The sequence below is a fragment of the Chiloscyllium punctatum genome, chromosome 8 (genome assembly GCF_047496795.1).
Source record: "Chiloscyllium punctatum isolate Juve2018m chromosome 8, sChiPun1.3, whole genome shotgun sequence".
Classification (NCBI taxonomy): domain Eukaryota; kingdom Metazoa; phylum Chordata; class Chondrichthyes; order Orectolobiformes; family Hemiscylliidae; genus Chiloscyllium; species Chiloscyllium punctatum.
The window spans coordinates 19,470,045-19,542,133 of NC_092746.1; positions in this window are offsets into that span (position 1 = coordinate 19,470,045).

The window sequence follows — 72,089 nt, forward strand, 5'->3', positions numbered from 1 at the left end:
ATGCATGCAGTTTGTTTAATTGAACGAAAGCGTTAAGATTGTCCCACTGAATGAATGAGAGTAGCTCTACTCATTGAATTGACAAGTTCAGCCTATTTCATGATTGAACCTATTAAGTTTTGTTCACGAGAAAATTATGTTTGGTTTGTTGCATGAAACCAAGTAATTTAGTTTGATTCAATGAATCAATGGTTGTAGTTTGATTGAATGATTCAATGCATGCAGTTTGTTTATTTGGAGGAAATCGTTGAGCTTGTCCCATTGAAAGAATGAGAATAACTCTCCTGACTGAATTGACAAGTGCAGCCTCTTTCATTAAATGAAAGTATGCAGTTTGTTTCACTGTGCAAGGGAGTTAGGTTTGTTGCATTGAAACAATGAATACAGTTTGATTCAATGAATCATTGGTTGTAGTTTGATTGAATGCATGCAGTTTGTTTAATTGAACGAAAGCGTTAAGCTTGTCCCATTGAAAGAATGAGAATAACTCTACTCAATGAATTGACAAGTGCAGCCTCTTTCATTGAATGAAAGTATGCAGTTTCGTTCACTTTGTAAGGGAGATAGGTTTGTTCCATTGAAAATATAAATACGGTTTGATTAATTGAATCAATGATTGTAGATTTATTCAATGATTCAATGAATGCAGTTTGTTTCATTGAATGAAAGCCTTAGGCTGGTCCCATTGAATGAAAGAGAATAGCTCTACTCATTGAATTGACAAGTGCAGCATTTTTCATTGAATGAACATATGCAGTTTGTTTCACTGTACAAGGGAGGTAGGTTTGTTGCATTGATTCAATGAATAAGGTTTGATTCATTGAAGCAATGATTTCACTTTGATTAAATGATTCAATGAATGCAATTTGTTTCATTGAATGAAAGCGTTAAGCTTGTCCCATTGAATGAAAGAGAGTAGCTCTACCCATTGAATTGACTAGTGCAGCCTTTTTAATGAATGAACCTATAAAGTTTTGTTCAGGAGAAATGTACGTTTGGTTTGTTGCATTGAAACAAGGAATACAGTTTGATTCAATGAATCAATGGTTATAGTTTGATTGAATGATTAAATGCATGCAGTTTGTTTATTTGAAAGAAAGCGTTAAGCTGGTCCCATTGAAAGAATGAGAATAACTCTATTCACTGAATGGACAAGTGCAGCCTCTTTGATTGAATGAAAGTATGCAGTTTGTTTCACTGTACAAGGGAGTTAGGTTTGTTGCATTGAAACAATGAATACAGGTTGATTCAATGAATCAATGGTTATAGTTTGATTGAATCATTAAATGCATGCAGTTTGTTTATTTGAAAGAAAGCGTTAAGCTTGTCCCATTGAAAGAATGAGAATAACTCTATTCACTGAATGGACAAGTGCAGCCTCTTTGATTGAATGAAAGTATGCAGTTTGTTTCACTGTACAAGGGAGTTAGGTTTGTTGCATTGAAACAATGAATACAGGTTGATTCAATGAATCAATGGTTATAGTTTGATTGAATCATTAAATGCATGCAGTTTGTTTATTTGAAAGAAAGCGTTAAGCTTGTCCCATTGAAAGAATGAGAATAACTCTATTCACTGAATGGACAAGTGCAGCCTCTTTGATTGAATGAAAGTATGCAGTTTGTTTCACTGTACAAGGGAGTTAGGTTTGTTGCATTGAAACAATGAATACAGTTTGATTCAAAGAATCAATGGTTGTAGTTTGATTGAATGCATGCAGTTTGTTTAATTGAACGAAAGCGTTAAGATTGTCCCACTGAATGAATGAGAGTAGCTCTACTCATTGAATTGACAAGTGCAGCCTTTTTCATGAATGAACCGAAAAAGTTTTGTTCACGAGAAAATTATGTTTGGTTTGTTGCATTGAACCAAGTAATATAGTTTGATTCAATGAATCAATGGTTGTAGTTTGATTGAATGATTCAATGCATGCAGTTTGAGTATTTGGAGGAAATCGTTAAGCTTGTCCCATTGAAAGAATGAGAATAACTCTACTCACTGAATTGACAAGTGCAGCCCCTTTCATTGAATGAAAGTATGCAGTTTGTTTCACTGTGCAAGGGAGTTAGGTTTGTTGCATTGAAACAATGAATACAGTTTGATTCAATGAATCAATGGTTGTAGTTTGATTGAATGCATGCAGTTTGTTTAATTGAACGAAAGCGTTAAGCTTGTCCCATTGAAAGATTGAGAATAACTCTACTCACTGAATTGGCAAGTACAGCCTCTTTCATTGAATGAAAGTATGCAGTTTGGTTCAGGAGAAAATTATGTTTGGTTTGTTGCTTTGATCCAAGTAATATAGATTGATTCAATGAATCAATGGTTGTAGTTTGATTGAATGATTCAATGCATGCAGTTTGTTTATTTGGAGGAAATCGTTAATCTTGTCCCATTGAAAGAATGAGAATAACTCTACTCAATGAATTAACAAGTGCAGCCTCTTTCATTGAATGAAAGTATGCAGTTTGGTTCACTATGTAACGGAGATAGGTTTGTTCCATTGAAACAAGGAATACGGTTTGATTAATTGAAGCAATGATTTCACTTTGATTCAATGATTCAATGAATGCAGTTTCTTTCATTGAATGAAAGCCTTAGGCTGGTCCCATTGAATGAAAGAGAATAGCTCTACTCATTGAATTGACAAGTGCAGCATTTTTCATTGAATGAACAGATGCAGTTTGTTTCACTATAAAAGGGAGGTAGGTTTGTTGCATTGATTCAATGAATAAGGTTTGATTCATTGAAGCAATGATTTCACTTTGATTCAATGATTCAATGAATGCAGTGTGTTTCCTTGAACGCAAGCGTGAAGCTTGTCCCACTGAATGAATGAGAGTAGCTCTACTCATTGATTTGACAAGTACAGACTCTTTCATTGAATGAAAGTATGCAGTTTGGTTCACTATGTAAGGGAGATAGGTTTGTTCCATTGAAAGAAGGAATACGGTTTGATTAATTGAAGCAATGATTTCACTTTGATTCAATGATTCAATGAATGCAGTTTGTTTCATTGAATAAAAGCGTGAAGCTTGTCCCACTGAATTAATGAAAGGAGCTCTACTCATTGAATTGACAAATGCAGCCTCTTTCATAGAATGAACCTATAAAGTTTTGTTGACGACATTAGTGAGTTTTGTTTTTTGCATTGAAACAAGGAATACAGTTTGATTCAATAAATCAATTGTTGTAGTTTGATTGAATGATTCAATGCATGCAGTTTGTATAATTCAATGAGAGCATAAATCTTGTCCCATTGAAAGAATGAGAATAACTCTACTCACTGAATTGACAAGTGTAGCCTCTTTCATTGAATGAACGTTTGCAGTTTGTTTCACTATGTAAGGGAGTTAGTTCCGTTGCATTGAAACAAGGAATACAGTTTGATTCAATGAATCAATGGTTATAGTTTAATTGAATCATTAAATGCATGCAGTTTGTTTATTTGAAAGAAAGCGTTGAGCTTGTCCCATTGAAAGAATGAGAATACTCTATTCACTGAATTGACAAGTGCAGCCTCTTTCATTAAATGAAAGTATGCAGTTTGTTTCACTGTACAAGGGAGTTAGGTTTGTTGCATTGAAACAATGAATAGAGTTTGATTCAATGAATCAATGGTTGCAGTTTGATTGAATGGTTCAGTGCATGCAGTTTGTTTAATTGAACGAAAGCCTTAAGCTTGTCCCATTGAAAGAATGAGAATAACTCTACTCATTGAATTGACAAGTGCAGCATTTTTCATTGAATGAACATATGCAGTTTGTTTCACTGTACAAGGGAGGTTGGTTTGTTGCATTGATTCAATGAATAAGGTTTGATTCGTTGAAGCAATGATTTCACTTTGATTCAATGATTCAATGAATGCAGTTTGTTTCGTTGAATGAAAGCGTTAAGCTTGTCACACTGAATGAATGAGAGTAGCTCTACTCATTGAATTGACAAGTGCAACCTTTTTAATGAATGAACCTACAAAGTTTTGTTCAGGAGAAAAGTACGTTTGGTTTGTTGCATTGAAACAAGGAATACAGTATGATTCAATGAATCAATGTTTATAGTTTGATTGAATGATTAAATGCATGCAGTTTGTTTATTTGAAAGAAAGCGTTAAGCTTGTTCCATTGAAAGAATGACAACACCTCTATTCACTGAATGGACAAGTTCAGCCTCTTTCGTTGAATGAACCTACAAAGTTTTGTGCACGAGGAAAGTATGTTTGGTTTGTTGCATTGAAACAAGGAATACAGTTTGATTCAATGAATCAATGGTTATAGTTTGATTGAATGATTCAATGCATGCAATTTGTTTATTTGAAAGAAACCGTTAAGCTTCTCCCATTGAAGAATGAGAATAACTCTACTCACTGAATTGACAAGTGCAGCCTCATTGATTGAATGAAAGTATGCAGTTTGGTTCACGATGTAAGGGTAATAGGTTTGTTCCATTGAAAGAAGGAATACGGTTTGATTAATTGAAGCAATGATTTCACTTTGATCAAATGATTCAATGAATGCAGTTTGTTTCATTGAATGAAAGCGTTAAGCTTGTCCCACTGAATGAATGAGAGTAGCTCTACTCATTGAATTGACAAGTGCAGACTTTGTAATGAAGGAACATACAAAGTTTTGTTCAGGAGAAAAGTACGTTTGGTTTGTTGCATTGAAACAAGGAACACAGTTTGATTCAATGAATCAATGGTTATAGTTTGATTGAATGATTAAATGCATGCAGTTTGTTTATTTGAAAGAAAGCGTTAAGCTTGTCCCATTGAAAGAATGAGAATAACTCTATTCACTGAATGGACAAGTGCAGCCTCTTTCATTGAATGAACCTACAAAGTTTTGTGCACGAGGAAAGTATGTTTGGTTTGTTGCATTGAAACAAGGAATACAGTTTGATTCAATGAATCAATGTTTATAGTTTGTTTGAATGATTAAATGCATGCAGTTTGTTTATTTGAAAGAAAGTGTTAAGCTTGTCCCATTGAAAGAATGAGAATAACTCTATTCACTGAATGGACAAGTGCAGCCTCTTTGATTGAATGAAAGGATGCAGTTTGTTTCACTGTACAAGGGAGTTAGGTTTGTTGCATTGAAACAATGAATACAGTTTGATTCAATGAATCAATGGTTGTAGTTTGAATGAATGCATGCAGTTTGTTTAATTGAACGAAAGCGTTAAGATTGTCCCACTGAATGAATGAGAGTAGCTCTACTCATTGAATTGACAAGTTCAGCCTATTTCATGATTGAACCTATTAAGTTTTGTTCACGAGAAAATTATGTTTGGTTTGTTGCATGAAACCAATAATTTAGTTTGATTCAATGAATCAATGGTTGTAGTTTGATTGAATGATTCAATGCATGCAGTTTGTTTATTTGGAGGAAATCGTTGAGCTTGTCCCATTGAAAGAATTAGAATAACTCTCCTGACTGAATTGACAAGTGCAGCCTCTTTCATTAAATGAAAGTATGCAGTTTGTTTCACTGTGCAAGGGAGTTAGGTTTGTTGCATTGAAACAATGAATACAGTTTGATTCAATGAATCATTGGTTGTAGTTTGATTGAATGCATGCAGTTTGTTTAATTGAACGAAAGCGTTAAGCTTGTCCCATTGAAAGAATGAGAATAACTCTACTCAATGAATTGACAAGTGCAGCCTCTTTCATTGAATGAAAGTATGCAGTTTGGTTCACTTTGTAAGGGAGATAGGTTTGTTCCATTGAAAATATAAATACGGTTTGATTAATTGAATCAATGATTGTAGATTTATTCAATGATTCAATGAATGCAGTTTGTTTCATTGAATGAAAGCCTTAGGCTGGTCCCATTGTATGAAAGAGAATTGCTCTACTCATTGAATTGACAAGTGCAGCATTTTTCATTGAATGAACATATGCAGTTTGTTTCACTGTACAAGGGAGGTAGGTTTGTTGCATTGATTCAATGAATAAGGTTTGATTCATTGAAGCAATGATTTCACTTTGATTAAATGATTCAATGAATGCAATTTGTTTCATTGAATGAAAGCGTTAAGCTGGTCCCATTGAATGAATGAGAGTAGCTCTACCCATTGAATTGACTAGTGCAGCCTTTTTAATGAATGAACCTATAAAGTTTTGTTCAGGAGAAATGTACGTTTGGTTTGTTGCATTGAAACAAGGAATACAGTTTGATTCAATGAATCAATGGTTATAGTTTGATTGAATGATTAAATGCATGCAGTTTGTTTATTTGAAAGAAAGCGTTAAGCTGGTCCCATTGAAAGAATGAGAATAACTCTATTCACTGAATGGACAAGTGCAGCCTCTTTGATTGAATGAAAGTATGCAGTTTGTTTCACTGTACAAGGTAGTTAGGTTTGTTGCATTGAAACAATGAATACAGTTTGATTCAATGAATCAATGGTTGTAGTTTGATTGAATGCATGCAGTTTGTTTAATTGAACGAAAGTGTTAAGCTTGTCCCATTGAAAGAATGAGAATAACTCTATTCACTGAATGGACAAGTGCAGCCTCTTTGATTGAATGAAAGTATGCAGTTTGTTTCACTGTACAAGGGAGTTAGGTTTGTTGCATTGAAACAATGAATACAGGTTGATTCAATGAATCAATGGTTATAGTTTGATTGAATCATTAAATGCATGCAGTTTGTTTATTTGAAAGAAAGCGTTAAGCTTGTCCCATTGAAAGAATGAGAATAACTCTATTCACTGAATGGACAAGTGCAGCCTCTTTGATTGAATGAAAGTATGCAGTTTGTTTCACTGTACAAGGGAGTTAGGTTTGTTGCATTGAAACAATGAATACAGTTTGATTCAAAGAATCAATGGTTGTAGTTTGATTGAATGCATGCAGTTTGTTTAATTGAACGAAAGCGTTAAGATTGTCCCACTGAATGAATGAGAGTAGCTCTACTCATTGAATTGACAAGTGCAGCCTTTTTCATGAATGAACCGAAAAAGTTTTGTTCACGAGAAAATTATGTTTGGTTTGTTGCATTGAACCAAGTAATATAGTTTGATTCAATGAATCAATGGTTGTAGTTTGATTGAATGATTCAATGCATGCAGTTTGAGTATTTGGAGGAAATCGTTAAGCTTGTCCCATTGAAAGAATGAGAATAACTCTACTCACTGAATTGACAAGTGCAGCCCCTTTCATTGAATGAAAGTATGCAGTTTGTTTCACTGTGCAAGGGAGTTAGGTTTGTTGCATTGAAACAATGAATACAGTTTGATTCAATGAATCAATGGTTGTAGTTTGATTGAATGCATGCAGTTTGTTTAATTGAACGAAAGCGTTAAACTTGTCCCATTGAAAGATTGAGAATAACTCTACTCACTGAATTGGCAAGTACAGCCTCTTTCATTGAATGAAAGTATGCAGTTTGGTTCAGGAGAAAATTATGTTTGGTTTGTTGCTTTGATCCAAGTAATATAGTTTGATTCAATGAATCAATGGTTGTAGTTTGATTGAATGATTCAATGCATGCAGTTTGTTTATTTGGAGGAAATCGTTAATCTTGTCCCATTGAAAGAATGAGAATAACTCTACTCAATGAATTAACAAGTGCAGCCTCTTTCATTGAATGAAAGTATGCAGTTTGGTTCACTATGTAACGGAGATAGGTTTGTTCCATTGAAACAAGGAATACGGTTTGATTAATTGAAGCAATGATTTCACTTTGATTCAATGATTCAATGAATGCAGTTTCTTTCATTGAATGAAAGCCTTAGGCTGGTCCCATTGAATGAAAGAGAATAGCTCTACTCATTGAATTGACAAATGCAGCCTCTTTCATAGAATGAACCTATAAAGTTTTGTTGACGACATTAGTGAGTTTTGTTTTTTGCATTGAAACAAGGAATACAGTTTGATTCAATAAATCAATTGTTGTAGTTTGATTGAATGATTCAATGCATGCAGTTTGTATAATTCAATGAGAGCATAAATCTTGTCCCATTGAAAGAATGAGAATAACTCTACTCACTGAATTGACAAGTGTAGCCTCTTTCATTGAATGAACGTTTGCAGTTTGTTTCACTATGTAAGGGAGTTAGTTCCGTTGCATTGAAACAAGGAATACAGTTTGATTCAATGAATCAATGGTTATAGTTTAATTGAATCATTAAATGCATGCAGTTTGTTTATTTGAATGAAAGCGTTAAGCTTGTCCCATTGAAAGAATGAGAATAACTCTACTCACTGAATGGACAAGTGTAGCCTCTTTCATTGAATGAAAGTATGCAGTTTGTTTCACTGTACAAGGCAGTTAGGTTTGTTGCATTGAAACAATGAATAAGGTTTGATTCATTGAAGCAATGATTTCACTTGGATTAAATGATTCAATGAATGCAGTTTGTTTCATTGAATGAAAGCATTAAGCTTGTCCCACTGAATGAATGAGAGTAGCTCTACTCATTGTTTTGACAAGTGCAGCCTTTTTAATGAATGAACCTACAAAGTTTTGTTCAGGAGAAAAGTACGTTTGGTTTGTTGCATTGAAACAAGGAATACAGTTTGATTCAATGAATCAATGTTTATAGTTTGATTGAATGATTAAATGCATGCAGTTTGTTTATTTGAAAGAAAGCGTTGAGCTTGTCCCATTGAAAGAATGAGAATACTCTATTCACTGAATTGACAAGTGCAGCCTCTTTCATTAAATGAAAGTATGCAGTTTGTTTCACAGTACAAGGGAGTTAGGTTTGTTGCATTGAAACAATGAATACAGTTTGATTCAATGAATCAATGGTTGCAGTTTGATTGAATGATTCAGTGCATGCAGTTTGTTTAATTGAACGAAAGCGTTAAGCTTGTCCCATTGAAAGAATGAGAATAACTCTACTCATTGAATTGACAAGTGCAGCATTTTTCATTGAATGAACATATGCAGTTTGTTTCACTGTACAAGGGAGGTTGGTTTGTTGCATTGATTCAATGAATAAGGTTAGATTCGTTGAAGCAATGATTTCACTTTGATTCAATGATTCAATGAATGCAGTTTGTTTCGTTGAATGAAAGCGTTAAGCTTGTCACACTGAATGAATGAGAGTAGCTCTACTCATTGAATTGACAAGTGCAACCTTTTTAATGAATGAACCTACAAAGTTTTGTTCAGGTGAAAAGTACGTTTGGTTTGTTGCATTGAAACAAGGAATACAGTATGATTCAATGAATCAATGTTTATAGTTTGATTGAATGATTAAATGCATGCAGTTTGTTTATTTGAAAGAAAGCGTTATGCTTGTCCCATTGAAAGAATGACAACACCTCTATTCACTGAATGGACAAGTTCAGCCTCTTTCGTTGAATGAACCTACAAAGTTTTGTGCACGAGGAAAGTATGTTTGGTTTGTTGCATTGAAACAAGGAATACAGTTTGATTCAATGAATCAATGGTTATAGTTTGATTGAATGATTCAATGCATGCAATTTGTTTATTTGAAAGAAACCGTTAAGCTTCTCCCATTGAAGAATGAGAATAACTCTACTCACTGAATTGACAAGTGCAGCCTCATTGATTGAATGAAAGTATGCAGTTTGGTTCACTATGTAAGGGAGATAGGTTTGTTCCATTGAAAGAAGGAATACGGTTTGATTAATTGAAGCAATGATTTCACTTTGATTCAATGATTCAATGAATGCAGTTTGTTTCATTGAATGAAAGCATTAAGCTTGTCTCACTGAATGAATGAGAGTAGCTCTACTCATTGAATTGACAAGTGCAGCCTCTTTCATTGAATGAAATTATCAGTTTGTTTCACTCTGTAAGGGAGATAGGTTTGTTCCATTGAAAGAAGGAATACGGTTTGATTCATTGAAGCAATGATTTCACTTTGATTCAATGATTCAATGAATGCAGTGTGTTTCCTTGAACGCAAGCGTTAAGCTTGTCCCACTGAATGAATGAGAGTAGCTCTACTCATTGATTTGACAAGTACAGACTCTTTCATTGAATGAAATTATCAGTTTGGTTCACTATGTAAGGGAGATAGGTTTGTTCCATTGAAAGAAGGAATACGGTTTGATTAATTGAAGCAATGATTTCACTTTGATTCAATGATTCAATGAATGCAGTTTGTTTCATTGAATAAAAGCGTGAAGCTTGTCCCACTGAATTAATGAAAGGAGCTCTACTCATTGAATTGACAAATGCAGCCTCTTTCATAGAATGAACCTATAAAGTTTTGTTGAAGACATTAGTGAGTTTTGTTTTTTGCATTGAAACAAGGAATACAGTTTGATTCAATAAATCAATTGTTGTAGTTTGATTGAATGATTAAATGCATGCAGTTTGTTTATTTGAAAGAAAGCGTTAAGCTTGTCCCATTGAAAGAATGAGAATAACTCTATTCACTGAATGGACAAGTGCAGCCTCTTTGATTGAATGAAAGTATGCAGTTTGTTTCACTGTACAAGGGAGTTAGGTTTGTTGCATTGAAACAATGAATACAGTTTGATTCAATGAATCAATGGTTGTAGTTTGATTGAATGCATGCAGTTTGTTTAATTGAACGGAAGCGTTAAGATTGTCCCACTGAATGAATGAGAGTAGCTCTACTCATTGAATTGACAAGTGCAGCCTATTTCATGAATGAACCTATTAAGTTTTGTTCACGAGAAAATTATGTTTGGTTTGTTGCATTGATCCAAGTAATATAGTTTGATTCAATGAATCAATGGTTGTAGTTTGATTGAATGATTCAATGCATGCAGTTTGTTTATTTGGAGGAAATCGTTAATCTTGTCCCATTGAAAGAATGAGAATAACTCTACTCACTGAATTGAGAAGTGCAGCCTCTTTCATTGAATGAAAGTATGCAGTTTGGTTCACTTTGTAAGGGAGATAGGTTTGTTCCATTGAAACAAGGAATACGGTTTGATTAATTGAAGCAATGATTTCACTTTGATTAAATGATTCAATGAATGCAGTTTGTTTCATTGAATGAAAGCGTTAAGCTTGTCCCACTGAATGAATGAGAGTAGCTCTACTCATTGAATTGACAAGTGCAGCCTTTGTAATGAAGGAACATTCAAAGTTTTGTTCAGGAGAAAAGTACGTTTGGTTTGTTGCATTGAAACAAGGAATACAGTTTGATTCAATGAATCAATGGTTATAGTTTGATTGAATGATTAAATGCATGCAGTTTGTTTATTTGAAAGAAAGCGTTAAGCTTGTCCCATTGAAAGAATGAGAATAACTCTATTCACTGAGTGGACAAGTGCAGCCTCTTTCATTGAATGAACCTACAAAGTTTTGTGCACGAGGAAAGTATGTTTGGTTTGTTGCATTGAAACAAGGAATACAGTTTGATTCAATGAATCAATGGTTATAGTTTGATTGAATGATTAAATGCATGCAGTTTGTTTATTTGAAAGAAATCGTTAATCTTGTCCCATTGAAAGAATGAGAATAACTCTACTCACTGAATTGACAAGTGCAGCCTCTTTCATTAAATGAAAGTATGCAGTTTGTTTCACTGTGCAAGGGAGTTAGGTTTGTTGCATTGAAACAATGAATACAGTTTGATTCAATGAATCAATGGTTGTAGTTTGATTGAATGCATGCAGTTTGTTTAATTGAACGAAAGCGTTAAGCTTGTCCCATTGAAAGAATGAGAATAACTCTACTCAATGAATTGACAAGTGCAGCCTCTTTCATTGAATGAAAGTATGCAGTTTGGTTCACTATGTAAGGGAGTTAGGTTTGTTCCATTGAAAGAAGGAATACGGTCTGATTAATTGAAGCAATGATTTCACTTTGATTCAATGATTCAATGAATGCAGTTTCTTTCATTGAATGAAAGCCTTAGGCTAGTCCCGTTGAATGAAAGAGAATAGCTCTACTCATTGAATTGACAAGTGCAGCATTTTTCATTGAATGAACATATGCAGTTTGTTTCACTGTACAAGGGAGGTAGGTTTGTTGCATTGATTCAATGAATAAGGTTTGATTCATTGAAGAAATAATTTCACTTTGATTAAATGATTCAATGAATGCAGTTTTTTTCATTGAATGAAAGCGTTAAGCTTGTCCCACTGAATGAATGAGAGTAGCTCTACTCATTGAATTGACAAGTGCAGACTTTGTAATGAAGGAACATACAAAGTTTTGTTCAGGAGAAAAGTACGTTTGGTTTGTTGCATTGAAACAAGGAACACAGTTTGATTCAATGAATCAATGGTTATAGTTTGATTGAATGATTAAATGCATGCAGTTTGTTTATTTGAAAGAAAGCGTTAAGCTTGTCCCATTGAAAGAATGAGAATAACTCTATTCACTGAATGGACAACTGCAGCCTCTTTCATTGAATGAACCTACAAAGTTTTGTGCACAAGGAAAGTATGTTTGGTTTGTTGCATTGAAACAAGGAATACAGTTTGATTCAATGAATCAATGGTTATAGTTTGATTGAATGATTCAATGCATGCAGTTTGTTTATTTGGAGGAAATCGTTAAGCTTGTCCCATTGAAAGTGAGAATAACTCTACTCATTGAATTGACAAGTGCAGCCCCTTCCATTGAATGAAAGTATGCAGTTTGTTTCACTGTGCAAGGGAGTTAGGTTTCTGGCATTGAAACAATGAATACAGTTTGATTCAATGAATCAATGGTTGTAGTTTGCATTGAAACAATGAATACAGTTTGTTGAATTGAACGAAAGCGTTAAGCTTGTCCATTGAAAGAATGAGAATAACTCTACTCAATGAATTGACAAGTGCAGCCTCTTTCATTGAATGAAAGTATGCAGTTTGGTTCACTATGTAAGGGAGATAGGTTTGTTACATTGAAAGAAGGAATACGGTTTGATTAATTGAATCTATGATTGTAGATTTATTCAATGATTCAATGAATGCAGTTTCTTTCATTGAATGAAAGCCTTAGGCTGGTCCCGTTGAATGAAAGAAAATAGCTCTACTCATTGAATTGACAAGTGCAGCATTTTTCATTGAATGAACATATGCAGTTTGTTTCACTGTACAAGGGAGGTAGGTTTGTTGCATTGATTCAATGAATAAGGTTTGATTCATTAAAGCAATAATTTCACTTTGATTAAATGATTCAATGAATGCAGTTTGTTTCATTGAATGAAAGCATTAAGCTTGTCCCACTGAATGAATGAGAGTAGCTCTCCTCATTGAATTGACAAGTGCAGCCTTTTAAATGAATGAACATACAAAGTTTTGTTCAGGTGAAAAGTATGTTTGGTTTGTTGCATTGAAACAAGGAATACAGTTTGATTCAATGAATCACTGGTTATAGTTTGATTGAATGATTAAATGCATGCAGTTTGTTTATTTGAAAGAAATCGTTAAGCTTGTCCCATTGAAAGAATGAGAATAACTCTATTCACTCAATGGACAAGTGCAGCCTCTTTGATTGAATGAACCTACAAAGTTTTGTGCACGAGGAAAATATGCTTGGTTCGTTGCATTGAAACAAGAAATACAGTTTGATTCAATGAATCACTGGTTATAGTTTGATTGAATGATTCAATGCATGCAATTTGTTTATTTGAAAGTAATCGTTAAGCTTGTCCCTTGGAAAGAATGAGAATAACTCTACTCACTGAATTGACAAGTGCAGCCTCTTTCATTAAATGAAAGTATGCAGTTTGTTTCACTGTGCAAGGGAGTTAGGTTTGTTGCATTGAAACAATGAATACAGTTCGATTCAATGAATCAATGGTTATAGTTTGATTGAATGATTAAACGCATGCAGTTTGTTTATTTGAAAGAAAGTGTTAAGCTTGTCCCATTGAAAGAATGAGAATAACTCTACTCACTGAATTGACAGGTGCAGCCTCTTTCATTAAATGAAAGTATGCAGTTTGTTTCACTGTGCAAGGGAGTTAGTTTTGTTGCATTGAAACAATGAATACAGTTTGATTCAATGAATCAATGGTTGTAGTTTGATTGAATGCATGCAGTTTGTTTAATTGAACGAAAGCGTTAAGATTGTCCCACTAAATGAATGAGAGTAGCTCTACTCATTGAATTGACAAGTGCAGCCTTTTTCATGAATGAACCTACAAACTTTTGTTCATGAGAAAATTATGTTTGGTTTGTTGCATTGAACCAAGGAATATAGTTTGATTCAATGAATCAATGGTTGCAGTTTGATTGAATGATTCAATGCATGCAATTTGTTTATTTGAAAGAAATCGTTAATCTTGACCCTTTGAAAGAATGAGAATAACTCTACTTACTGAATTGACAAGTGCAGCCTCTTTCATTAAATGAAAGTGTGCAGTTTGTTTCACTCTGCAAGGGAGTTAGGTTTGTTGCATTGAAACAATGAATACAGTTTGATTCAATGAATCAATGGTTGTAGTTTGATTGAATGCATGCAGTTTGTTTAATTGAACGAAAGCGTTAAGATTGTCCCACTGAATGAATGAGAGTAGCTCTACTCATTGAATTGACAAGTGCAGCCTTTTTCATGAATGAACCTACAAAGTTTAGTTCAGGAGAAAATTATGTTTGGTTTGTTGCATTGAACCAAGTAATATAGTTTGATTAAATGAATCAATGGTTGTAGTTTGATTGAATGACTCAATGCATGTAGTTTGTTTATTTGGAGGAAATCGTTAAGCTTGTCCCATTGAAAGAATGAGAATAACTCTACTCACTGAATTGACAAGTGCAGCCCCTTCCATTGAATGAAAGTATGTAGTTTGTTTCACTGTGCAAGGGAGTTAGGTTTGTTGCATTGAAACAATGAATACAGTTTGATTCAATGTATCAATGGTTGTAGTTTGATTGAATGCATGCAGTTTGTTGAATTGAACGAAAGCGTTAAGCATGTCCATTGAAAGAATGAGAATAACTCTACTCAATGAATTGACAAGTGCAGCCTATTTCATTGAATGAAAGTATGCAGTTTGGTTCACTATGCAAGGGAGTTAGGTTTGTTCCATTGAAAGAAGGAATACGGTCTGATTAATCGAAGCAATGTTTTCACTTGGATTAAATGATTCAATGAATGCAGTTTGTTTCATTGAATGAAAGCATTAAGCTTGTCCCATTGAATGAAAGAGAATAGCTCTACTCATTGAATTGACAAGTGCAGCATTTTTCATTGAATGAACATATGCAGTTTGTTTCACTGTACAAGGGAGGTAGGTTTGTTGCATTGATTCAATGAATAAGGTTTGATTCATTGATGCAATAATTTCACTTGGATTAAATGATTCAATGAATGCAGTTTGTTTCATTGAATGAAAGCATTAAGCTTGTCCCACTGAATGAATGAGAGTAGCTCTACTCATTGAATTGACAAGTGCAGCCTTTTAAATGAATGAACCTACAAAGTTTTGTTCAGGTGAAAAGTACGTTTGGTTTGTTGCATTGAAACAAGGATTACAGTTTAATTCAATGAATCAATGGTTGTAGTTTGATTGAATGCATGCAGTTTGTTGAATTGAACGAATGCGTGAAGCTTGTCCCATTAAAGAATGAGAATAACTCTACTCACTGAATTGACAAGTGCAGCCTCTTTCATTGAATGAAAGTATGCAGTTTGGTTCACTATGTAAGGGAGTTAGGTTTGTTCCATTGAAAGAAGGAATACGGTCTGATTAATTGAAGCAATGTTTTCACTTTGATTCAATGATTCAATGAATGTAGTTTCTTTCATTGAATGAAAGCCTTAGGCTGGTCCCATTGAATGAAAGAGAATAGTTCTACTCATTGAATTGACAAGTGCAGCATTTTTCATTGAATGGACATATGCAGTTTGTTTCACTGTACAAGGGAGGCAGGTTTGTTGCATTGATTCAATGAATAAGGTTTGATTCATTGAAGCAATGATTTCACTTGGATTAAATGATTCAATGAATGCAGTTTGTTTCATTGAATGAAAGCATTAAGCTTGTCCCACTGAATGAATGAGAGTAGCTCTACTCATTGAATTGACAAGTGCAGCCTTTTTATTGAATGATCCTGCAAAGTTTTGTTCAGGAGAAAAGTACGTTTGGTTTGTTACATTGAACCAAGTAATATAGTTTGATTCAATGAATCAATGGTTGTAGTTTGATTGAATGACTCAATGCATGTAGTTTGTTTATTTGGAGGAAATCGTTAAGTTTGTCCCATTGAAAGAATGAGAATAACTCTACTCACTGAATTGACAATGCAGCCTCTTTCATTAAATGAAAGTATGCAGTTTGTTTCACTGTGCAAGGGAGTTAGGTTTGTTACATTGAAACAATGAATACAGTTTGATTCAATGAATCAATGGTTGTACTTTGGTGAGTGCATGCAGTTTGTTGAATTAAACGAAAGCGTTAAGCTTGTCCATTGAAAGAATGAGAATAACTCTACTCAATGAATTGACACGTGCAGCCCCTTTCATTGAATGAAAGTATGCAGTTTGTTTCACTGTGCAAGGGAGTTCGGTTTGTTGCATTGAAACAATGAATACAGTTTGATTCAATGAATCAATCGTTGTTTTTTGATTGAAGGCATGCAGTTTGTTGAATTGAACGAAAGCGTTAAGTTTGTCCATTGAAAGAATGAGAATAACTCTACTCAATGAATTGACAAGTGCAGCCTCTTTCATTGAATGAAAGTATGCAGTTTGGTTCACTATGTAAGGGAGATAGGTTTGTTCCATTGAAAGAAGGAATACGGTTTGATTAATTGAATCAATGATTGTAGATTTATTCAATGATTCAATGAATGCAGTTTCTTTCATTGAATGAAAGCCTTAGGCTGGTCCCATTGAATGAAAGAGAATAGCTCTACTCATTGAATTGACAAGTGCAGCATTTTTCATTGAATGAACATATGCAGTTTGTTTCACTGTCCAAGGGAGGTAGGTTTGTTGCATTGATTCAATGAATAAGGTTTGATTCTTTGAAGCAATGATTTCACTTGGATTAAATGATTCAATGAATGCAGTTTGTTTCATTGAATGAAAGCGTTAAGCTTGTCCCACTGAATGAATGAGAGTAGCTCTACTCATTGAATTGACAAGTGCAGCCTTTGTAATGAAGGAACATACAAAGTTTTGTTCAGGAGAAAAGTACGTTTGGTTTGTTGCATTGAAACAAGGAATACAGTTTGATTCAATGAATCAATGGTTATAGTTTGATTGAATGATTAAATGCATGCAGTTTGTTTATTTGAAATAAAGTGTTAAGCTTGTCCCATTGAAAGAATGAGAATAACTCTATTCACTGAGAGGACAAGTGCAGCCTCTTTCATTGAATGAACCTACAAAGTTTTGTGCACGAGGAAAGTATGTTTGGTTTGTTGCATTGAAACAAGGAATACAGTTTGATTCAATTAATCAATGGTTATAGGTTGATTGAATGATTAAATGCATGCAGTTTGTTTATTTGAAAGAAATCGTTAATCTTGTCCCATTGAAAGAATGAGAATAACTCTACTCACTGAATTGACAAGTGCAGCCTCTTTCATGAAATGAAAGTATGCAGTTTGTTTCACTGTGCAAGGGAGTTAGGTTTGTTGCATTGAAACAATGAATACAGTTTGATTCAATGAATCAATGGTTGTAGTTTGATTGAATGCATGCAGTTTGTTTAATTGAACGAAAGCGTTAAGCTTGTCCCATTGAAAGAATGAGAATAACTCTACTCAATGAATTGACAAGTGCAGCCTCTTTCATTGAATGAAAGTATGCAGTTTGGTTCACTATGTAAGGGAGTTAGGTTTGTCCCATTGAAAGAAGGAATACGGTCTGATTAATTGAAGCAATGATTTCACTTTGATTCAATGATTCAATGAATGCAGTTTCTTTCATTGAATGAAAGCCTTAGGCTAGTCCCGTTGAATGAAAGAGAATAGCTCTACTCATTGAATTGACAAGTGCAGCATTTTTCATTGAATGAACATATGCAGTTTGTTTCACTGTACAAGGGAGGTAGGTTTGTTGCATTGATTCAATGAATAAGGTTTGATTCATTGAAGCAATAATTTCACTTTTATTAAATGATTCAATGAATGCAGTTTGTTTCATTGAATGAAAGCGTTAAACTTGTCCCACTGAATGAATGAGAGTAGCTCTACTCATTGAATTGACAAGTGCAGCCTTTGTAATGAAGGAACATACAAAGTTTTGTTCAGGAGAAAAGTACGTTTGGTTTGTTGCATTGAAACAAGGAATACAGTTTGATTCAATGAATCAATGGTTATAGTTTGATTGAATGATTAAATGCATGCAGTTTGTTTATTTGAAAGAAAGCGTTAAGCTTGTCCCATAAAAAGAATGAGAATAACTCTATTCACTGAATGGACAACTGCAGCCTCTTTCATTGAATGAACCTACAAAGTTTTGTGCACAAGGAAAGTATGTTTGGTTTGTTGCATTGAAACAAGGAATACAGTTTGATTCAATGAATCAATGGTTATAGTTTGATTGAATGATTCAATGCATGTAGTTTGTTTATTTGGAGGAAATCGTTAAGCTTGTCCCATTGAAAGTGAGAATAACTCTACTCACTGAATTGACAAGTGCAGCCCCTTCCATTGAATGAAAGTATGCAGTTTGTTTCACTGTGCAAGGGAGTTAGGTTTCTGGCATTGAAACAATGAATACAGTTTGATTCAATGAATCAACGGTTGTAGTTTGCATTGAAACAATGAATACAGTTTGTTGAATTGAACGAAAGCGTTAAGCTTGTCCATTGAAAGAATGAGAATAACTCTACTCAATGAATTGACAAGTGCAGCCTCTTTCATTGAATGAAAGTATGCAGTTTGGTTCACTATGTAAGGGAGATAGGTTTGTTCCATTGAAAGAAGGAATACGGTTTGATTAATTGAATCAATGATTGTAGATTTATTCAATGATTCAATGAATGCAGTTTCTTTCATTGAATGAAAGCCTTAGGCTAGTCCCGTTGAATGAAAGAGAATAGCTCTACTCATTGAATTGACAAGTGCAGCATTTTTCATTGAATGAACATATGCAGTTTGTTTCACTGTACAAGGGAGGTAGGTTTGTTGCATTGATTCAATGAATAAGGTTTGATTCATTGAAGAAATAATTTCACTTGGATTAAATGATTCAATGAATGCAGTTTGTTTCATTGAATGAAAGCGTTAAGCTTGTCCCACTGAATGAATGAGAGTAGCTCTACTCATTGAATTGACAAGTGCAGCCTTTGTAATGAAGGAACATACAAAGTTTTGTTCAGGAGAAAAGTACGTTTGGTTTGTTGCATTGAAACAAGGAATACAGTTTGATTCAATGAATCAATGGTTATAGTTTGATTGAATGATTAAATGCATGCAGTTTGTTTATTTGAAAGAAAGCGTTAAGCTTGTCCCATTGAAAGAATGAGAATAACTCTATTCACTGAGTGGACAAGTGCAGCCTCTTTCATTGAATGAACCTACAAAGTTTTGTGCACGAGGAAAGTATGTTTGGTTTGTTGCATTGAAACAAGGAATACAGTTTGATTCAATGAATCAATGGTTATAGTTTGATTGAATGATTAAATGCATGCAGTTTGTGTATTTGAAAGAAATCGTTAATCTTGTCCCATTGAAAGAATGAGAATAACTCTACTCACTGAATTGACAAGTGCAGCCTCTTTCATTAAATGAAAGTATGCAGTTTGTTTCACTGTGCAAGGGAGGTAGGTTTGTTGCATTGAAACAATGAATACAGTTTGATTCAATGAATCAATGGTTGTAGTTTGATTGAATGCATGCAGTTTGTTTAATTGAACGAAAGCGTTAAGCTTGTCCCATTGAAAGAATGAGAATAACTCTACTCATTGAATTGACAAGTGCAGCATTTTTCATTGAATGAACATATGCAGTTTGTTTCACTGTACAAGGGAGGTAGGTTTGTTGCATTGATTCAATGAATAAGGTTTGATTCATTGAAGCAATGATTTCACTTTGATTCAATGATTCAATGAATGCAGTTTGTTTCATTGAATGAAAGCGTTAAGCTTGTCACACTGAATGAATGAGAGTAGCTCTACTCATTGAATTGACAAGTGCAGTCTTTTTAATGAATGAACCTACTTAGTTTTGTTCAGGAGAAAAGTACGTTTGGTTTGTTGCATTGAAACAAGGAACACAGTTTGATTCAATGAATCAATGGTTATAGTTTGATTGAATGATTAAATGCATGCAGTTTGTTTATTTGAAAGAAATCGTTAATCTTGTCCCATTGAAAGAATGAGAATAACTCTACTCACTGAATTGACAAGTGCAGCCTCTTTCATTAAATGAAAGTATGCAGTTTGTTTCACTGTGCAAGGGAGTTAGGTTTGTTGCATTGAAACAAGAATAAAGTTTGATTCAATGAATCAATGGTTGTAGTTTGATTGAATGCATGCAGTTTGTTTAATTGAACGAAAGCGTTACGCTTGTCCCATTGAAAGAATGAGAATAACTCTACTCACTGAATTGACAAGTGCAGCCTCTTTCATTAAATGAAAGTATGCAGTTTGTTTCACTGTGCAAGGGAGTTAGGTTTGTTGCATTGAAACAAGAATACAGTTTGATTCAATGAATCAATGGTTGTAGTTTGATTGAATGCATGCAGTTTGTTTAATTGAACGAAAGCGTTAAGCTTGTCCCATTGAAAGAATGAGAATAACTCTACTCAATGAATTGACAAGAGCAGCCTCTTTCATTGAATGAAAGTATGCAGTTTGGTTCACTATGTAAGGGAGTTAGGTTGGTCCCATTGAAAGAAGGAAAACGGTCTGATTAATTGAAGCAATGATTTCACTTTGATTCAATGATTCAATGAATGCAGTTTCTTTCATTGAATGAAAGCCTTAGGCTAGTCCCGTTGAATGAAAGAGAATAGCTCTACTCATTGAATTGACAAGTGCAGCATTTTTCATTGAATGAACATATGCAGTTTGTTTCACTGTACAAGGGAGGTAGGTTTGTTGCATTGATTCAATGAATAAGGTTTGATTCATTGAAGCAATAATTTCAATTGGATTAAATGATTCAATGAATGCAGTTTGTTTCATTGAATGAAAGCATTAAGCTTGTCCCACTGAATGAATGAGAGTAGCTCTATTGAATGAATTGACAAGTGCAGCCTTTTTAATGAATGAACCTACAAAGTTTTGTTCAGGAGAAAAGTACGTTTGGTTTGTTGCATTGAAACAAGGAATACAGTTTGATTCAATGAATCAATGGTTATAGTTTGATTGAATGATTAAATGCATGCAGTTTGTTTATTTGAAAGAAAGCGTTAAGCTTGTCCCATTGAAAGAATGAGAATAACTCTATTCACTGAATGGACAACTGCAGCCTCTTTCATTGAATGAACCTACAAAGTTTTGTCCACAAGGAAAGTATGTTTGGTTTGTTGCATTGAAACAAGGAATACAGTTTGATTCAATGAATCAATGGTTATAGTTTGATTGAATGATTCAATGCATGCAGTTTCTGTATTTGAAAGAAACCGTTAAGCTTCGCCCATTGACAGAATGAGAATAACTCTACTCACTGAATTGACAAGTGCAGCCCCTTTCATTGAATGAAAGTATGCAGTTTGTTTCACTTTACAAGGGAGTTAGGTTTCTGCATTGAAACAATGAATACAGTTTGATTCAATGAATCAATGGTTGTAGTTTGATTGAATGCATGCAGTTTGTTTAATTGAACGAATGCGTTAAGATTGTCCCACTGAATGAATGAGAGTAGCTCTACTCATTGAATTGACAAGTGCAGCCTTTTTCATGAATGAACCTATAAAGTTTTGTTCACGAGAAAATAATGTTTGGTTTGTTGCATTGAACCAAGTAATATAGTTTTAATCAATGAATCAATGGTTGTAGTTTGATTGAATGATTCAATGCATGTAGTTTGTTTATTTGGAGGAAATCGTTAAGCTTGTCCCATTGAATGTGAGAATAACTCTACTCACTGAATTGACAAGTGCAGCCCCTTTCATTGAATGAAAGTATGCAGTTTGTTTCACTGTGCAAGGGAGTTAGGTTTGTTGCATTGAAACAATGAATACAGTTTGATTCAATGAATCAATGGTTGTAGATTGATTGAATGCATGCAGTTTGTTTAATTGAACGAAAGCGTTAAGCTTGTCCATTGAAAGAATGAGAATAACTCTACTCAATGAATTGACAAGTGCAGCCTCTTTCATTGAATGAAAGTATGCAGTTTGGTTCACTATGTAAGGGAGATAGGTTTGTTACATTGAAAGAAGGAATACGGTTTGATTAATTGAATCAATGATTGTAGATTTATTCAATGATTCAATGAATGCAGTTTCTTTCATTGAATGAAAGCCTGAGGCTGGGGCCATTGAATGAAAGAGAATAGCTCTACTCATTGAATTGACAAGTGCAGCATTTTTCATTGAATGAACATATGCAGTTTGTTTCACTGTCCAAGGGAGGTAGGTTTGTTGCATTGATTCAATGAATAAGGTTTGATTCTTTGAAGCAATGATTTCACTTTGATTCAATGATTCAATGAATGCAGTTTGTTTCATTGAATGAAAGCGTTAAGCTTGTCCCACTGAATGAATGAGAGTAGCTCTACTCATTGAATTGACAAGTGCAGCCTTTGTAATGAAGGAACATACAAAGTTTTGTTCAGGAGAAAAGTACGTTTGGTTTGTTGCATTGAAACAAGGAATACAGTTTGATTCAATGAATCAATGGTTATAGTTTGATTGAATGATTAAATGCATGCAGTTTGTTTATTTGAAAGAAAGCGTTAAGCTTGTCCCATTGAAAGAATGAGAATAACTCTATTCACTGAGTGGACAAGTGCAGCCTCTTTCATTGAATGAACCTACAAAGTTTTGTGCACGAGGAAAGTATGTTTGGTTTGTTGCATTGAAACAAGGAATACAGTTTGATTCAATGAATCAATGGTTATAGTTTGATTGAATGATTAAATGCATGCAGTTTGTGTATTTGAAAGAAATCGTTAATCTTGTCCCATTGAAAGAATGAGAATAACTCTACTCACTGAATTGACAAGTGCAGCCTCTTTCATTAAATGAAAGTATGCAGTTTGTTTCACTGTGCAAGGGAGGTAGGTTTGTTGCATTGAAACAATGAATACAGTTTGATTCAATGAATCAATGGTTGTAGTTTGATTGAATGCATGCAGTTTGTTTAATTGAACGAAAGCGTTAAGCTTGTCCCATTGAAAGAATGAGAATAACTCTACTCAATGAATTGACAAGTGCAGCCTCTTTCATTGAATGAAAGTATGCAGTTTGGTTCACTATGTAAGGGAGTTAGGTTTGTTCCATTGAAAGAAGGAATACGGTCTGATTAATTGAAGCAATGATTTCACTTTGATTCAATGATTCAATGAATGCAGTTTCTTTCATTGAATGAAAGCCTTAGGCTAGTCCCGTTGAATGAAAGAGAATAGCTCTACTCATTGAATTGACAAGTGCAGCATTTTTCATTGAATGAACATATGCAGTTTGTTTCACTGTACAAGGGAGGTAGGGTTGTTGCATTGATTCAATGAATAAGGTTTGATTCATTGAAGAAATAATTTCACTTGGATTAAATGATTCAATGAATGCAGTTTGTTTCATTGAATGAAAGCGTTAAGCTTGTCCCACTGAATGAATGAGAGTAGCTCTACTCATTGAATTGACAAGTGCAGCCTTTGCAATGAAGGAACATACAAAGTTTTGTTCAGGAGAAAAGTACGTTTGGTTTGTTGCATTGAAACAAGGAACACAGTTTGATTCAATGAATCAATGGTTATAGTTTCATTGAATGTTTAAATGCATGCAGTTTGTTTATTTGAAAGAAAGCGTTAAGCTTGTCCCATAAAAAGAATGAGAATAACTCTATTCACTGAATGGACAAGTGCAGCCTCTTTCATTGAATGAACCTACAAAGTTTTGTGCACGAGGAAAGTATGTTTGGTTTGTTGCATTGAAACAAGGAATACAGTTTGATTCAATGAATCAATGGTTATAGTTTGATTGAATGATTAAATGCATGCAGTTTGTTTATTTGAAAGAAATCGTTTATCTTGTCCCATTGAAAGAATGAGAATAACTCTACTCACTGAATTGACAAGTGCAGCCTCTTTCATTAAATGAAAGTATGCAGTTTGTTTCACTGTGCAAGGGAGTTAGGTTTGTTGCATTGAAACAAGAATAAAGTTTGATTCAATGAATCAATGGTTGTAGTTTGATTGAATGCATGCAGTTTGTTTATTTGAAAGAAATCGTTAATCTTGTCCCATTGAAAGAATGAGAATAACTCTACTCACTGAATTGACAAGTGCAGCCTCTTTCATTAAATGAAAGTATGCAGTTTGTTTCACTGTGCAAGGGCGTTAGGTTTGATGCATTGAAACAAAAATACAGTTTGATTCAATGAATCAATGGTTGTAGTTTGATTGAATGCATGCAGTTTGTTTAATTGAACGAAAGCGTTACGCTTATCCCATTGAAAGAATGAGAATAACTCTACTCACTGAATTGACAAGTGCAGCCTCTTTGATTGAATGAAAGTATGCAGTTTGGTTCACTATGTAAGGGAGTAAGGTTTGTTCCATTGAAAGAAGGAATACGGTCTGATTAATTGAAGCAATGATTTCACTTTGATTCAATGATTCAATGAATGCAGTTTCTTTCATTGAATGAAAGCCTTAGGCTGGTCCCATTGAATGAAAGAGAATAGCTCTTCTCATTGAATTGACAAGTGCAGCATTTTTCTTTGAATGAACATATGCAGTTTGTTTCACTGTACAAGGGAGGTAGGTTTGTTGCATTGATTCAATGAATAAGGTTTGATTCATTGAAGCAATGATTTCACTTGGATTAAATGATTCAATGAATGCAGTTTGTTTCATTGAATGAAAGCATGAAGCTTGTCCCACTGAATGAATGAGAGTCGCTCTATTGAATGAATTGACAAGTGCAGACTTTTTAATGAATGAACCTACAAAGTTTTGTTCAGGAGAAAAGTACGTTTGGTTTGTTGCATTGAAACAAGGAATACAGTTTGATTCAATGAATCAATGGTTATAGTTTGATTGAATGATTAATGCATTTGATTGAATGCAGTTTGTTTATTTGAAAGAAAGCGTTAAGCTTGTCCCATTGAAAGAATGAGAATAACTCTATTCACTGAATGGACAACTGCAGCCTCTTTCATTGAATGAACCTACAAAGTTTTGTGCACAAGGAAAGTATGTTTGGTTTGTTGCATTGAAACAAGGAATACAGTTTGATTCAATGAATCAATGGTTATAGTTTGATTGAATGATTCAATGCATGCAGTTTCTGTATTTGAAAGAAACCGTTAAGCTTCTCCCATTGACAGAATGAGAATAACTCTACTCACTGAATTGACAAGTGCAGCCCCTTTCATTGAATGAAAGTATGCAGTTTGTTTCACTTTACATGGGAGTTAGGTTTCTGCATTGAAACAATGAATACAGTTTGATTCAATGAATCAATGGTTGTAGTTTGATTGAATGCATGCAGTTTGTTTAATTGAACGAATGCGTTAACATTGTCCCACTGAATGAATGAGAGTAGCTCTACTCATTGAATTGACAAGTGCAGCCTTTTTCATGAATGAACCTATAAAGTTTTGTTCACGAGAAAATAATGTTTGGTTTGCTGCATTGAACCAAGTAATATAGTTTGAATCAATGAATCAATGGTTGTAGTTTGATTGAATGATTCAATGCATGTAGTTTGTTTATTTGGAGGAAATCGTTAAGCTTGTCCCATTGAATGTGAGAATAACTCTACTCACTGAATTGACAAGTGCAGCCCCTTTCATTGAATGAAAGTATGCAGTTTGTTTCACTGTGCAAGGGAGTTAGGTTTGTTGCATTGAAACAATGAATACAGTTTGATTCAATGAATCAATGGTTGTAGATTGATTGAATGCATGCAGTTTGTTTAATTGAACGAAAGCGTTAAGCTTGTCCATTGAAAGAATGAGAATAACTCTACTCAATGAATTGACAAGTGCAGCCTCTTTCATTGAATGAAAGTATGCAGTTTGGTTCACTATGTAAGGGAGATAGGTTTGTTACATTGAAAGAAGGAATACGGTTTGATTAATTGAATCAATGATTGTAGATTTATTCAATGATTCAGTGAATGCAGTTTCTTTCATTGAATGAAAGCCTTAGGCTGGGGCCATTGAATGAAAGAGAATAGCTCTACTCATTGAATTGACAAGTGCAGCATTTTTCATTGAATGAACATATGCAGTTTGTTTCACTGTACAAGGGAGGTAGGTTTGTTACATTGATTCAATGAATAAGGTTTGATTCATTGAAGCAATAATTTCACTTGGATTAAATGATTCAATGAATGCAGTTTGTTTCATTGAATGAAAGCATTAGGCTTGTCCCACTGAATGAATGAGAGTAGCTCTACTCATTGAATTGACAAGTGCAGCCTTTGTAATGAAGGAACATACAAAGTTTTGTTCAGGAGAAAAGTACGTTTGGTTTGTTGCATTGAAACAAGGAATACAGTTTGATTCAATGAATCAATGGTTATAGTTTGATTGAATGATTCAATGCATGCAATTTGTTTATTTGAAAGAAATCGTTAAGCTTGTCCCTTTGAAAGAATGAGAATAACTCTACTCACTGAATTGACAAGTGCAGCCTCTTTCATTAAATGAAAGTATGCAGTTTGTTTCACTGTGCAAGGGAGTTAGGTTTATTGCATTGAAACAATGAATACAGTTTAATTCAATGAATCAATGGTTGTAGTTTGATTGAATGCATGCAGTTTGTTGAATTGAACGAAAGCGTTAAGCTTGACCCATTGAAAGAATGAGAATAACTCTACTCACTGAATTGACAAGTGCAGCCTCTTTCATTGAATGAAAGTATGCAGTTTGGTTCACTATGTAAGGGAGTTAGGTTTGTTCCATTGAAAGAAGGAATACGGTCTGATTAATTGAAGCAATGTTTTCACTTTGATTCAATGATTCAATGAATGCAGTTTCTTTCATTGAATGAAAGCCTTAGGCTGGTCCCATTGAATGAAAGAGAATAGCTCTACTCATTGAATTGACAAGTGCAGCATTTTTCATTGAATGAACATATGCAGTTTGTTTCACTGTACAAGGGAGGTAGGTTTGTTGCATTGATTCAATGAATAAGGTTTGATTCATTGAAGCAATGATTTCACTTGGATGAAATGATTCAATGAATGCAGTTTGTTTCATTGAATGAAAGCATTAAGCTTGTCCCACTGAATGAATGAGAGTAGCTCTACTCATTGAATTGACAAGTGCAGCCTTTTTAATGAATGAACCTGCAAAGTTTTGTTCAGGAGAAAAGTACGTTTGGTTTGTTGCATTGAAACAAGGAATACAGTTTGATTCAATGAATCAATGGTTATAGTTTGATTGAATGATTAAATGCATGCAGTTTGTTTATTTGAAAGAAAACGTTAAGCTTGTCCCATTGAAAGAATGAGAATAACTCTATTCACTGAATGGACAACTGCAGCCTCTTTCATTGAATGAACCTACAAAGTTTTGTGCACGAGGAAAATATGTTTGGTTCCTTGCATTGAAACAAGTAATACAGTTTGATTCAATGAATCAATGGTTATAGTTTGATTGAATGATTAAATGCATGCAGTTTGTTTATTTGAAAGAAAGCGTTAAGCTTGTCCCATTGAAAGAATGAGAATAACTCTATTCACTGAATGGACAAGTGCAGACTCTTTCATTGAATGAACCTACAAAGTTTTGTGCACAAGGAAAGTATGTTTGGTTTGTTGCATTGAAACAAGGAATACAGTTTGATTCAATGAATCAATGGTTGTAGTTTGATTGAACGCATGCAGTTTGTTTATTTGAAAGAAACCGTTAAGCTTCTCCCATTGACAGAATGAGAATAACTCTACTCACTGAATTGACAAGTGCAGCCCCTTTCATTGAATGAAAGTATGCAGTTTGTTTCACTGTACAAGGGAGTTAGGTTTCTGGCATTGAAACAATGAATACAGTTTGATTCAATGAATCAATGGTTGTAGTTTGATTGAATGCATGTAGTTTGTTTAATTGAACGAATGCGTTAAGATTGTCCCACTGAATGAATGAGAGTAGCTCTACTCATTGTTTTGACAAGTGCAGCCTTTTTCATGAATGAACCTATAAAGTTTTGTTCACGAGAAAATTATGTTTGGTTTGTTGCATTGAACCAAGTAATATAGTTTGAATGAATGAATCAATGGTTGTAGTTTGATTGAATGATTCAATGCATGTAGTTTGTTTATTTGGAGGAAATCGTTAAGCTTGTCCCATTGAATGTGAGAATAACTCTACTCACTGAATTGACAAGTGCAGCCCCTTTCATTGAATGAAAGTATGCGGTTTGGTTCACTATGTAAGGGAGATAGGTTTGTTCCATTGAAAGAAGGAATACGGTCTGATTAATTGAAGCAATGATTTCACTTTGATTCAATGATTCAATGAATGCAGTTTCTTTCATTGAATGAAAGCCTTAGGCTAGTCCCGTTGAATGAAAGAGAATAGCTCTACTCATTGAATTGACAAGTGCAGCATTTTTCATTGAATGAACATATGCAGTTTGTTTCACTGTACAAGGGAGGTAGGTTTGTTGCATTGATACAATGAATAACGTTTGATTCACTTTGATTAAATGATTCAATGAATGCAGTTTGTTTCATTGAATGAAAGCGTTAAGCTTGTCCCACTGAATGAATGAGAGTAGCTCTACTGATTGAATTAACATGTGCACCCTTTGTAATGAAGGAACATACAAAGCTTTGTTCAGGAGAAAAGTACATTTGGTTTGTTGCATTGAAACAAGGAATACAGTTTGATTCAATGAATCAATGGTTATAGTTTGATTGAATGATTAAATGCATGCAGTTTGTTTATTTGAAAGAAATCGTTAATCTTGTCCCATTGAAAGAATGAGAATAACTCTATTCACTGAATTGAAAAGTGCAGCCTCTTTCATTAAATGAAAGTATGCAGTTTGTTTCACTGTGCAAGGATTGTTAGGTTTGTTGCATTGAAACAAGAACACAGTTTGATTCAATGGTTGTAATTTGATTGAATGCATGCAGTTTGTTTAATTGAACGAAAGCGTTAAGCTTGTCCCATTGAAAGAATGAGAATAACTCTACTCACTGAATTGACAAGTGCAGCCTCTTTCATTGAATGAAAGTATGCAGTTTGGTTCACTATGTAAGGGAGTAAGGTTTGTTCCATTGAAAGAAGGAATACGGTCTGATTAATTGAAGCAATGATTTCACTTTGATTCAATGATTCAATGAATGCAGTTTCTTTCATTGAATGGAAGCCTTAGGCTGGTCCCATTGAATGAAAGAGAATAGCTCTACTCATTGAATTGACAAGTGCAGCATTTTTCATTGAATGAACATATGCAGTTTGTTTCACTGTACAAGGGAGGTAGGTTTGTTGCATTGATTCAATGAATAAGGTTTGATTCATTGAAGCAATAATTTCACTTGGATTAAATGATTCAATGAATGCAGTTTGTTTCATTGAATGAAAGCATTAAGCTTGTCCCACTGAATGAATGAGAGTAGCTCTATTGAATGAATTGACAAGTGCAGCCTTTTTAATAAGTGAACCGGCAAAGTTTTGTTCAGGAGAAAAGTACGTTTGGTTTGTTGCATTGAAACAAGGAATACAGTTTGATTCAATGAATCAATGGTTGTCGTTTGATTGAATGATTAAATGCATGCAGTTTGTTTATTTGAAAGAAAGCGTTAAGCTTGTCCCATTGAAAGAATGAGAATAACTCTATTCACTGAATGGACAACTGCAGCCTCTTTCATTGAATGAACCTACAAAGTTTTGTGCACAAGGAAAGTATGTTTGGTTTGTTGCATTGAAACAAGGAATACAGTTTGATTCAATGAATCAATGGTTATAGTTTGATTGAATGATTCAATGCATGCAGTTTCTGTATTTGAAAGAAACAGTTAAGCTTCTCCCATTGACAGAATGAGAATAACTCTATTCACTGAATTGACAAGTGCAGCCCCTTTCATTGAATGAAAGTATGCAGTTTGTTTCACTGTACAAGGGAGTTAGGTTTCTGGCATTGAAACAATGAATACAGTTTGATTCAATGAATCAATGGTTGTAGTTTGATTGAATGCATGTAGTTTGTTTAATTGAACGAATGCGTTAAGATTGTCCCACTGAATGAATGAGAGTAGCTCTCCTCATTGTTTTGACAAGTGCAGCCTTTTTCATGAATGAACCTATAAAGTTTTGTTCACGAGAAAATTATGTTTGGTTTGTTGCATTGAACCAGTAATATAGTTTGAATGAATGAATCAATGGTTGTAGTTTGATTGAATGATTCAATGCATGTAGTTTGTTTATTTGGAGGAAATCGTTAAGCTTGTCCCATTGAATGTGAGAATAACTCTACTCATTGAATTGACAAGTGCAGCCCCTTTCATTGAATGAAAGTATGCAGTTTGTTTCACTGTGCAAGGGAGTTAGGTTTGTTGCATTGAAACAATGAATACAGTTTGAATCAATGAATAAATGGTTGTAGTTTGATTGAATGCATGCAGTTTGTTGAATTGAACGAAAGCGTTAAGCTTGTCCATTGAAAGAATGAGAATAACTCTACTCAATGAATTGACAAGTGCAGCCTCTTTCATTGAATGAAAGTATGCAGTTTGGTTCACTATGTAAGGGAGTTAGTTTTGTTCCATTGAAAGAAGGAATACGGTCTGATTAATTGAAGCAATGTTTTCACTTTGATTCAATGATTCAATGAATGCAGTTTCTTTCATTGAATGAAACCCTTAGGCTTTCCCATTGAATGAAAGAGAATAGCTCTACTCATTGAATTGACAAGTGCAGCATTTTTCATTGAATGAACATATGCAGTTTGTTTCACTGTACAAGGGAGGCAGGTTTGTTGCATTGATTCAATGAATAAGGTTTGATTCATTGAAGCAATGATTTCACTTTGATTAAATAATTCAATGAATGCAGTTTGTTTCATTGAATGAAAGCATTAAGCTTGTCCCACTGAATGAATGAGAGTAGCGCTACTCATTGATTTGACAAGTGCAGCCTTTTAAATGAATGAACCTACAAAGTTTTGTTCCGGCTGAAAAGTACGTTTGGATTGTTGCATTGAAAGAAGGAATACAGTTTGATTCAATGAATCAATGGTTATAGTTTGATTGAATGATTAAATGCATGCAGTTTGTTTATTTGAAAGAAAGCGTTTAGCTTGTCCCATTGAAAGAATGAGAATAACTCTATTCACTGAATGGACAAGTGCAGCCTCTTTCATTGAATGAAAGTATGCAGTTTGGTTCACTATGTAAGGGAGTTAGTTTCGTTGCATTGAAACAAGGAATACTGTTTGATTCAATGAATCAATGGTTGTAGTTTGATTGAATGCATGCAGTTTGTTTAATTGAACGAAAGCGTTAAGACTGTCCCACTGAATGAATGAGAGTAGCTGCACTCACTGAATTGACAAGTGCAGCCTCTTTCATTGAATGAAAGTATGCAGTTTGGTTCACTTTGTAAGGGAGATAGGTTTGTTCCATTGAAACAAGGAATACGGTTTGATGAATTGAAGCAATGATTTCACTTTGATTCAATGATTCAATGAATGCAGTTTCTTTCATTGAATGAAAGCCTTAGGCTGGTCCCATTGAATGAAAGAGAATAGCTCTACTCATTGAATTGGCAAGTGCAGCCTTTTTAATGAATGAACCTACAAAGTTTTGATCAAGAGAAAAGTACGTTTGGTTTGTTGCATTGGAACAAGGAATACAGTTTGATTCAATGAATCAATGGTTATAGTTTGATTGAATGATTAAATGCATGCAGTTTGTTTATTTGAAAGAAAGCGTTAAGCTTGTCCCATTGAAAGAATGAGAATAACTCTACTCACTAAATTCGCAAGTGTATCCTCTTTCATTGAATGAAAGTATGCAGTTTGTTTCACTGTACAAGGGAGTTAGGTTTGTTGCATTGAAACAAGGAATACAGTTTGATTCAATGAATCAATGGTTGTAGTTTGATTCAATGATTCAATGAATGCAGTTTGTTTCATTGAATGAAAGCATGTTGCTTGCCCCACTTGAATGAATGAGAGTAGCTCTACTCATTGAATTGACAAGTGCAGCCTTTTTAATGAATGAACCTACAAAGTTTTGTTCAGGAGAAAAGTACGTTTGGTTTGTTGCATTGAAACAAGGAATACAGTTTGATTCAATGAATCAATGGTTATAGTTTGATTGAATGATTAAATGCATGCAGTTTGTTTATTTGAAAGAAAGCGTTAAGCTTGTCCCATTAAAAGAATGAGAATAACTCTATTCACTGAATGGACAACTGCAGCCTCTTTCATTGAGTGAACCTACAAAGTTTTGTGCACGAGGAAAGTATGTTTGGTTTGTTGCATTGAAACAAGGAATACAGTTTGATTCAATGAATCAATGGTTATAGGTTGATTGAATGATTCAATGCATGCAGTTTGTTTATTTGAAAGAAAGCGTTAAGCTTGTCCCATTGAAAGAATGAGAATAACTCTATTCACTGAATTGACAAGTGCAGCCTCTTTCATTAAAAGAAAGTATGCAGTTTGTTTCACTGTACAAGGGAGTTAGGTGTGTTGCATTGAAACAATGAATACAGTTTGATTCAATGAATCAATGGTTGCAGTTTGATTGAATGGTTCAGTGCATGCAGTTTGTTTAATTGAACGAAAGCGTTAAGCTTGTCCCATTGAAAGAATGAGAATAACTCTACTCATTGAATTGACAAGTGCAGCATTTTTCATTGAATGAACATATGCAGTTTGTTTCACTGTACAAGGGAGGTAGGTTTGTTGCATTGATTCAATGAATAAGGTTTGATTCATTGAAGCAATGATTTCACTTTGATTCAATGATTCAATGAATGCAGTTTGTTTCGTTGAATGAAAGCGTTAAGCTTGTCACACTGAATGAATGAGAGTAGCTCTACTCATTGAATTGACAAGTGCAGCCTTTTTAATGAATGAACCTACTTAGTTTTGTTCAGGAGAAAAGTACGTTTGGTTTGTTGCATTGAAACAAGGAATACAGTTTGATTCAATGAATCAATGGTTATAGTTTGATTGAATGATTAAATGCATGCAGTTTGTTTATTTGAAAGAAAGCGTTTAGCTTGTCCCATTGAAAGAATGAGAATAACTCTATTCACTGAATGGACAAGTGCAGCCTCTTTGATAGAATGAAAGTATGCAGTTTGGTTCACTATGTAAGGGAGTTAGTTTCGTTGCATTGAAACAAGGAATACTGTTTGATTCAATGAATCAATGGTTGTAGTTTGATTGAATGCATGCAGTTTGTTTAATTGAACGAAAGCGTTAAGACTGTCCCACTGAATGAATGAGAGTAGCTGCACTCACTGAATTGACAAGTGCAGCCTCTTTCATTGAATGAAAGTATGCAGTTTGGTTCACTTTGTAAGGGAGATAGGTTTGTTCCATTGAAACAAGGAATACGGTTTGATGAATTGAAGCAATGATTTCACTTTGATTCAATGATTCAATGAATGCAGTTTCTTTCATTGAATGAAAGCCTTAGGCTGGTCCCATTGAATGAAAGAGAATAGCTCTACTCATTGAATTGGCAAGTGCAGCCTTTTTAATGAATGAACCTACAAAGTTTTGATCAAGAGAAAAGTACGTTTGGTTTGTTGCATTGGAACAAGGAATACAGTTTGATTCAATGAATCAATGGTTATAGTTTGATTGAATGATTAAATGCATGCAGTTTGTTTATTTGAAAGAAAGCGTTAAGCTTGTCCCATTGAAAGAATGAGAATAACTCTACTCACTAAATTCGCAAGTGTATCCTCTTTCATTGAATGAAAGTATGCAGTTTGTTTCACTGTACAAGGGAGTTAGGTTTGTTGCATTGAAACAAGGAATACAGTTTGATTCAATGAATCAATGGTTGTAGTTTGATTCAATGATTCAATGAATGCAGTTTGTTTCATTGAATGAAAGCATGTTGCTTGCCCCACTTGAATGAATGAGAGTAGCTCTACTCATTGAATTGACAAGTGCAGCCTTTTTAATGAATGAACCTACAAAGTTTTGTTCAGGAGAAAAGTACGTTTGGTTTGTTGCATTGAAACAAGGAATACAGTTTGATTCAATGAATCAATGGTTATAGTTTGATTGAATGATTAAATGCATGCAGTTTGTTTATTTGAAAGAAAGCGTTAAGCTTGTCCCATTAAAAGAATGAGAATAACTCTATTCACTGAATGGACAACTGCAGCCTCTTTCATTGAGTGAACCTACAAAGTTTTGTGCACGAGGAAAGTATGTTTGGTTTGTTGCATTGAAACAAGGAATACAGTTTGATTCAATGAATCAATGGTTATAGGTTGATTGAATGATTCAATGCATGCAGTTTGTTTATTTGAAAGAAAGCGTTAAGCTTGTCCCATTGAAAGAATGAGAATAACTCTATTCACTGAATTGACAAGTGCAGCCTCTTTCATTAAAAGAAAGTATGCAGTTTGTTTCACTGTACAAGGGAGTTAGGTGTGTTGCATTGAAACAATGAATACAGTTTGATTCAATGAATCAATGGTTGCAGTTTGATTGAATGGTTCAGTGCATGCAGTTTGTTTAATTGAACGAAAGCGTTAAGCTTGTCCCATTGAAAGAATGAGAATAACTCTACTCATTGAATTGACAAGTGCAGCATTTTTCATTGAATGAACATATGCAGTTTGTTTCACTGTACAAGGGAGGTAGGTTTGTTGCATTGATTCAATGAATAAGGTTTGATTCATTGAAGCAATGATTTCACTTTGATTCAATGATTCAATGAATGCAGTTTGTTTCGTTGAATGAAAGCGTTAAGCTTGTCACACTGAATGAATGAGAGTAGCTCTACTCATTGAATTGACAAGTGCAGCCTTTTTAATGAATGAACCTACTTAGTTTTGTTCAGGAGAAAAGTACGTTTGGTTTGTTGCATTGAAACAAGGAATACAGTTTGATTCAATGAATCAATGTTTATAGTTTGATTGAATGATTAAATGCATGCAGTTTGTTTATTTGAAAGAAAGCGTTTAGCTTGTCCCATTGAAAGAATGAGAATAACTCTATTCACTGAATGGACAAGTGCAGCCTCTTTCATTGAATGAAAGTATGCAGTTTGGTTCACTATGTAAGGGAGTTAGTTTCGTTGCATTGAAACAAGGAATACTGTTTGATTCAATGAATCAATGGTTGTAGTTTGATTGAATGCATGCAGTTTGTTTAATTGAACGAAAGCGTTAAGACTGTCCCACTGAATGAATGAGAGTAGCTGCACTCACTGAATTGACAAGTGCAGCCTCTTTCATTGAATGAAAGTATGCAGTTTGGTTCACTTTGTAAGGGAGATAGGTTTGTTCCATTGAAACAAGGAATACGGTTTGATGAATTGAAGCAATGATTTCACTTTGATTCAATGATTCAATGAATGCAGTTTCTTTCATTGAATGAAACCCTTAGGCTTTCCCATTGAATGAAAGAGAATAGCTCTACTCATTGAATTGACAAGTGCAGCATTTTTCATTGAATGAACATATGCAGTTTGTTTCACTGTACAAGGGAGGCAGGTTTGTTGCATTGATTCAATGAATAAGGTTTGATTCATTGAAGCAATGATTTCACTTTGATTAAATAATTCAATGAATGCAGTTTGTTTCATTGAATGAAAGCATTAAGCTTGTCCCACTGAATGAATGAGAGTAGCGCTACTCATTGATTTGACAAGTGCAGCCTTTTAAATGAATGAACCTACAAAGTTTTGTTCCGGCTGAAAAGTACGTTTGGATTGTTGCATTGAAAGAAGGAATACAGTTTGATTCAATGAATCAATGGTTATAGTTTGATTGAATGATTAAATGCATGCAGTTTGTTTATTTGAAAGAAAGCGTTTAGCTTGTCCCATTGAAAGAATGAGAATAACTCTATTCACTGAATGGACAAGTGCAGCCTCTTTCATTGAATGAAAGTATGCAGTTTGGTTCACTATGTAAGGGAGTTAGTTTCGTTGCATTGAAACAAGGAATACTGTTTGATTCAATGAATCAATGGTTGTAGTTTGATTGAATGCATGCAGTTTGTTTAATTGAACGAAAGCGTTAAGACTGTCCCACTGAATGAATGAGAGTAGCTGCACTCACTGAATTGACAAGTGCAGCCTCTTTCATTGAATGAAAGTATGCAGTTTGGTTCACTTTGTAAGGGAGATAGGTTTGTTCCATTGAAACAAGGAATACGGTTTGATGAATTGAAGCAATGATTTCACTTTGATTCAATGATTCAATGAATGCAGTTTCTTTCATTGAATGAAAGCCTTAGGCTGGTCCCATTGAATGAAAGAGAATAGCTCTACTCATTGAATTGGCAAGTGCAGCCTTTTTAATGAATGAACCTACAAAGTTTTGATCAAGAGAAAAGTACGTTTGGTTTGTTGCATTGGAACAAGGAATACAGTTTGATTCAATGAATCAATGGTTATAGTTTGATTGAATGATTAAATGCATGCAGTTTGTTTATTTGAAAGAAAGCGTTAAGCTTGTCCCATTGAAAGAATGAGAATAACTCTACTCACTAAATTCGCAAGTGTATCCTCTTTCATTGAATGAAAGTATGCAGTTTGTTTCACTGTACAAGGGAGTTAGGTTTGTTGCATTGAAACAAGGAATACAGTTTGATTCAATGAATCAATGGTTGTAGTTTGATTCAATGATTCAATGAATGCAGTTTGTTTCATTGAATGAAAGCATGTTGCTTGCCCCACTTGAATGAATGAGAGTAGCTCTACTCATTGAATTGACAAGTGCAGCCTTTTTAATGAATGAACCTACAAAGTTTTGTTCAGGAGAAAAGTACGTTTGGTTTGTTGCATTGAAACAAGGAATACAGTTTGATTCAATGAATCAATGGTTATAGTTTGATTGAATGATTAAATGCATGCAGTTTGTTTATTTGAAAGAAAGCGTTAAGCTTGTCCCATTAAAAGAATGAGAATAACTCTATTCACTGAATGGACAACTGCAGCCTCTTTCATTGAGTGAACCTACAAAGTTTTGTGCACGAGGAAAGTATGTTTGGTTTGTTGCATTGAAACAAGGAATACAGTTTGATTCAATGAATCAATGGTTATAGGTTGATTGAATGATTCAATGCATGCAGTTTGTTTATTTGAAAGAAAGCGTTAAGCTTGTCCCATTGAAAGAATGAGAATAACTCTATTCACTGAATTGACAAGTGCAGCCTCTTTCATTAAAAGAAAGTATGCAGTTTGTTTCACTGTACAAGGGAGTTAGGTGTGTTGCATTGAAACAATGAATACAGTTTGATTCAATGAATCAATGGTTGCAGTTTGATTGAATGGTTCAGTGCATGCAGTTTGTTTAATTGAACGAAAGCGTTAAGCTTGTCCCATTGAAAGAATGAGAATAACTCTACTCATTGAATTGACAAGTGCAGCATTTTTCATTGAATGAACATATGCAGTTTGTTTCACTGTACAAGGGAGGTAGGTTTGTTGCATTGATTCAATGAATAAGGTTTGATTCATTGAAGCAATGATTTCACTTTGATTCAATGATTCAATGAATGCAGTTTGTTTCGTTGAATGAAAGCGTTAAGCTTGTCACACTGAATGAATGAGAGTAGCTCTACTCATTGAATTGACAAGTGCAGCCTTTTTAATGAATGAACCTACTTAGTTTTGTTCAGGAGAAAAGTACGTTTGGTTTGTTGCATTGAAACAAGGAATACAGTTTGATTCAATGAATCAATGGTTATAGTTTGATTGAATGATTAAATGCATGCAGTTTGTTTATTTGAAAGAAAGCGTTTAGCTTGTCCCATTGAAAGAATGAGAATAACTCTATTCACTGAATGGACAAGTGCAGCCTCTTTCATTGAATGAAAGTATGCAGTTTGGTTCACTATGTAAGGGAGTTAGTTTCGTTGCATTGAAACAAGGAATACTGTTTGATTCAATGAATCAATGGTTGTAGTTTGATTGAATGCATGCAGTTTGTTTAATTGAACGAAAGCGTTAAGACTGTCCCACTGAATGAATGAGAGTAGCTGCACTCACTGAATTGACAAGTGCAGCCTCTTTCATTGAATGAAAGTATGCAGTTTGGTTCACTTTGTAAGGGAGATAGGTTTGTTCCATTGAAACAAGGAATACGGTTTGATGAATTGAAGCAATGATTTCACTTTGATTCAATGATTCAATGAATGCAGTTTCTTTCATTGAATGAAAGCCTTAGGCTGGTCCCATTGAATGAAAGAGAATAGCTCTACTCATTGAATTGGCAAGTGCAGCCTTTTTAATGAATGAACCTACAAAGTTTTGATCAAGAGAAAAGTACGTTTGGTTTGTTGCATTGGAACAAGGAATACAGTTTGATTCAATGAATCAATGGTTATAGTTTGATTGAATGATTAAATGCATGCAGTTTGTTTATTTGAAAGAAAGCGTTAAGCTTGTCCCATTGAAAGAATGAGAATAACTCTACTCACTAAATTCGCAAGTGTATCCTCTTTCATTGAATGAAAGTATGCAGTTTGTTTCACTGTACAAGGGAGTTAGGTTTGTTGCATTGAAACAAGGAATACAGTTTGATTCAATGAATCAATGGTTGTAGTTTGATTCAATGATTCAATGAATGCAGTTTGTTTCATTGAATGAAAGCATGTTGCTTGCCCCACTTGAATGAATGAGAGTAGCTCTACTCATTGAATTGACAAGTGCAGCCTTTTTAATGAATGAACCTACAAAGTTTTGTTCAGGAGAAAAGTACGTTTGGTTTGTTGCATTGAAACAAGGAATACAGTTTGATTCAATGAATCAATGGTTATAGTTTGATTGAATGATTAAATGCATGCAGTTTGTTTATTTGAAAGAAAGCGTTAAGCTTGTCCCATTAAAAGAATGAGAATAACTCTATTCACTGAATGGACAACTGCAGCCTCTTTCATTGAGTGAACCTACAAAGTTTTGTGCACGAGGAAAGTATGTTTGGTTTGTTGCATTGAAACAAGGAATACAGTTTGATTCAATGAATCAATGGTTATAGGTTGATTGAATGATTCAATGCATGCAGTTTGTTTATTTGAAAGAAAGCGTTAAGCTTGTCCCATTGAAAGAATGAGAATAACTCTATTCACTGAATTGACAAGTGCAGCCTCTTTCATTAAAAGAAAGTATGCAGTTTGTTTCACTGTACAAGGGAGTTAGGTGTGTTGCATTGAAACAATGAATACAGTTTGATTCAATGAATCAATGGTTGCAGTTTGATTGAATGGTTCAGTGCATGCAGTTTGTTTAATTGAACGAAAGCGTTAAGCTTGTCCCATTGAAAGAATGAGAATAACTCTACTCATTGAATTGACAAGTGCAGCATTTTTCATTGAATGAACATATGCAGTTTGTTTCACTGTACAAGGGAGGTAGGTTTGTTGCATTGATTCAATGAATAAGGTTTGATTCATTGAAGCAATGATTTCACTTTGATTCAATGATTCAATGAATGCAGTTTGTTTCGTTGAATGAAAGCGTTAAGCTTGTCACACTGAATGAATGAGAGTAGCTCTACTCATTGAATTGACAAGTGCAGCCTTTTTAATGAATGAACCTACTTAGTTTTGTTCAGGAGAAAAGTACGTTTGGTTTGTTGCATTGAAACAAGGAATACAGTTTGATTCAATGAATCAATGTTTATAGTTTGATTGAATGATTAAATGCATGCAGTTTGTTTATTTGAAAGAAAGCGTTTAGCTTGTCCCATTGAAAGAATGAGAATAACTCTATTCACTGAATGGACAAGTGCAGCCTCTTTCATTGAATGAAAGTATGCAGTTTGGTTCACTATGTAAGGGAGTTAGTTTCGTTGCATTGAAACAAGGAATACTGTTTGATTCAATGAATCAATGGTTGTAGTTTGATTGAATGCATGCAGTTTGTTTAATTGAACGAAAGCGTTAAGACTGTCCCACTGAATGAATGAGAGTAGCTGCACTCACTGAATTGACAAGTGCAGCCTCTTTCATTGAATGAAAGTATGCAGTTTGGTTCACTTTGTAAGGGAGATAGGTTTGTTCCATTGAAACAAGGAATACGGTTTGATGAATTGAAGCAATGATTTCACTTTGATTCAATGATTCAATGAATGCAGTTTCTTTCATTGAATGAAACCCTTAGGCTTTCCCATTGAATGAAAGAGAATAGCTCTACTCATTGAATTGACAAGTGCAGCATTTTTCATTGAATGAACATATGCAGTTTGTTTCACTGTACAAGGGAGGCAGGTTTGTTGCATTGATTCAATGAATAAGGTTTGATTCATTGAAGCAATGATTTCACTTTGATTAAATAATTCAATGAATGCAGTTTGTTTCATTGAATGAAAGCATTAAGCTTGTCCCACTGAATGAATGAGAGTAGCGCTACTCATTGATTTGACAAGTGCAGCCTTTTAAATGAATGAACCTACAAAGTTTTGTTCCGGCTGAAAAGTACGTTTGGATTGTTGCATTGAAAGAAGGAATACAGTTTGATTCAATGAATCAATGGTTATAGTTTGATTGAATGATTAAATGCATGCAGTTTGTTTATTTGAAAGAAAGCGTTTAGCTTGTCCCATTGAAAGAATGAGAATAACTCTATTCACTGAATGGACAAGTGCAGCCTCTTTCATTGAATGAAAGTATGCAGTTTGGTTCACTATGTAAGGGAGTTAGTTTCGTTGCATTGAAACAAGGAATACTGTTTGATTCAATGAATCAATGGTTGTAGTTTGATTGAATGCATGCAGTTTGTTTAATTGAACGAAAGCGTTAAGACTGTCCCACTGAATGAATGAGAGTAGCTGCACTCACTGAATTGACAAGTGCAGCCTCTTTCATTGAATGAAAGTATGCAGTTTGGTTCACTTTGTAAGGGAGATAGGTTTGTTCCATTGAAACAAGGAATACGGTTTGATGAATTGAAGCAATGATTTCACTTTGATTCAATGATTCAATGAATGCAGTTTCTTTCATTGAATGAAAGCCTTAGGCTGGTCCCATTGAATGAAAGAGAATAGCTCTACTCATTGAATTGGCAAGTGCAGCCTTTTTAATGAATGAACCTACAAAGTTTTGATCAAGAGAAAAGTACGTTTGGTTTGTTGCATTGGAACAAGGAATACAGTTTGATTCAATGAATCAATGGTTATAGTTTGATTGAATGATTAAATGCATGCAGTTTGTTTATTTGAAAGAAAGCGTTAAGCTTGTCCCATTGAAAGAATGAGAATAACTCTACTCACTAAATTCGCAAGTGTATCCTCTTTCATTGAATGAAAGTATGCAGTTTGTTTCACTGTACAAGGGAGTTAGGTTTGTTGCATTGAAACAAGGAATACAGTTTGATTCAATGAATCAATGGTTGTAGTTTGATTCAATGATTCAATGAATGCAGTTTGTTTCATTGAATGAAAGCATGTTGCTTGCCCCACTTGAATGAATGAGAGTAGCTCTACTCATTGAATTGACAAGTGCAGCCTTTTTAATGAATGAACCTACAAAGTTTTGTTCAGGAGAAAAGTACGTTTGGTTTGTTGCATTGAAACAAGGAATACAGTTTGATTCAATGAATCAATGGTTATAGTTTGATTGAATGATTAAATGCATGCAGTTTGTTTATTTGAAAGAAAGCGTTAAGCTTGTCCCATTAAAAGAATGAGAATAACTCTATTCACTGAATGGACAACTGCAGCCTCTTTCATTGAGTGAACCTACAAAGTTTTGTGCACGAGGAAAGTATGTTTGGTTTGTTGCATTGAAACAAGGAATACAGTTTGATTCAATGAATCAATGGTTATAGGTTGATTGAATGATTCAATGCATGCAGTTTGTTTATTTGAAAGAAAGCGTTAAGCTTGTCCCATTGAAAGAATGAGAATAACTCTATTCACTGAATTGACAAGTGCAGCCTCTTTCATTAAAAGAAAGTATGCAGTTTGTTTCACTGTACAAGGGAGTTAGGTGTGTTGCATTGAAACAATGAATACAGTTTGATTCAATGAATCAATGGTTGCAGTTTGATTGAATGGTTCAGTGCATGCAGTTTGTTTAATTGAACGAAAGCGTTAAGCTTGTCCCATTGAAAGAATGAGAATAACTCTACTCATTGAATTGACAAGTGCAGCATTTTTCATTGAATGAACATATGCAGTTTGTTTCACTGTACAAGGGAGGTAGGTTTGTTGCATTGATTCAATGAATAAGGTTTGATTCATTGAAGCAATGATTTCACTTTGATTCAATGATTCAATGAATGCAGTTTGTTTCGTTGAATGAAAGCGTTAAGCTTGTCACACTGAATGAATGAGAGTAGCTCTACTCATTGAATTGACAAGTGCAGCCTTTTTAATGAATGAACCTACTTAGTTTTGTTCAGGAGAAAAGTACGTTTGGTTTGTTGCATTGAAACAAGGAATACAGTTTGATTCAATGAATCAATGTTTATAGTTTGATTGAATGATTAAATGCATGCAGTTTGTTTATTTGAAAGAAAGCGTTTAGCTTGTCCCATTGAAAGAATGAGAATAACTCTATTCACTGAATGGACAAGTGCAGCCTCTTTCATTGAATGAAAGTATGCAGTTTGGTTCACTATGTAAGGGAGTTAGTTTCGTTGCATTGAAACAAGGAATACTGTTTGATTCAATGAATCAATGGTTGTAGTTTGATTGAATGCATGCAGTTTGTTTAATTGAACGAAAGCGTTAAGACTGTCCCACTGAATGAATGAGAGTAGCTGCACTCACTGAATTGACAAGTGCAGCCTCTTTCATTGAATGAAAGTATGCAGTTTGGTTCACTTTGTAAGGGAGATAGGTTTGTTCCATTGAAACAAGGAATACGGTTTGATGAATTGAAGCAATGATTTCACTTTGATTCAATGATTCAATGAATGCAGTTTCTTTCATTGAATGAAACCCTTAGGCTTTCCCATTGAATGAAAGAGAATAGCTCTACTCATTGAATTGACAAGTGCAGCATTTTTCATTGAATGAACATATGCAGTTTGTTTCACTGTACAAGGGAGGCAGGTTTGTTGCATTGATTCAATGAATAAGGTTTGATTCATTGAAGCAATGATTTCACTTTGATTAAATAATTCAATGAATGCAGTTTGTTTCATTGAATGAAAGCATTAAGCTTGTCCCACTGAATGAATGAGAGTAGCGCTACTCATTGATTTGACAAGTGCAGCCTTTTAAATGAATGAACCTACAAAGTTTTGTTCCGGCTGAAAAGTACGTTTGGATTGTTGCATTGAAAGAAGGAATACAGTTTGATTCAATGAATCAATGGTTATAGTTTGATTGAATGATTAAATGCATGCAGTTTGTTTATTTGAAAGAAAGCGTTTAGCTTGTCCCATTGAAAGAATGAGAATAACTCTATTCACTGAATGGACAAGTGCAGCCTCTTTCATTGAATGAAAGTATGCAGTTTGGTTCACTATGTAAGGGAGTTAGTTTCGTTGCATTGAAACAAGGAATACTGTTTGATTCAATGAATCAATGGTTGTAGTTTGATTGAATGCATGCAGTTTGTTTAATTGAACGAAAGCGTTAAGACTGTCCCACTGAATGAATGAGAGTAGCTGCACTCACTGAATTGACAAGTGCAGCCTCTTTCATTGAATGAAAGTATGCAGTTTGGTTCACTTTGTAAGGGAGATAGGTTTGTTCCATTGAAACAAGGAATACGGTTTGATGAATTGAAGCAATGATTTCACTTTGATTCAATGATTCAATGAATGCAGTTTCTTTCATTGAATGAAAGCCTTAGGCTGGTCCCATTGAATGAAAGAGAATAGCTCTACTCATTGAATTGGCAAGTGCAGCCTTTTTAATGAATGAACCTACAAAGTTTTGATCAAGAGAAAAGTACGTTTGGTTTGTTGCATTGGAACAAGGAATACAGTTTGATTCAATGAATCAATGGTTATAGTTTGATTGAATGATTAAATGCATGCAGTTTGTTTATTTGAAAGAAAGCGTTAAGCTTGTCCCATTGAAAGAATGAGAATAACTCTACTCACTAAATTCGCAAGTGTATCCTCTTTCATTGAATGAAAGTATGCAGTTTGTTTCACTGTACAAGGGAGTTAGGTTTGTTGCATTGAAACAAGGAATACAGTTTGATTCAATGAATCAATGGTTGTAGTTTGATTCAATGATTCAATGAATGCAGTTTGTTTCATTGAATGAAAGCATGTTGCTTGCCCCACTTGAATGAATGAGAGTAGCTCTACTCATTGAATTGACAAGTGCAGCCTTTTTAATGAATGAACCTACAAAGTTTTGTTCAGGAGAAAAGTACGTTTGGTTTGTTGCATTGAAACAAGGAATACAGTTTGATTCAATGAATCAATGGTTATAGTTTGATTGAATGATTAAATGCATGCAGTTTGTTTATTTGAAAGAAAGCGTTAAGCTTGTCCCATTAAAAGAATGAGAATAACTCTATTCACTGAATGGACAACTGCAGCCTCTTTCATTGAGTGAACCTACAAAGTTTTGTGCACGAGGAAAGTATGTTTGGTTTGTTGCATTGAAACAAGGAATACAGTTTGATTCAATGAATCAATGGTTATAGGTTGATTGAATGATTCAATGCATGCAGTTTGTTTATTTGAAAGAAAGCGTTAAGCTTGTCCCATTGAAAGAATGAGAATAACTCTATTCACTGAATTGACAAGTGCAGCCTCTTTCATTAAAAGAAAGTATGCAGTTTGTTTCACTGTACAAGGGAGTTAGGTGTGTTGCATTGAAACAATGAATACAGTTTGATTCAATGAATCAATGGTTGCAGTTTGATTGAATGGTTCAGTGCATGCAGTTTGTTTAATTGAACGAAAGCGTTAAGCTTGTCCCATTGAAAGAATGAGAATAACTCTACTCATTGAATTGACAAGTGCAGCATTTTTCATTGAATGAACATATGCAGTTTGTTTCACTGTACAAGGGAGGTAGGTTTGTTGCATTGATTCAATGAATAAGGTTTGATTCATTGAAGCAATGATTTCACTTTGATTCAATGATTCAATGAATGCAGTTTGTTTCGTTGAATGAAAGCGTTAAGCTTGTCACACTGAATGAATGAGAGTAGCTCTACTCATTGAATTGACAAGTGCAGCCTTTTTAATGAATGAACCTACTTAGTTTTGTTCAGGAGAAAAGTACGTTTGGTTTGTTGCATTGAAACAAGGAATACAGTTTGATTCAATGAATCAATGGTTATAGTTTGATTGAATGATTAAATGCATGCAGTTTGTTTATTTGAAAGAAAGCGTTTAGCTTGTCCCATTGAAAGAATGAGAATAACTCTATTCACTGAATGGACAAGTGCAGCCTCTTTCATTGAATGAAAGTATGCAGTTTGGTTCACTATGTAAGGGAGTTAGTTTCGTTGCATTGAAACAAGGAATACTGTTTGATTCAATGAATCAATGGTTGTAGTTTGATTGAATGCATGCAGTTTGTTTAATTGAACGAAAGCGTTAAGACTGTCCCACTGAATGAATGAGAGTAGCTGCACTCACTGAATTGACAAGTGCAGCCTCTTTCATTGAATGAAAGTATGCAGTTTGGTTCACTTTGTAAGGGAGATAGGTTTGTTCCATTGAAACAAGGAATACGGTTTGATGAATTGAAGCAATGATTTCACTTTGATTCAATGATTCAATGAATGCAGTTTCTTTCATTGAATGAAAGCCTTAGGCTGGTCCCATTGAATGAAAGAGAATAGCTCTACTCATTGAATTGGCAAGTGCAGCCTTTTTAATGAATGAACCTACAAAGTTTTGATCAAGAGAAAAGTACGTTTGGTTTGTTGCATTGGAACAAGGAATACAGTTTGATTCAATGAATCAATGGTTATAGTTTGATTGAATGATTAAATGCATGCAGTTTGTTTATTTGAAAGAAAGCGTTAAGCTTGTCCCATTGAAAGAATGAGAATAACTCTACTCACTAAATTCGCAAGTGTATCCTCTTTCATTGAATGAAAGTATGCAGTTTGTTTCACTGTACAAGGGAGTTAGGTTTGTTGCATTGAAACAAGGAATACAGTTTGATTCAATGAATCAATGGTTGTAGTTTGATTCAATGATTCAATGAATGCAGTTTGTTTCATTGAATGAAAGCATGTTGCTTGCCCCACTTGAATGAATGAGAGTAGCTCTACTCATTGAATTGACAAGTGCAGCCTTTTTAATGAATGAACCTACAAAGTTTTGTTCAGGAGAAAAGTACGTTTGGTTTGTTGCATTGAAACAAGGAATACAGTTTGATTCAATGAATCAATGGTTATAGTTTGATTGAATGATTAAATGCATGCAGTTTGTTTATTTGAAAGAAAGCGTTAAGCTTGTCCCATTAAAAGAATGAGAATAACTCTATTCACTGAATGGACAACTGCAGCCTCTTTCATTGAGTGAACCTACAAAGTTTTGTGCACGAGGAAAGTATGTTTGGTTTGTTGCATTGAAACAAGGAATACAGTTTGATTCAATGAATCAATGGTTATAGGTTGATTGAATGATTCAATGCATGCAGTTTGTTTATTTGAAAGAAAGCGTTAAGCTTGTCCCATTGAAAGAATGAGAATAACTCTATTCACTGAATTGACAAGTGCAGCCTCTTTCATTAAAAGAAAGTATGCAGTTTGTTTCACTGTACAAGGGAGTTAGGTGTGTTGCATTGAAACAATGAATACAGTTTGATTCAATGAATCAATGGTTGCAGTTTGATTGAATGGTTCAGTGCATGCAGTTTGTTTAATTGAACGAAAGCGTTAAGCTTGTCCCATTGAAAGAATGAGAATAACTCTACTCATTGAATTGACAAGTGCAGCATTTTTCATTGAATGAACATATGCAGTTTGTTTCACTGTACAAGGGAGGTAGGTTTGTTGCATTGATTCAATGAATAAGGTTTGATTCATTGAAGCAATGATTTCACTTTGATTCAATGATTCAATGAATGCAGTTTGTTTCGTTGAATGAAAGCGTTAAGCTTGTCACACTGAATGAATGAGAGTAGCTCTACTCATTGAATTGACAAGTGCAGCCTTTTTAATGAATGAACCTACTTAGTTTTGTTCAGGAGAAAAGTACGTTTGGTTTGTTGCATTGAAACAAGGAATACAGTTTGATTCAATGAATCAATGTTTATAGTTTGATTGAATGATTAAATGCATGCAGTTTGTTTATTTGAAAGAAAGCGTTTAGCTTGTCCCATTGAAAGAATGAGAATAACTCTATTCACTGAATGGACAAGTGCAGCCTCTTTCATTGAATGAAAGTATGCAGTTTGGTTCACTATGTAAGGGAGTTAGTTTCGTTGCATTGAAACAAGGAATACTGTTTGATTCAATGAATCAATGGTTGTAGTTTGATTGAATGCATGCAGTTTGTTTAATTGAACGAAAGCGTTAAGACTGTCCCACTGAATGAATGAGAGTAGCTGCACTCACTGAATTGACAAGTGCAGCCTCTTTCATTGAATGAAAGTATGCAGTTTGGTTCACTTTGTAAGGGAGATAGGTTTGTTCCATTGAAACAAGGAATACGGTTTGATGAATTGAAGCAATGATTTCACTTTGATTCAATGATTCAATGAATGCAGTTTCTTTCATTGAATGAAACCCTTAGGCTTTCCCATTGAATGAAAGAGAATAGCTCTACTCATTGAATTGACAAGTGCAGCATTTTTCATTGAATGAACATATGCAGTTTGTTTCACTGTACAAGGGAGGCAGGTTTGTTGCATTGATTCAATGAATAAGGTTTGATTCATTGAAGCAATGATTTCACTTTGATTAAATAATTCAATGAATGCAGTTTGTTTCATTGAATGAAAGCATTAAGCTTGTCCCACTGAATGAATGAGAGTAGCGCTACTCATTGATTTGACAAGTGCAGCCTTTTAAATGAATGAACCTACAAAGTTTTGTTCCGGCTGAAAAGTACGTTTGGATTGTTGCATTGAAAGAAGGAATACAGTTTGATTCAATGAATCAATGGTTATAGTTTGATTGAATGATTAAATGCATGCAGTTTGTTTATTTGAAAGAAAGCGTTTAGCTTGTCCCATTGAAAGAATGAGAATAACTCTATTCACTGAATGGACAAGTGCAGCCTCTTTCATTGAATGAAAGTATGCAGTTTGGTTCACTATGTAAGGGAGTTAGTTTCGTTGCATTGAAACAAGGAATACTGTTTGATTCAATGAATCAATGGTTGTAGTTTGATTGAATGCATGCAGTTTGTTTAATTGAACGAAAGCGTTAAGACTGTCCCACTGAATGAATGAGAGTAGCTGCACTCACTGAATTGACAAGTGCAGCCTCTTTCATTGAATGAAAGTATGCAGTTTGGTTCACTTTGTAAGGGAGATAGGTTTGTTCCATTGAAACAAGGAATACGGTTTGATGAATTGAAGCAATGATTTCACTTTGATTCAATGATTCAATGAATGCAGTTTCTTTCATTGAATGAAAGCCTTAGGCTGGTCCCATTGAATGAAAGAGAATAGCTCTACTCATTGAATTGGCAAGTGCAGCCTTTTTAATGAATGAACCTACAAAGTTTTGATCAAGAGAAAAGTACGTTTGGTTTGTTGCATTGGAACAAGGAATACAGTTTGATTCAATGAATCAATGGTTATAGTTTGATTGAATGATTAAATGCATGCAGTTTGTTTATTTGAAAGAAAGCGTTAAGCTTGTCCCATTGAAAGAATGAGAATAACTCTACTCACTAAATTCGCAAGTGTATCCTCTTTCATTGAATGAAAGTATGCAGTTTGTTTCACTGTACAAGGGAGTTAGGTTTGTTGCATTGAAACAAGGAATACAGTTTGATTCAATGAATCAATGGTTGTAGTTTGATTCAATGATTCAATGAATGCAGTTTGTTTCATTGAATGAAAGCATGTTGCTTGCCCCACTTGAATGAATGAGAGTAGCTCTACTCATTGAATTGACAAGTGCAGCCTTTTTAATGAATGAACCTACAAAGTTTTGTTCAGGAGAAAAGTACGTTTGGTTTGTTGCATTGAAACAAGGAATACAGTTTGATTCAATGAATCAATGGTTATAGTTTGATTGAATGATTAAATGCATGCAGTTTGTTTATTTGAAAGAAAGCGTTAAGCTTGTCCCATTAAAAGAATGAGAATAACTCTATTCACTGAATGGACAACTGCAGCCTCTTTCATTGAGTGAACCTACAAAGTTTTGTGCACGAGGAAAGTATGTTTGGTTTGTTGCATTGAAACAAGGAATACAGTTTGATTCAATGAATCAATGGTTATAGGTTGATTGAATGATTCAATGCATGCAGTTTGTTTATTTGAAAGAAAGCGTTAAGCTTGTCCCATTGAAAGAATGAGAATAACTCTATTCACTGAATTGACAAGTGCAGCCTCTTTCATTAAAAGAAAGTATGCAGTTTGTTTCACTGTACAAGGGAGTTAGGTGTGTTGCATTGAAACAATGAATACAGTTTGATTCAATGAATCAATGGTTGCAGTTTGATTGAATGGTTCAGTGCATGCAGTTTGTTTAATTGAACGAAAGCGTTAAGCTTGTCCCATTGAAAGAATGAGAATAACTCTACTCATTGAATTGACAAGTGCAGCATTTTTCATTGAATGAACATATGCAGTTTGTTTCACTGTACAAGGGAGGTAGGTTTGTTGCATTGATTCAATGAATAAGGTTTGATTCATTGAAGCAATGATTTCACTTTGATTCAATGATTCAATGAATGCAGTTTGTTTCGTTGAATGAAAGCGTTAAGCTTGTCACACTGAATGAATGAGAGTAGCTCTACTCATTGAATTGACAAGTGCAGCCTTTTTAATGAATGAACCTACTTAGTTTTGTTCAGGAGAAAAGTACGTTTGGTTTGTTGCATTGAAACAAGGAATACAGTTTGATTCAATGAATCAATGTTTATAGTTTGATTGAATGATTAAATGCATGCAGTTTGTTTATTTGAAAGAAAGCGTTTAGCTTGTCCCATTGAAAGAATGAGAATAACTCTATTCACTGAATGGACAAGTGCAGCCTCTTTCATTGAATGAAAGTATGCAGTTTGGTTCACTATGTAAGGGAGTTAGTTTCGTTGCATTGAAACAAGGAATACTGTTTGATTCAATGAATCAATGGTTGTAGTTTGATTGAATGCATGCAGTTTGTTTAATTGAACGAAAGCGTTAAGACTGTCCCACTGAATGAATGAGAGTAGCTGCACTCACTGAATTGACAAGTGCAGCCTCTTTCATTGAATGAAAGTATGCAGTTTGGTTCACTTTGTAAGGGAGATAGGTTTGTTCCATTGAAACAAGGAATACGGTTTGATGAATTGAAGCAATGATTTCACTTTGATTCAATGATTCAATGAATGCAGTTTCTTTCATTGAATGAAACCCTTAGGCTTTCCCATTGAATGAAAGAGAATAGCTCTACTCATTGAATTGACAAGTGCAGCATTTTTCATTGAATGAACATATGCAGTTTGTTTCACTGTACAAGGGAGGCAGGTTTGTTGCATTGATTCAATGAATAAGGTTTGATTCATTGAAGCAATGATTTCACTTTGATTAAATAATTCAATGAATGCAGTTTGTTTCATTGAATGAAAGCATTAAGCTTGTCCCACTGAATGAATGAGAGTAGCGCTACTCATTGATTTGACAAGTGCAGCCTTTTAAATGAATGAACCTACAAAGTTTTGTTCCGGCTGAAAAGTACGTTTGGATTGTTGCATTGAAAGAAGGAATACAGTTTGATTCAATGAATCAATGGTTATAGTTTGATTGAATGATTAAATGCATGCAGTTTGTTTATTTGAAAGAAAGCGTTTAGCTTGTCCCATTGAAAGAATGAGAATAACTCTATTCACTGAATGGACAAGTGCAGCCTCTTTCATTGAATGAAAGTATGCAGTTTGGTTCACTATGTAAGGGAGTTAGTTTCGTTGCATTGAAACAAGGAATACTGTTTGATTCAATGAATCAATGGTTGTAGTTTGATTGAATGCATGCAGTTTGTTTAATTGAACGAAAGCGTTAAGACTGTCCCACTGAATGAATGAGAGTAGCTGCACTCACTGAATTGACAAGTGCAGCCTCTTTCATTGAATGAAAGTATGCAGTTTGGTTCACTTTGTAAGGGAGATAGGTTTGTTCCATTGAAACAAGGAATACGGTTTGATGAATTGAAGCAATGATTTCACTTTGATTCAATGATTCAATGAATGCAGTTTCTTTCATTGAATGAAAGCCTTAGGCTGGTCCCATTGAATGAAAGAGAATAGCTCTACTCATTGAATTGGCAAGTGCAGCCTTTTTAATGAATGAACCTACAAAGTTTTGATCAAGAGAAAAGTACGTTTGGTTTGTTGCATTGGAACAAGGAATACAGTTTGATTCAATGAATCAATGGTTATAGTTTGATTGAATGATTAAATGCATGCAGTTTGTTTATTTGAAAGAAAGCGTTAAGCTTGTCCCATTGAAAGAATGAGAATAACTCTACTCACTAAATTCGCAAGTGTATCCTCTTTCATTGAATGAAAGTATGCAGTTTGTTTCACTGTACAAGGGAGTTAGGTTTGTTGCATTGAAACAAGGAATACAGTTTGATTCAATGAATCAATGGTTGTAGTTTGATTCAATGATTCAATGAATGCAGTTTGTTTCATTGAATGAAAGCATGTTGCTTGCCCCACTTGAATGAATGAGAGTAGCTCTACTCATTGAATTGACAAGTGCAGCCTTTTTAATGAATGAACCTACAAAGTTTTGTTCAGGAGAAAAGTACGTTTGGTTTGTTGCATTGAAACAAGGAATACAGTTTGATTCAATGAATCAATGGTTATAGTTTGATTGAATGATTAAATGCATGCAGTTTGTTTATTTGAAAGAAAGCGTTAAGCTTGTCCCATTAAAAGAATGAGAATAACTCTATTCACTGAATGGACAACTGCAGCCTCTTTCATTGAGTGAACCTACAAAGTTTTGTGCACGAGGAAAGTATGTTTGGTTTGTTGCATTGAAACAAGGAATACAGTTTGATTCAATGAATCAATGGTTATAGGTTGATTGAATGATTCAATGCATGCAGTTTGTTTATTTGAAAGAAAGCGTTAAGCTTGTCCCATTGAAAGAATGAGAATAACTCTATTCACTGAATTGACAAGTGCAGCCTCTTTCATTAAAAGAAAGTATGCAGTTTGTTTCACTGTACAAGGGAGTTAGGTGTGTTGCATTGAAACAATGAATACAGTTTGATTCAATGAATCAATGGTTGCAGTTTGATTGAATGGTTCAGTGCATGCAGTTTGTTTAATTGAACGAAAGCGTTAAGCTTGTCCCATTGAAAGAATGAGAATAACTCTACTCATTGAATTGACAAGTGCAGCATTTTTCATTGAATGAACATATGCAGTTTGTTTCACTGTACAAGGGAGGTAGGTTTGTTGCATTGATTCAATGAATAAGGTTTGATTCATTGAAGCAATGATTTCACTTTGATTCAATGATTCAATGAATGCAGTTTGTTTCGTTGAATGAAAGCGTTAAGCTTGTCACACTGAATGAATGAGAGTAGCTCTACTCATTGAATTGACAAGTGCAGCCTTTTTAATGAATGAACCTACTTAGTTTTGTTCAGGAGAAAAGTACGTTTGGTTTGTTGCATTGAAACAAGGAATACAGTTTGATTCAATGAATCAATGTTTATAGTTTGATTGAATGATTAAATGCATGCAGTTTGTTTATTTGAAAGAAAGCGTTTAGCTTGTCCCATTGAAAGAATGAGAATAACTCTATTCACTGAATGGACAAGTGCAGCCTCTTTCATTGAATGAAAGTATGCAGTTTGGTTCACTATGTAAGGGAGTTAGTTTCGTTGCATTGAAACAAGGAATACTGTTTGATTCAATGAATCAATGGTTGTAGTTTGATTGAATGCATGCAGTTTGTTTAATTGAACGAAAGCGTTAAGACTGTCCCACTGAATGAATGAGAGTAGCTGCACTCACTGAATTGACAAGTGCAGCCTCTTTCATTGAATGAAAGTATGCAGTTTGGTTCACTTTGTAAGGGAGATAGGTTTGTTCCATTGAAACAAGGAATACGGTTTGATGAATTGAAGCAATGATTTCACTTTGATTCAATGATTCAATGAATGCAGTTTCTTTCATTGAATGAAACCCTTAGGCTTTCCCATTGAATGAAAGAGAATAGCTCTACTCATTGAATTGACAAGTGCAGCATTTTTCATTGAATGAACATATGCAGTTTGTTTCACTGTACAAGGGAGGCAGGTTTGTTGCATTGATTCAATGAATAAGGTTTGATTCATTGAAGCAATGATTTCACTTTGATTAAATAATTCAATGAATGCAGTTTGTTTCATTGAATGAAAGCATTAAGCTTGTCCCACTGAATGAATGAGAGTAGCGCTACTCATTGATTTGACAAGTGCAGCCTTTTAAATGAATGAACCTACAAAGTTTTGTTCCGGCTGAAAAGTACGTTTGGATTGTTGCATTGAAAGAAGGAATACAGTTTGATTCAATGAATCAATGGTTATAGTTTGATTGAATGATTAAATGCATGCAGTTTGTTTATTTGAAAGAAAGCGTTTAGCTTGTCCCATTGAAAGAATGAGAATAACTCTATTCACTGAATGGACAAGTGCAGCCTCTTTCATTGAATGAAAGTATGCAGTTTGGTTCACTATGTAAGGGAGTTAGTTTCGTTGCATTGAAACAAGGAATACTGTTTGATTCAATGAATCAATGGTTGTAGTTTGATTGAATGCATGCAGTTTGTTTAATTGAACGAAAGCGTTAAGACTGTCCCACTGAATGAATGAGAGTAGCTGCACTCACTGAATTGACAAGTGCAGCCTCTTTCATTGAATGAAAGTATGCAGTTTGGTTCACTTTGTAAGGGAGATAGGTTTGTTCCATTGAAACAAGGAATACGGTTTGATGAATTGAAGCAATGATTTCACTTTGATTCAATGATTCAATGAATGCAGTTTCTTTCATTGAATGAAACCCTTAGGCTTTCCCATTGAATGAAAGAGAATAGCTCTACTCATTGAATTGACAAGTGCAGCATTTTTCATTGAATGAACATATGCAGTTTGTTTCACTGTACAAGGGAGGCAGGTTTGTTGCATTGATTCAATGAATAAGGTTTGATTCATTGAAGCAATGATTTCACTTTGATTAAATAATTCAATGAATGCAGTTTGTTTCATTGAATGAAAGCATTAAGCTTGTCCCACTGAATGAATGAGAGTAGCGCTACTCATTGATTTGACAAGTGCAGCCTTTTAAATGAATGAACCTACAAAGTTTTGTTCCGGCTGAAAAGTACGTTTGGATTGTTGCATTGAAAGAAGGAATACAGTTTGATTCAATGAATCAATGGTTATAGTTTGATTGAATGATTAAATGCATGCAGTTTGTTTATTTGAAAGAAAGCGTTTAGCTTGTCCCATTGAAAGAATGAGAATAACTCTATTCACTGAATGGACAAGTGCAGCCTCTTTCATTGAATGAAAGTATGCAGTTTGGTTCACTATGTAAGGGAGTTAGTTTCGTTGCATTGAAACAAGGAATACTGTTTGATTCAATGAATCAATGGTTGTAGTTTGATTGAATGCATGCAGTTTGTTTAATTGAACGAAAGCGTTAAGACTGTCCCACTGAATGAATGAGAGTAGCTGCACTCACTGAATTGACAAGTGCAGCCTCTTTCATTGAATGAAAGTATGCAGTTTGGTTCACTTTGTAAGGGAGATAGGTTTGTTCCATTGAAACAAGGAATACGGTTTGATGAATTGAAGCAATGATTTCACTTTGATTCAATGATTCAATGAATGCAGTTTCTTTCATTGAATGAAAGCCTTAGGCTGGTCCCATTGAATGAAAGAGAATAGCTCTACTCATTGAATTGGCAAGTGCAGCCTTTTTAATGAATGAACCTACAAAGTTTTGATCAAGAGAAAAGTACGTTTGGTTTGTTGCATTGGAACAAGGAATACAGTTTGATTCAATGAATCAATGGTTATAGTTTGATTGAATGATTAAATGCATGCAGTTTGTTTATTTGAAAGAAAGCGTTAAGCTTGTCCCATTGAAAGAATGAGAATAACTCTACTCACTAAATTCGCAAGTGTATCCTCTTTCATTGAATGAAAGTATGCAGTTTGTTTCACTGTACAAGGGAGTTAGGTTTGTTGCATTGAAACAAGGAATACAGTTTGATTCAATGAATCAATGGTTGTAGTTTGATTCAATGATTCAATGAATGCAGTTTGTTTCATTGAATGAAAGCATGTTGCTTGCCCCACTTGAATGAATGAGAGTAGCTCTACTCATTGAATTGACAAGTGCAGCCTTTTTAATGAATGAACCTACAAAGTTTTGTTCAGGAGAAAAGTACGTTTGGTTTGTTGCATTGAAACAAGGAATACAGTTTGATTCAATGAATCAATGGTTATAGTTTGATTGAATGATTAAATGCATGCAGTTTGTTTATTTGAAAGAAAGCGTTAAGCTTGTCCCATTAAAAGAATGAGAATAACTCTATTCACTGAATGGACAACTGCAGCCTCTTTCATTGAGTGAACCTACAAAGTTTTGTGCACGAGGAAAGTATGTTTGGTTTGTTGCATTGAAACAAGGAATACAGTTTGATTCAATGAATCAATGGTTATAGGTTGATTGAATGATTCAATGCATGCAGTTTGTTTATTTGAAAGAAAGCGTTAAGCTTGTCCCATTGAAAGAATGAGAATAACTCTATTCACTGAATTGACAAGTGCAGCCTCTTTCATTAAAAGAAAGTATGCAGTTTGTTTCACTGTACAAGGGAGTTAGGTGTGTTGCATTGAAACAATGAATACAGTTTGATTCAATGAATCAATGGTTGCAGTTTGATTGAATGGTTCAGTGCATGCAGTTTGTTTAATTGAACGAAAGCGTTAAGCTTGTCCCATTGAAAGAATGAGAATAACTCTACTCATTGAATTGACAAGTGCAGCATTTTTCATTGAATGAACATATGCAGTTTGTTTCACTGTACAAGGGAGGTAGGTTTGTTGCATTGATTCAATGAATAAGGTTTGATTCATTGAAGCAATGATTTCACTTTGATTCAATGATTCAATGAATGCAGTTTGTTTCGTTGAATGAAAGCGTTAAGCTTGTCACACTGAATGAATGAGAGTAGCTCTACTCATTGAATTGACAAGTGCAGCCTTTTTAATGAATGAACCTACTTAGTTTTGTTCAGGAGAAAAGTACGTTTGGTTTGTTGCATTGAAACAAGGAATACAGTTTGATTCAATGAATCAATGGTTATAGTTTGATTGAATGATTAAATGCATGCAGTTTGTTTATTTGAAAGAAAGCGTTTAGCTTGTCCCATTGAAAGAATGAGAATAACTCTATTCACTGAATGGACAAGTGCAGCCTCTTTCATTGAATGAAAGTATGCAGTTTGGTTCACTATGTAAGGGAGTTAGTTTCGTTGCATTGAAACAAGGAATACTGTTTGATTCAATGAATCAATGGTTGTAGTTTGATTGAATGCATGCAGTTTGTTTAATTGAACGAAAGCGTTAAGACTGTCCCACTGAATGAATGAGAGTAGCTGCACTCACTGAATTGACAAGTGCAGCCTCTTTCATTGAATGAAAGTATGCAGTTTGGTTCACTTTGTAAGGGAGATAGGTTTGTTCCATTGAAACAAGGAATACGGTTTGATGAATTGAAGCAATGATTTCACTTTGATTCAATGATTCAATGAATGCAGTTTCTTTCATTGAATGAAAGCCTTAGGCTGGTCCCATTGAATGAAAGAGAATAGCTCTACTCATTGAATTGGCAAGTGCAGCCTTTTTAATGAATGAACCTACAAAGTTTTGATCAAGAGAAAAGTACGTTTGGTTTGTTGCATTGGAACAAGGAATACAGTTTGATTCAATGAATCAATGGTTATAGTTTGATTGAATGATTAAATGCATGCAGTTTGTTTATTTGAAAGAAAGCGTTAAGCTTGTCCCATTGAAAGAATGAGAATAACTCTACTCACTAAATTCGCAAGTGTATCCTCTTTCATTGAATGAAAGTATGCAGTTTGTTTCACTGTACAAGGGAGTTAGGTTTGTTGCATTGAAACAAGGAATACAGTTTGATTCAATGAATCAATGGTTGTAGTTTGATTCAATGATTCAATGAATGCAGTTTGTTTCATTGAATGAAAGCATGTTGCTTGCCCCACTTGAATGAATGAGAGTAGCTCTACTCATTGAATTGACAAGTGCAGCCTTTTTAATGAATGAACCTACAAAGTTTTGTTCAGGAGAAAAGTACGTTTGGTTTGTTGCATTGAAACAAGGAATACAGTTTGATTCAATGAATCAATGGTTATAGTTTGATTGAATGATTAAATGCATGCAGTTTGTTTATTTGAAAGAAAGCGTTAAGCTTGTCCCATTAAAAGAATGAGAATAACTCTATTCACTGAATGGACAACTGCAGCCTCTTTCATTGAGTGAACCTACAAAGTTTTGTGCACGAGGAAAGTATGTTTGGTTTGTTGCATTGAAACAAGGAATACAGTTTGATTCAATGAATCAATGGTTATAGGTTGATTGAATGATTCAATGCATGCAGTTTGTTTATTTGAAAGAAAGCGTTAAGCTTGTCCCATTGAAAGAATGAGAATAACTCTATTCACTGAATTGACAAGTGCAGCCTCTTTCATTAAAAGAAAGTATGCAGTTTGTTTCACTGTACAAGGGAGTTAGGTGTGTTGCATTGAAACAATGAATACAGTTTGATTCAATGAATCAATGGTTGCAGTTTGATTGAATGGTTCAGTGCATGCAGTTTGTTTAATTGAACGAAAGCGTTAAGATTGTCCCATTGAAAGAATGAGAATAACTCTACTCATTGAATTGACAAGTGCAGCATTTTTCATTGAATGAACATATGCAGTTTGTTTCACTGTACAAGGGAGGTAGGTTTGTTGCATTGATTCAATGAATAAGGTTTGATTCATTGAAGCAATGATTTCACTTTGATTCAATGATTCAATGAATGCAGTTTGTTTCGTTGAATGAAAGCGTTAAGCTTGTCACACTGAATGAATGAGAGTAGCTCTACTCATTGAATTGACAAGTGCAGCCTTTTTAATGAATGAACCTACTTAGTTTTGTTCAGGAGAAAAGTACGTTTGGTTTGTTGCATTGAAACAAGGAATACAGTTTGATTCAATGAATCAATGTTTATAGTTTGATTGAATGATTAAATGCATGCAGTTTGTTTATTTGAAAGAAAGCGTTTAGCTTGTCCCATTGAAAGAATGAGAATAACTCTATTCACTGAATGGACAAGTGCAGCCTCTTTCATTGAATGAAAGTATGCAGTTTGGTTCACTATGTAAGGGAGTTAGTTTCGTTGCATTGAAACAAGGAATACTGTTTGATTCAATGAATCAATGGTTGTAGTTTGATTGAATGCATGCAGTTTGTTTAATTGAACGAAAGCGTTAAGACTGTCCCACTGAATGAATGAGAGTAGCTGCACTCACTGAATTGACAAGTGCAGCCTCTTTCATTGAATGAAAGTATGCAGTTTGGTTCACTTTGTAAGGGAGATAGGTTTGTTCCATTGAAACAAGGAATACGGTTTGATGAATTGAAGCAATGATTTCACTTTGATTCAATGATTCAATGAATGCAGTTTCTTTCATTGAATGAAACCCTTAGGCTTTCCCATTGAATGAAAGAGAATAGCTCTACTCATTGAATTGACAAGTGCAGCATTTTTCATTGAATGAACATATGCAGTTTGTTTCACTGTACAAGGGAGGCAGGTTTGTTGCATTGATTCAATGAATAAGGTTTGATTCATTGAAGCAATGATTTCACTTTGATTAAATAATTCAATGAATGCAGTTTGTTTCATTGAATGAAAGCATTACGCTTGTCCCACTGAATGAATGAGAGTAGCGCTACTCATTGATTTGACAAGTGCAGCCTTTTAAATGAATGAACCTACAAAGTTTTGTTCCGGCTGAAAAGTACGTTTGGATTGTTGCATTGAAAGAAGGAATACAGTTTGATTCAATGAATCAATGGTTATAGTTTGATTGAATGATTAAATGCATGCAGTTTGTTTATTTGAAAGAAAGCGTTTAGCTTGTCCCATTGAAAGAATGAGAATAACTCTATTCACTGAATGGACAAGTGCAGCCTCTTTCATTGAATGAAAGTATGCAGTTTGGTTCACTATGTAAGGGAGTTAGTTTCGTTGCATTGAAACAAGGAATACTGTTTGATTCAATGAATCAATGGTTGTAGTTTGATTGAATGCATGCAGTTTGTTTAATTGAACGAAAGCGTTAAGACTGTCCCACTGAATGAATGAGAGTAGCTGCACTCACTGAATTGACAAGTGCAGCCTCTTTCATTGAATGAAAGTATGCAGTTTGGTTCACTTTGTAAGGGAGATAGGTTTGTTCCATTGAAACAAGGAATACGGTTTGATGAATTGAAGCAATGATTTCACTTTGATTCAATGATTCAATGAATGCAGTTTCTTTCATTGAATGAAAGCCTTAGGCTGGCCCCATTGAATGAAAGAGAATAGCTCTACTCATTGAATTGGCAAGTGCAGCCTTTTTAATGAATGAACCTACAAAGTTTTGATCAAGAGAAAAGTACGTTTGGTTTGTTGCATTGGAACAAGGAATACAGTTTGATTCAATGAATCAATGGTTATAGTTTGATTGAATGATTAAATGCATGCAGTTTGTTTATTTGAAAGAAAGCGTTAAGCTTGTCCCATTGAAAGAATGAGAATAACTCTACTCACTAAATTCGCAAGTGTATCCTCTTTCATTGAATGAAAGTATGCAGTTTGTTTCACTGTACAAGGGAGTTAGGTTTGTTGCATTGAAACAAGGAATACAGTTTGATTCAATGAATCAATGGTTGTAGTTTGATTCAATGATTCAATGAATGCAGTTTGTTTCATTGAATGAAAGCATGTTGCTTGCCCCACTTGAATGAATGAGAGTAGCTCTACTCATTGAATTGACAAGTGCAGCCTTTTTAATGAATGAACCTACAAAGTTTTGTTCAGGAGAAAAGTACGTTTGGTTTGTTGCATTGAAACAAGGAATACAGTTTGATTCAATGAATCAATGGTTATAGTTTGATTGAATGATTAAATGCATGCAGTTTGTTTATTTGAAAGAAAGCGTTAAGCTTGTCCCATTAAAAGAATGAGAATAACTCTATTCACTGAATGGACAACTGCAGCCTCTTTCATTGAGTGAACCTACAAAGTTTTGTGCACGAGGAAAGTATGTTTGGTTTGTTGCATTGAAACAAGGAATACAGTTTGATTCAATGAATCAATGGTTATAGGTTGATTGAATGATTCAATGCATGCAGTTTGTTTATTTGAAAGAAAGCGTTAAGCTTGTCCCATTGAAAGAATGAGAATAACTCTATTCACTGAATTGACAAGTGCAGCCTCTTTCATTAAAAGAAAGTATGCAGTTTGTTTCACTGTACAAGGGAGTTAGGTGTGTTGCATTGAAACAATGAATACAGTTTGATTCAATGAATCAATGGTTGCAGTTTGATTGAATGGTTCAGTGCATGCAGTTTGTTTAATTGAACGAAAGCGTTAAGCTTGTCCCATTGAAAGAATGAGAATAACTCTACTCATTGAATTGACAAGTGCAGCATTTTTCATTGAATGAACATATGCAGTTTGTTTCACTGTACAAGGGAGGTAGGTTTGTTGCATTGATTCAATGAATAAGGTTTGATTCATTGAAGCAATGATTTCACTTTGATTCAATGATTCAATGAATGCAGTTTGTTTCGTTGAATGAAAGCGTTAAGCTTGTCACACTGAATGAATGAGAGTAGCTCTACTCATTGAATTGACAAGTGCAGCCTTTTTAATGAATGAACCTACTTAGTTTTGTTCAGGAGAAAAGTACGTTTGGTTTGTTGCATTGAAACAAGGAATACAGTTTGATTCAATGAATCAATGTTTATAGTTTGATTGAATGATTAAATGCATGCAGTTTGTTTATTTGAAAGAAAGCGTTTAGCTTGTCCCATTGAAAGAATGAGAATAACTCTATTCACTGAATGGACAAGTGCAGCCTCTTTCATTGAATGAAAGTATGCAGTTTGGTTCACTATGTAAGGGAGTTAGTTTCGTTGCATTGAAACAAGGAATACTGTTTGATTCAATGAATCAATGGTTGTAGTTTGATTGAATGCATGCAGTTTGTTTAATTGAACGAAAGCGTTAAGACTGTCCCACTGAATGAATGAGAGTAGCTGCACTCACTGAATTGACAAGTGCAGCCTCTTTCATTGAATGAAAGTATGCAGTTTGGTTCACTTTGTAAGGGAGATAGGTTTGTTCCATTGAAACAAGGAATACGGTTTGATGAATTGAAGCAATGATTTCACTTTGATTCAATGATTCAATGAATGCAGTTTCTTTCATTGAATGAAACCCTTAGGCTTTCCCATTGAATGAAAGAGAATAGCTCTACTCATTGAATTGACAAGTGCAGCATTTTTCATTGAATGAACATATGCAGTTTGTTTCACTGTACAAGGGAGGCAGGTTTGTTGCATTGATTCAATGAATAAGGTTTGATTCATTGAAGCAATGATTTCACTTTGATTAAATAATTCAATGAATGCAGTTTGTTTCATTGAATGAAAGCATTAAGCTTGTCCCACTGAATGAATGAGAGTAGCGCTACTCATTGATTTGACAAGTGCAGCCTTTTAAATGAATGAACCTACAAAGTTTTGTTCCGGCTGAAAAGTACGTTTGGATTGTTGCATTGAAAGAAGGAATACAGTTTGATTCAATGAATCAATGGTTATAGTTTGATTGAATGATTAAATGCATGCAGTTTGTTTATTTGAAAGAAAGCGTTTAGCTTGTCCCATTGAAAGAATGAGAATAACTCTATTCACTGAATGGACAAGTGCAGCCTCTTTCATTGAATGAAAGTATGCAGTTTGGTTCACTATGTAAGGGAGTTAGTTTCGTTGCATTGAAACAAGGAATACTGTTTGATTCAATGAATCAATGGTTGTAGTTTGATTGAATGCATGCAGTTTGTTTAATTGAACGAAAGCGTTAAGACTGTCCCACTGAATGAATGAGAGTAGCTGCACTCACTGAATTGACAAGTGCAGCCTCTTTCATTGAATGAAAGTATGCAGTTTGGTTCACTTTGTAAGGGAGATAGGTTTGTTCCATTGAAACAAGGAATACGGTTTGATGAATTGAAGCAATGATTTCACTTTGATTCAATGATTCAATGAATGCAGTTTCTTTCATTGAATGAAAGCCTTAGGCTGGTCCCATTGAATGAAAGAGAATAGCTCTACTCATTGAATTGGCAAGTGCAGCCTTTTTAATGAATGAACCTACAAAGTTTTGATCAAGAGAAAAGTACGTTTGGTTTGTTGCATTGGAACAAGGAATACAGTTTGATTCAATGAATCAATGGTTATAGTTTGATTGAATGATTAAATGCATGCAGTTTGTTTATTTGAAAGAAAGCTTTAAGCTTGTCCCATTGAAAGAATGAGAATAACTCTACTCACTAAATTCGCAAGTGTATCCTCTTTCATTGAATGAAAGTATGCAGTTTGTTTCACTGTACAAGGGAGTTAGGTTTGTTGCATTGAAACAAGGAATACAGTTTGATTCAATGAATCAATGGTTGTAGTTTGATTCAATGATTCAATGAATGCAGTTTGTTTCATTGAATGCAAGCATGTCGCTTGCCCCACTTGAATGAATGAGAGTAGCTCTACTCATTGAATTGACAAGTGCAGCCTTTTTAATGAATGAACCTACAAAGTTTTGTTCAGGAGAAAAGTACGTTTGGTTTGTTGCATTGAAACAAGGAATACAGTTTGATTCAATGAATCAATGGTTATAGTTTGATTGAATGATTAAATGCATGCAGTTTGTTTATTTGAAAGAAAGCGTTAAGCTTGTCCCATTAAAAGAATGAGAATAACTCTATTCACTGAATGGACAACTGCAGCCTCTTTCATTGAGTGAACCTACAAAGTTTTGTGCACGAGGAAAGTATGTTTGGTTTGTTGCATTGAAACAAGGAATACAGTTTGATTCAATGAATCAATGGTTATAGGTTGATTGAATGATTCAATGCATGCAGTTTGTTTATTTGAAAGAAAGCGTTAAGCTTGTCCCATTGAAAGAATGAGAATAACTCTATTCACTGAATTGACAAGTGCAGCCTCTTTCATTAAAAGAAAGTATGCAGTTTGTTTCACTGTACAAGGGAGTTAGGTGTGTTGCATTGAAACAATGAATACAGTTTGATTCAATGAATCAATGGTTGCAGTTTGATTGAATGGTTCAGTGCATGCAGTTTGTTTAATTGAACGAAAGCGTTAAGCTTGTCCCATTGAAAGAATGAGAATAACTCTACTCATTGAATTGACAAGTGCAGCATTTTTCATTGAATGAACATATGCAGTTTGTTTCACTGTACAAGGGAGGTAGGTTTGTTGCATTGATTCAATGAATAAGGTTTGATTCATTGAAGCAATGATTTCACTTTGATTCAATGATTCAATGAATGCAGTTTGTTTCGTTGAATGAAAGCGTTAAGCTTGTCACACTGAATGAATGAGAGTAGCTCTACTCATTGAATTGACAAGTGCAGCCTTTTTAATGAATGAACCTACTTAGTTTTGTTCAGGAGAAAAGTACGTTTGGTTTGTTGCATTGAAACAAGGAATACAGTTTGATTCAATGAATCAATGTTTATAGTTTGATTGAATGATTAAATGCATGCAGTTTGTTTATTTGAAAGAAAGCGTTTAGCTTGTCCCATTGAAAGAATGAGAATAACTCTATTCACTGAATGGACAAGTGCAGCCTCTTTCATTGAATGAAAGTATGCAGTTTGGTTCACTATGTAAGGGAGTTAGTTTCGTTGCATTGAAACAAGGAATACTGTTTGATTCAATGAATCAATGGTTGTAGTTTGATTGAATGCATGCAGTTTGTTTAATTGAACGAAAGCGTTAAGACTGTCCCACTGAATGAATGAGAGTAGCTGCACTCACTGAATTGACAAGTGCAGCCTCTTTCATTGAATGAAAGTATGCAGTTTGGTTCACTTTGTAAGGGAGATAGGTTTGTTCCATTGAAACAAGGAATACGGTTTGATGAATTGAAGCAATGATTTCACTTTGATTCAATGATTCAATGAATGCAGTTTCTTTCATTGAATGAAACCCTTAGGCTTTCCCATTGAATGAAAGAGAATAGCTCTACTCATTGAATTGACAAGTGCAGCATTTTTCATTGAATGAACATATGCAGTTTGTTTCACTGTACAAGGGAGGCAGGTTTGTTGCATTGATTCAATGAATAAGGTTTGATTCATTGAAGCAATGATTTCACTTTGATTAAATAATTCAATGAATGCAGTTTGTTTCATTGAATGAAAGCATTAAGCTTGTCCCACTGAATGAATGAGAGTAGCGCTACTCATTGATTTGACAAGTGCAGCCTTTTAAATGAATGAACCTACAAAGTTTTGTTCCGGCTGAAAAGTACGTTTGGATTGTTGCATTGAAAGAAGGAATACAGTTTGATTCAATGAATCAATGGTTATAGTTTGATTGAATGATTAAATGCATGCAGTTTGTTTATTTGAAAGAAAGCGTTTAGCTTGTCCCATTGAAAGAATGAGAATAACTCTATTCACTGAATGGACAAGTGCAGCCTCTTTCATTGAATGAAAGTATGCAGTTTGGTTCACTATGTAAGGGAGTTAGTTTCGTTGCATTGAAACAAGGAATACTGTTTGATTCAATGAATCAATGGTTGTAGTTTGATTGAATGCATGCAGTTTGTTTAATTGAACGAAAGCGTTAAGACTGTCCCACTGAATGAATGAGAGTAGCTGCACTCACTGAATTGACAAGTGCAGCCTCTTTCATTGAATGAAAGTATGCAGTTTGGTTCACTTTGTAAGGGAGATAGGTTTGTTCCATTGAAACAAGGAATACGGTTTGATGAATTGAAGCAATGATTTCACTTTGATTCAATGATTCAATGAATGCAGTTTCTTTCATTGAATGAAAGCCTTAGGCTGGTCCCATTGAATGAAAGAGAATAGCTCTACTCATTGAATTGGCAAGTGCAGCCTTTTTAATGAATGAACCTACAAAGTTTTGATCAAGAGAAAAGTACGTTTGGTTTGTTGCATTGGAACAAGGAATACAGTTTGATTCAATGAATCAATGGTTATAGTTTGATTGAATGATTAAATGCATGCAGTTTGTTTATTTGAAAGAAAGCGTTAAGCTTGTCCCATTGAAAGAATGAGAATAACTCTACTCACTAAATTCGCAAGTGTATCCTCTTTCATTGAATGAAAGTATGCAGTTTGTTTCACTGTACAAGGGAGTTAGGTTTGTTGCATTGAAACAAGGAATACAGTTTGATTCAATGAATCAATGGTTGTAGTTTGATTCAATGATTCAATGAATGCAGTTTGTTTCATTGAATGAAAGCATGTTGCTTGCCCCACTTGAATGAATGAGAGTAGCTCTACTCATTGAATTGACAAGTGCAGCCTTTTTAATGAATGAACCTACAAAGTTTTGTTCAGGAGAAAAGTACGTTTGGTTTGTTGCATTGAAACAAGGAATACAGTTTGATTCAATGAATCAATGGTTATAGTTTGATTGAATGATTAAATGCATGCAGTTTGTTTATTTGAAAGAAAGCGTTAAGCTTGTCCCATTAAAAGAATGAGAATAACTCTATTCACTGAATGGACAACTGCAGCCTCTTTCATTGAGTGAACCTACAAAGTTTTGTGCACGAGGAAAGTATGTTTGGTTTGTTGCATTGAAACAAGGAATACAGTTTGATTCAATGAATCAATGGTTATAGGTTGATTGAATGATTCAATGCATGCAGTTTGTTTATTTGAAAGAAAGCGTTAAGCTTGTCCCATTGAAAGAATGAGAATAACTCTATTCACTGAATTGACAAGTGCAGCCTCTTTCATTAAAAGAAAGTATGCAGTTTGTTTCACTGTACAAGGGAGTTAGGTGTGTTGCATTGAAACAATGAATACAGTTTGATTCAATGAATCAATGGTTGCAGTTTGATTGAATGGTTCAGTGCATGCAGTTTGTTTAATTGAACGAAAGCGTTAAGCTTGTCCCATTGAAAGAATGAGAATAACTCTACTCATTGAATTGACAAGTGCAGCATTTTTCATTGAATGAACATATGCAGTTTGTTTCACTGTACAAGGGAGGCAGGTTTGTTGCATTGATTCAATGAATAAGGTTTGATTCATTGAAGCAATGATTTCACTTTGATTCAATGATTCAATGAATGCAGTTTGTTTCGTTGAATGAAAGCGTTAAGCTTGTCACACTGAATGAATGAGAGTAGCTCTACTCATTGAATTGACAAGTGCAGCCTTTTTAATGAATGAACCTACTTAGTTTTGTTCAGGAGAAAAGTACGTTTGGTTTGTTGCATTGAAACAAGGAATACAGTTTGATTCAATGAATCAATGTTTATAGTTTGATTGAATGATTAAATGCATGCAGTTTGTTTATTTGAAAGAAAGCGTTTAGCTTGTCCCATTGAAAGAATGAGAATAACTCTATTCACTGAATGGACAAGTGCAGCCTCTTTCATTGAATGAAAGTATGCAGTTTGGTTCACTATGTAAGGGAGTTAGTTTCGTTGCATTGAAACAAGGAATACTGTTTGATTCAATGAATCAATGGTTGTAGTTTGATTGAATGCATGCAGTTTGTTTAATTGAACGAAAGCGTTAAGACTGTCCCACTGAATGAATGAGAGTAGCTGCACTCACTGAATTGACAAGTGCAGCCTCTTTCATTGAATGAAAGTATGCAGTTTGGTTCACTTTGTAAGGGAGATAGGTTTGTTCCATTGAAACAAGGAATACGGTTTGATGAATTGAAGCAATGATTTCACTTTGATTCAATGATTCAATGAATGCAGTTTCTTTCATTGAATGAAACCCTTAGGCTTTCCCATTGAATGAAAGAGAATAGCTCTACTCATTGAATTGACAAGTGCAGCATTTTTCATTGAATGAACATATGCAGTTTGTTTCACTGTACAAGGGAGGCAGGTTTGTTGCATTGATTCAATGAATAAGGTTTGATTCATTGAAGCAATGATTTCACTTTGATTAAATAATTCAATGAATGCAGTTTGTTTCATTGAATGAAAGCATTAAGCTTGTCCCACTGAATGAATGAGAGTAGCGCTACTCATTGATTTGACAAGTGCAGCCTTTTAAATGAATGAACCTACAAAGTTTTGTTCCGGCTGAAAAGTACGTTTGGATTGTTGCATTGAAAGAAGGAATACAGTTTGATTCAATGAATCAATGGTTATAGTTTGATTGAATGATTAAATGCATGCAGTTTGTTTATTTGAAAGAAAGCGTTTAGCTTGTCCCATTGAAAGAATGAGAATAACTCTATTCACTGAATGGACAAGTGCAGCCTCTTTCATTGAATGAAAGTATGCAGTTTGGTTCACTATGTAAGGGAGTTAGTTTCGTTGCATTGAAACAAGGAATACTGTTTGATTCAATGAATCAATGGTTGTAGTTTGATTGAATGCATGCAGTTTGTTTAATTGAACGAAAGCGTTAAGACTGTCCCACTGAATGAATGAGAGTAGCTGCACTCACTGAATTGACAAGTGCAGCCTCTTTCATTGAATGAAAGTATGCAGTTTGGTTCACTTTGTAAGGGAGATAGGTTTGTTCCATTGAAACAAGGAATACGGTTTGATGAATTGAAGCAATGATTTCACTTTGATTCAATGATTCAATGAATGCAGTTTCTTTCATTGAATGAAAGCCTTCGGCTGGTCCCATTGAATGAAAGAGAATAGCTCTACTCATTGAATTGGCAAGTGCAGCCTTTTTAATGAATGAACCTACAAAGTTTTGATCAAGAGAAAAGTACGTTTGGTTTGTTGCATTGGAACAAGGAATACAGTTTGATTCAATGAATCAATGGTTATAGTTTGATTGAATGATTAAATGCATGCAGTTTGTTTATTTGAAAGAAAGCGTTAAGCTTGTCCCATTGAAAGAATGAGAATAACTCTACTCACTAAATTTGCAAGTGTATCCTCTTTCATTGAATGAAAGTATGCAGTTTGTTTCACTGTACAAGGGAGTTAGGTTTGTTGCATTGAAACAAGGAATACAGTTTGATTCAATGAATCAATGGTTGTAGTTTGATTCAATGATTCAATGAATGCAGTTTGTTTCATTGAATGAAAGCATGTTGCTTGCCCCACTTGAATGAATGAGAGTAGCTCTACTCATTGAATTGACAAGTGCAGCCTTTTTAATGAATGAACCTACAAAGTTTTGTTCAGGAGAAAAGTACGTTTGGTTTGTTGCATTGAAACAAGGAATACAGTTTGATTCAATGAATCAATGGTTATAGTTTGATTGAATGATTAAATGCATGCAGTTTGTTTATTTGAAAGAAAGCGTTAAGCTTGTCCCATTAAAAGAATGAGAATAACTCTATTCACTGAATGGACAACTGCAGCCTCTTTCATTGAGTGAACCTACAAAGTTTTGTGCACGAGGAAAGTATGTTTGGTTTGTTGCATTGAAACAAGGAATACAGTTTGATTCAATGAATCAATGGTTATAGGTTGATTGAATGATTCAATGCATGCAGTTTGTTTATTTGAAAGAAAGCGTTAAGCTTGTCCCATTGAAAGAATGAGAATAACTCTATTCACTGAATTGACAAGTGCAGCCTCTTTCATTAAAAGAAAGTATGCAGTTTGTTTCACTGTACAAGGGAGTTAGGTGTGTTGCATTGAAACAATGAATACAGTTTGATTCAATGAATCAATGGTTGCAGTTTGATTGAATGGTTCAGTGCATGCAGTTTGTTTAATTGAACGAAAGCGTTAAGCTTGTCCCATTGAAAGAATGAGAATAACTCTACTCATTGAATTGACAAGTGCAGCATTTTTCATTGAATGAACATATGCAGTTTGTTTCACTGTACAAGGGAGGTAGGTTTGTTGCATTGATTCAATGAATAAGGTTTGATTCATTGAAGCAATGATTTCACTTTGATTCAATGATTCAATGAATGCAGTTTGTTTCGTTGAATGAAAGCGTTAAGCTTGTCACACTGAATGAATGAGAGTAGCTCTACTCATTGAATTGACAAGTGCAGCCTTTTTAATGAATGAACCTACTTAGTTTTGTTCAGGAGAAAAGTACGTTTGGTTTGTTGCATTGAAACAAGGAATACAGTTTGATTCAATGAATCAATGTTTATAGTTTGATTGAATGATTAAATGCATGCAGTTTGTTTATTTGAAAGAAAGCGTTTAGCTTGTCCCATTGAAAGAATGAGAATAACTCTATTCACTGAATGGACAAGTGCAGCCTCTTTCATTGAATGAAAGTATGCAGTTTGGTTCACTATGTAAGGGAGTTAGTTTCGTTGCATTGAAACAAGGAATACTGTTTGATTCAATGAATCAATGGTTGTAGTTTGATTGAATGCATGCAGTTTGTTTAATTGAACGAAAGCGTTAAGACTGTCCCACTGAATGAATGAGAGTAGCTGCACTCACTGAATTGACAAGTGCAGCCTCTTTCATTGAATGAAAGTATGCAGTTTGGTTCACTTTGTAAGGGAGATAGGTTTGTTCCATTGAAACAAGGAATACGGTTTGATGAATTGAAGCAATGATTTCACTTTGATTCAATGATTCAATGAATGCAGTTTCTTTCATTGAATGAAACCCTTAGGCTTTCCCATTGAATGAAAGAGAATAGCTCTACTCATTGAATTGACAAGTGCAGCATTTTTCATTGAATGAACATATGCAGTTTGTTTCACTGTACAAGGGAGGCAGGTTTGTTGCATTGATTCAATGAATAAGGTTTGATTCATTGAAGCAATGATTTCACTTTGATTAAATAATTCAATGAATGCAGTTTGTTTCATTGAATGAAAGCATTAAGCTTGTCCCACTGAATGAATGAGAGTAGCGCTACTCATTGATTTGACAAGTGCAGCCTTTTAAATGAATGAACCTACAAAGTTTTGTTCCGGCTGAAAAGTACGTTTGGATTGTTGCATTGAAAGAAGGAATACAGTTTGATTCAATGAATCAATGGTTATAGTTTGATTGAATGATTAAATGCATGCAGTTTGTTTATTTGAAAGAAAGCGTTTAGCTTGTCCCATTGAAAGAATGAGAATAACTCTATTCACTGAATGGACAAGTGCAGCCTCTTTCATTGAATGAAAGTATGCAGTTTGGTTCACTATGTAAGGGAGTTAGTTTCGTTGCATTGAAACAAGGAATACTGTTTGATTCAATGAATCAATGGTTGTAGTTTGATTGAATGCATGCAGTTTGTTTAATTGAACGAAAGCGTTAAGACTGTCCCACTGAATGAATGAGAGTAGCTGCACTCACTGAATTGACAAGTGCAGCCTCTTTCATTGAATGAAAGTATGCAGTTTGGTTCACTTTGTAAGGGAGATAGGTTTGTTCCATTGAAACAAGGAATACGGTTTGATGAATTGAAGCAATGATTTCACTTTGATTCAATGATTCAATGAATGCAGTTTCTTTCATTGAATGAAAGCCTTAGGCTGGTCCCATTGAATGAAAGAGAATAGCTCTACTCATTGAATTGGCAAGTGCAGCCTTTTTAATGAATGAACCTACAAAGTTTTGATCAAGAGAAAAGTACGTTTGGTTTGTTGCATTGGAACAAGGAATACAGTTTGATTCAATGAATCAATGGTTATAGTTTGATTGAATGATTAAATGCATGCAGTTTGTTTATTTGAAAGAAAGCGTTAAGCTTGTCCCATTGAAAGAATGAGAATAACTCTACTCACTAAATTCGCAAGTGTATCCTCTTTCATTGAATGAAAGTATGCAGTTTGTTTCACTGTACAAGGGAGTTAGGTTTGTTGCATTGAAACAAGGAATACAGTTTGATTCAATGAATCAATGGTTGTAGTTTGATTCAATGATTCAATGAATGCAGTTTGTTTCATTGAATGAAAGCATGTTGCTTGCCCCACTTGAATGAATGAGAGTAGCTCTACTCATTGAATTGACAAGTGCAGCCTTTTTAATGAATGAACCTACAAAGTTTTGTTCAGGAGAAAAGTACGTTTGGTTTGTTGCATTGAAACAAGGAATACAGTTTGATTCAATGAATCAATGGTTATAGTTTGATTGAATGATTAAATGCATGCAGTTTGTTTATTTGAAAGAAAGCGTTAAGCTTGTCCCATTAAAAGAATGAGAATAACTCTATTCACTGAATGGACAACTGCAGCCTCTTTCATTGAGTGAACCTACAAAGTTTTGTGCACGAGGAAAGTATGTTTGGTTTGTTGCATTGAAACAAGGAATACAGTTTGATTCAATGAATCAATGGTTATAGGTTGATTGAATGATTCAATGCATGCAGTTTGTTTATTTGAAAGAAAGCGTTAAGCTTGTCCCATTGAAAGAATGAGAATAACTCTATTCACTGAATTGACAAGTGCAGCCTCTTTCATTAAAAGAAAGTATGCAGTTTGTTTCACTGTACAAGGGAGTTAGGTGTGTTGCATTGAAACAATGAATACAGTTTGATTCAATGAATCAATGGTTGCAGTTTGATTGAATGGTTCAGTGCATGCAGTTTGTTTAATTGAACGAAAGCGTTAAGCTTGTCCCATTGAAAGAATGAGAATAACTCTACTCATTGAATTGACAAGTGCAGCATTTTTCATTGAATGAACATATGCAGTTTGTTTCACTGTACAAGGG